We start from the raw sequence: 72,089 nt of genomic DNA on the forward strand, positions 1-72,089 counted from the left end.
TTTTGGAAGTCTCTTGTCTAACATATGCTTCGCATCCCTAAACTTTCATATAAGGTAAAGATGGAGGCCTTCCATACCACATCTCATAAGGTGGTTTCTCTACCTTCTTAGTTGGTGCCATATTCAAGATACGGCTTGTGGTGAGTAAAGCATAATTCCAAAATGATAAAGGAAGGGTACTTCGACTCATCATGGATCGAACCATATCAAGTAAGGTATGATTTCTCCTCTTATAAACACCATTAAGTTGTGGTGTTCTAGGTGGAGTGAGTTGTGAGATAATCCCACGACTCCTTAGATGGTCTTGGAACTCTTGGCTCAAGTACTCGCCTCCTCTATCCAAACAAAGGATTGTGATTGTTTTGTCGAGTTGATTTTCAACTTCACTTTGAAACAATTTAAACTTTTCAAATGCTTCATATTTATGTTTAATAAAATACACATAACCAAAAAGACTAAAGTCATCAGTGAAGGTGATATACTATCTCTCACCATATCTTGACATTGTTTTGAAAGGTCCACATACATCGGTGTGTATGATGCCTAGTAAAACACTTGCCCTTTTACTTGTTCAAAAGAAAGGGGATTTTTTCATCTTGCCACATAAACACGATTCACATATGTCAAATGAATCAACGTCATTTCCCCCAAAAGTCCATTCTTTTGGAGTTGAGATATGCGCTTCTTGTTTATATAACCAAGGCGAAAATGCTATAGCTATTGATGAGATATAATCTCTAAATCGTTTAGATCTTTCACAGGTAAATCAATGAAGAACAAACAACTAAATCAAACAAGACATTGAACACAAGATAGAATCAATATAATGCTTATGATTCAAACGTAGTCACACCTCAGCAGAGCTCGATTAAGAACTTCCACTGTAGAGGCGAGCTAGGGTTTACAATACTTTGATAAGAATAATAAAAGCGTTAATGACTAAGGATGCATGCATGCACCTTAAATACTAAAACCCTAGAATAAAATAATACACGGTTGGACAGGCCCAAACCGGTTACAAAATAGGGCTAACGAGTAACGAGCCCAAGACGCAATACTCAGATCCCTACAATCTCCCCCTTTGCGTCAATTGGGGCGAGACCTTCACTTCGGTTGATTGACAGCAGCTCGCTTCACCACCTTGAATAAGCATGGAATCACAACAAGAAGAACATGGCAAAAGTGGATATACCATCTTATCATATCTGTGAAGTACTTCTTATCGCTTTCACTATTCTGCTTGCATCTGTGAATAATTCCCAGAACATACTCTAAGCACAAAGTAGTAAAGAGATGTTTCTCAGTTAAAGCGAACAAGCATTTCTTACCAACCTGCTTGGTGAACATCATAGAGTTTAACACCGGATCAATCTTTCCTATTTTCATCTTGTTGACATCACTTGCAGAACCAACAGGCAAAATGGTGGGCTTCGTTCTGAGAACCAAAGCGATCTCTTGATCCGTCTTAGCTACCTCCAGAATGTAGCAGACTAACAATCTTTTCATATGATCAATTATTGGCTTATATTCAACTGGGTTGGAGAGAAGAATGTTGTGTAGAACAATCCAATCATGAGGATTGATATTAGGTAGATCAGCAAGGGAGAAGGTATGCTCAGACATGGCGAACCTCTGGTAACCTTGAATTTGACGTTGATGTATTTCCCTACTGCATGAGGCTTAAGGACCTGAATTGTGATAATTTTCTGAGCGCTCCAAGTAAGATATTGAGGTTGAGCGAACTCCAAATAGTAGTCAATGAGCTCACGATCAACCTTCAGGTCTGGATGTGGTACTTCTACAATTGGAAGGAAGCAGTGAAAAACAAATGCCTTCCGGGTGATAGGCATATCAAACTAAGACTTCTTTGTGTTTTCACAATCCAAAGACACTACTAGCTCAAGCCAATGAGTGCTAGGAGATTCGATGGCTTCTTTGATCGGCTTCTCCAGAGTCTAGAAGGGGAAAATGGTTTTCTTGCTTTATAGGAGATCATGAGCCTCCTTTAATCTTCTTTCTTTCTCTTCATCTTCCTTTACAATCTTGGCGTTGAGATCGATTTCCCTTTCCGTTGCCTTTCGCTTCAGGGCTTTAGCGATTGTCTCCTCTTCCTCATCACTGTCATCCACAGTACCCTGGCCTTTAGCCTTAAAGCCCGAACCCGAAGCATGCTCAAGCTTCTGTTGTTCTGGCTGGGAAGTGGGAGGAGGTTGAGACTTAGGAGGAGGTTGAGAAGAAGATGCTAGTCCTTCTCCCCCTTGTTTCGGAGGTACCATAGTCTCTAAAATACTTTCAATGCGACTCAACATCCCAAGGGCAGGACGGAATTTGTCAGCAAGATGGCGTCTAACCGAGATGGTCAGGATAGGGTCATGAGCCTCCAGAACGTTTGATAAAATGGCATGTACATCTGAGACGCACCTTTTGACGATAACCCTTTCAGAGCGAAGTTGTTTGACCTTCACCTGAGAAAGTTGGAGATTTTTGGTCTTCAGCGGAGTAGTATTGAGAGCAAACTCATCCATAAGTGAGTTCTCCATGGCTAGATTAGCTTGAAGCTTAGTGAAACGTTCATTGAGAGAGGACAAAAGGGAAGCATTATCCTTTTGAATATCCTGGCAAAGAGTGGAAAAGTTTTGCTTCTCAGCAGCAAAGGCTTCTTCGAGTTTGGTAATTGAGCTGGTCACTTTAGAAGCATTCAACTTAGTTGCTCCCTGTAAGGACTCAAGAAAAATATTAGCGTCTTGGATTAGTTTATCGACTTTTTCGGTCGCATCTGTAAAGACTTTGGTTGAAGCGGTATTAGTTGTTGTGGCGTTAGAAATGGAAGCCTCATGAACCTTGAAAAAGGAGTCAAGCATGGTCTTAATAGCAGCTTCAGAATAGGGATGGTGAGAGGAGGATGAGGCCATGAGAGTGTTAAGTTTGGCATTCAACTACTTGATGTGCTTTTTGGTAACAGGAGCATCATCATCTTCATCACTCTGAACTCAGTAGGGGATGTAGTAGAAATAATCAAATTCCATGTCTTCACCACCAAGCACAGTATTGGTTTCGGTGGAAGGTGTGGGAGATAGTGGTTTGGTTGTTTTAGGGACTGAAAACCGAACCCCCGTATTAGGTACGTTAGTTTGAACTCCAGTGGTGGTTGTTGTTGTGGCTTCAGAAAAGAGAGGAGTAGGAATGGGAATGGTAGAGGTGGGTTATAATGTGATAACTAGGAAGGTTGTTGGTAAGGAAATAGGAATGGAAGCAGATGGAGAAGAAGGTACTCGGAATCGAACGGGTACCTCGGGTGTAGGTGACCTAGGTGGAGTATCACCACGAACCGAAACCTCCTCATTAGAGCTTTTGCTCTCAGATGCGGTAGGAGTAGGTTGTTTATTGCCTGCAGGAAGATACTCAGAGTCTGAATCACTGGAAGATTGAAGGATAAGCCTCCGGGCTGGCTTTTTGGTTTTCTTCTGCTTAGGCTGGGAAGGAGCCGCCTTGTCAAACTTTCACTTCCATGGAGATTTCCCCTTAGCTGCTTTGATAGCCCTTACTTCCTTTTGTTTTTCTTGTTTCTTTCCCCTCTTTTATGGATTGTCTGCTTCCTCTATGGAGCAAATCATAGTGGGTGTGAGTTCCCTTGGACCCGAAGAAGGAAGCTTCTTGTACTCTTGAATGACCGAACTGACCTCAGGCACACAAGCATACATGGATGCCGGAATTGATCCAACAAATGAAAATTTTGACGGATCAGTGACAATAATCTTCATTGTATGGAATGTGGCGACGGAGGAGAGAAGCGAGTCCGCCATGATTGGGACATAAAAACGATCCATCGCCCACTTCGTGACAATTGACCAGAACCTCCACACGAGACGTCAGAATGGAGAGAAGAGGAGGTTAAGCTCTGAACAATTTGTTGCCATAGGATCGAACCATAATCAAGATGTACCCCATTGTACAACCCATAAAGGATAGTCATGAATGATTTACTCACCCCGTTTGATCCAGCACTACGCTCTGAGAGACCTTTGAATAAGAGAGTGAAGAGGCCGTTCCATTGTGGGGGAAGGCAAAATTTCTTGAACTTCGTCACTATGGTTAGGGTTTCAGTGTACCCCATGTTGTAGAACATTAAGAATAGTTGACGGGTAGTGATGGAATCAGGATTTACCATGGTGGGTTCATGAGCAAGACATAGCAGTGTGCATAAACGATTTTTAGAAATCGAGGTCTTCTCGTTGTGAATGTCGAAGTGGATTCTCTCTGTAACTTTGTCATAATGGTCAGTGGAATAGATATGAGAGAGGTAGGACATGGGAACTACAGCCACCTTTGTAAGAGTGTCGACAAGCGGAGAGTGTTTTAGGCATTCCACAACCTGCATCATGTATGGTTCATAGGTGAACAGTGTAAGGTCGATCAAGAGGTTTTGTTGAGGCTTGATGGTCAAAAGAGTGGAGTGAATAGAGGTATCTTGAACAGAAGAGGATTCCACCATGGATGAAGCTTGAGAAGAAGATGATGAATAGTGAGAGAAATTGTCGTTTGCTTTTAGAAGATTTGAGAGCGGTAAAAGAGTAAAGTTGATTGGGAGAAATCCTTTTATACGTTAGAGTAGGAGAGAGAAAAATCCGCCTAAAATCTTGTCTTTTGTGAAATTCTGATGCAATGGGGATTAGACAGCTGGCAACCCCGATGATGACGCAAGAGAGAGAAAACTTTTCACTTTTACGTGCCTTTCCATATAAATCACCTTTTTTCACATCGACGAAACTTTTGGATAACTGCTGACATGCTTTATCTGAAACGTCAACAACATAAATAACATGAACTTTTGTCTACCTGATTATTTCGTTTGAGAACTACCATAACACCTTTAGAGCCCAAGCTATACGAAAAATAGCTTATACAAAATAGAACCAGATTTTTGGAAAATCAAAGATTTTAGTGCAAAGAGTGTGAATCATAAAGAAATAGATCAAACTTTGTGGGATATTCTGATGTCGATTAAGACATAAAACAGTGGATCCCGGGCACGAATCTTTTCCTTTCAAGTCAAGAGAGACTTCAAAGTGTCTGTGAGGTTTCCCGTTAAAATACGATCAAGTGCCTTTTAAGAAGTAATGAAAGGCATCTTTTATAGATAAGGCTTGTAAGGGTGGCTTTCGCTTCAATTCAAGTTTCGGTTCTTGATATAAGACCGAAAGAGAATGAAGTACTTGTGAGACCAATGTGGCCTATTGAACAAGTAGGTTTAACATGTATTTAGTGACTTGTCGATATTAAGAAATCCCAAAAGAAAATAAAAGTGGATCCTTGGGGAAGAAAAGTCTTGGTGATAGATATTTTCAAAAGAATCTCTCAAAATAACAAGAGATTTCATGGAAACACCACATAAAGTGGTTTTGTTAATTCATTGGTGAAAGCTAGAAAATAGTGATTGTTCACCGTCAATTCATTATAGGTATTGAATTTTGGGTTTCACTTAGTACGTAGTTACACAAGACTAAGATCATAAACACAGATCTTTGATAACCATAAACCTCAGTAGCAATTGCTAAGAGTCTCAAGGGTTACATGAATGATATGAAGTGAGATGGAGAAAAATAATGTAGGTGGTTAAGGAACCGAATCTACCTCTACTATAAAAGAAGGACCAAGCAGAAAACTCTAAGCTCAATATGAGAAGAGTAAGGTTGCTCATGATTAGAGTGAATTTAATAGCCTAACTGGGAAAACTTGATCTGTATATATCACATCATTAAGGCTTCACTCAAAATATTTTAGAGGCTTCGGTCAACATACAACAACATGCATCTAGGGACAGTTAACTAATCCATAGAAAAGAATTTATACCTGCTTCAGCTTCATCATCGAGAGTAACTTTTATACATAGAGAAACATGAGAAAAGTGAAATAAAACGAAAAATATTTTTGTATTTTGTGAAAAATTTTGAAAGAAAAAGAAATAAAAACACAAAGAAAATTATTTTTGGATTTTATGAAAATAAAAAAATATGAAAAGAAAAACATAAACACGAGTATGTAAAAGAGCTTACTAAAAGAATACAACCAAAATTCCTTTGAGAAAAATAAAGCGAACCGAGTTCAGTAGGACCGAACCCGAAATAGACCGGGCGTTCGGTTCATTTCGGTTCCCAAGTGAACCGAACCCGAAATAGACTGAGTCTTCGCTCTATTTTGCTTCCAACCTTTAATGAAGCGAAGGCGATTTTGGTACTGATTCATCTTCCATCATTCCTAGGCCTTGTAGGATCTTATTAAAACTCTCTTTAGGTAAGGCCTTAGTGAAGATGTCTGCTAATTGATCAGTGGTTCTGACGAAATGAATTTCTACGTTACCATCTTCCACATGATCTTTGATGAAGTGATACCGCAGTGCTACGTGCTTTGTCTTCGAGTGTTGCACAGGGTTGTGACAAATCCTAATTGCACTTTCTGAGTCGCTATATAGTGGGATTTTCTTCATGTTCAGCCCAAATTCTCTAAGGTGACTTTTTATCCAAACGACCTGAGATGTGCATGATGCTAGGGCTATGTATTCAGCTTCGGCTGTGGAGAGAGAAATACAGGTTTGTTTCTTTGATTTCCAGCTTACTAATTTGCCATCAAGAAATTGGCATCCTCGAATAGTGCTTTTACGAGCCAATCCACAACCACCTAGGTCAGCATCTGAGAATGCTTGGACGAAAAATCCTAAGTTAGCTGGATACCATAGACTGGGAGAGGAAGTTCACTTCAGATAGCGAAAGATGTTCTTCACTGCCAGCATGTGAGGTTCACGTGGGTTAGCTTGGAATTGAGCACAATAGCAGACTAAGAACATAATGTCCGGCCTGCTGGCTATAAGATACATCAGTGACCCAATCATCTAGCGATAAAGCGTCATGTCAGCAACCGGTTTTTCCAATGATGGTGTCAGCTAGGTGCCAAACACCATAGGAACCTTCACCTTTAAGTCGCCCAACATCCCAAACATGGAAAGTAATGACTTTGTGTACGCCTCCTGATTGATAAAAATGTCTTTGGGTCCCTGTCTAATATTCAAGCCAAGGAAAAAGTTAATCGGATCCATTGAGATCATCTCAAATTTAGTTTCCATCAACTTCCTGAATTTAGCTGTTAGGCTGGGATTCGTGGAGCCGAAGATGATGTTATCAACATAAATTTGGATTATCTTAAGCTGGTTACCTTCTTTCTTACGAAAGAAGCTTGGGTCAACCGAACCTTGTTTAAATTTGGACATTTTTAAGAATCGAGTAAGAGTTTCATACCATGATGTGTGAGCCTGCTTTAGGCCGTATACTACTTTGTCTAGAATGTAGCAGTGATTTGGATACTTCTTGTTCACGAAGCCTGGCGGTTGCTCTACATACACCGTTTCTTCAAGTTCTCCATTGAGAAAGGCATACTTCACGTCCATTTGGTAGACTTCAAAATTCTTGTGGGCAACATAAGCAAGAAAGATTCGAACTGATTCTAATCTTGCAACTAGAGCGAAGGTCTCTTCATAATATATGCCTTCTTCTTGACAGTATCATTTCACAACCAACCGAGCCTTGTTGTGAATCAATTTTCATACCTTGTCCATCTTATTCCTGAAAACCCACTTTAGTCTAACAACCGAAGCATCCTTTGGAGTTGGAATTAATCGCCATACTTTGTTTCTTTCAAACTCGTTCAGCTCATCTTGCATGGCTTGAACCCAATCGGAATGATCAAGAGCTGTATTCACTATATTCAGTTCAACTTTGGAGACAAATGAGTTGAACATGCAAACTTCTACTTTAGAGAATAATGCAGCTTGTTTCGCTTTCAGCTATGATCGAGTTAATTCCTTTTCAGAAGATTCTCCAATTATTTGACTTTGAGGATGATCTTTGGTCCATTTGATGAGAGGAGGGTAATTGGGATCACAAGAGGGATCCAGTTCTGCATTTATTTCTTCTTCAAGTTTAGATAGCGTATCATCATCATTAGCGTTTGTATTCTCCCCCTCGAATGATGATATAAGTTCAATTTCTAGATCAGAACATTCCCCTTCGTTTGGACTTTCGATTGAACTTGATGATGGTGATGATGGATTCTCCCCTGGAATGAAGAATCATGATTATTTGAAGGCGACGAACCCTCCCCCTGTATATAAGGATGATCACTGGAAGGTTCGCTTGAGTCTAGCTTTTCAACAACTTTTGGTTGTTCATCTGCAATCTTCTTTGCAGCGTCGTCAATAATTTGCTTCATATTTTCGACTTGGTTATCTTTATCTTTGGATTCAGAATCAATAGCCTTCTCTGGTTCATCGAATAGTAGCATGTATTGCTCGAAAATATTTAAAATCAGCACTGTTACTTGACCGGACTTTGGAAAGATTTCTTTTATAACATATTTTTTTGCCTTCAACTTCTTGACATAGTTGTCGTCGAAAGTGACATAGTATGTTTCTTCAATCCTCTTTGAACGTTTATTCAGAACTATATACGTCTTTGAGTTCAGGGAGTAGCCCAAAATGATCCATTTATCAGCCTTAGCATCAAACTTGTTTTGGTTCTCCTTTGAGTTGAAAATGAAGCAACTTGAACCGAACACGTGAAAGAACTTCACATTTGGCTTTCGGTTGTTCAAGATCTCATAAGGAGTGATTGAGAAGCGCTTGTTCAGATACGATCTATTCTGCGTGTAGCAAGCAGAAACAATACCATCAGCCCAGAAATATAAAGGCAAGGAAGCGAAGTTCAGCATAGTTTGAGCTGCTTCGCACAGAGAACGATTTCACCTTTCGACGATTCCATTCTGTTATGGAGTATATGGAGTAGAAAAATTGTGAGTTGTTCCCTTCTCTGCTAAAGTCTTCAAAATGCTTGTTCTTGAATTCCAAGCCATTGTCGCTTCTCACGTTACGAACCACTTTTCGTAGTTAAACCTCTACTATAAAGAGTTTGAGCTTTAGAGTGGCCTCAGATTTGTGCTTCAAGAAAAATACCCATGTGAAGCGAGAGAAATCGTCTACTATAACAAGTATATACTTGTTTGCACCAATACTTTTGATTGAGGAAGGCCCACAAAGATCGATGTGTAGCAGCTCCAGTGGTTCTATCACCTTTGTGTTGATTATAGAGGGATGACTTTGTCTACTTTGCTTTCCCATTTCACAAGCTACACATAGATGTTCTTTGTCAAATTTGAGAACTGGAAGACCTCGAACGTGATCTCCAAGTACCAGCTTGATGATATCTTTGAAATTGAGATGAGAAAGCCTTCGATGCCATAACCAGCTTTTGTCTGAGTGTGCCTTCGTTAGCAGGCAAACAGCTGATTTCCCTCGAATTGGATTGAGATTTAGAGGGTACATTTATCCCTTTCGCTTTGACTTTAGCAGAATATTATTTGACTTCTTTTCGACAATTTATAAGCCTTCGTCATCAAAGGAGACCTTCACACATAGGATTGTTTGTATATAACCCATCATTGGACTCATTTAATGTAGACGTAGGATTCATGGTTTTGACGTCCGCATGCTTTTGGTTCTCTTTCGGGCGTCTTTCCTCTTCTGGAAAGATCTTTCCTTTCTCTTTTGAATCTTTAGATGAATGAAAATGAGAATGAGAAGAAAGAGATTTAGAAGCAAGGTTAGACAGTTGATTATTGCTCTTCCTTGGATGAGAATGAAAACTGTCTTCCCTTCGGTTCTTTCTGACAAGTGGATTTGGGAGCGAACCTATTCTTTTGGTTGCTTACATGTCGAGGACCGAGACCTTCCTTTCGGTTGCCTACATGTTGAGGACTGAAACCTTCCTTTCGGTTGTTATTTCCATAGGGACTGAAATTACCCTTTCGGTTGTTGAGACTTTGTGAACCAAACCTTTGCCCTTGGTTGTTTTCATGGTAGTAGTCAAGATCCTTGTTTTGGTTGTTCTTGCCACGTAAGGGAGACTGCTTTCGTGAAATGGGATTGGCTCTTGGTTCTCCTTGTGACTTATTTGTCTTTTCATACCTAACATAATGAGGATTCTGGGATCGCCAAATTTTTTTTCTTTCTGTGAGATTTTTCTTGTATCTCAGGTTACGTTGGTGCTTTCGTTCTGCCACTTGTTTTGGATTTTTGTGAATATTGGCCTTTTTCTTTGGTACTTGAGCATGACTTACGCTCTTTAATGAACATGTCTCACTAAATGCCATCACTGGTTCGCCTGAAGATGTTTTGGTACCACTTGTACTTGGCACATCATATCGTGTAGGTTCATTAAGTGGTTCTGCCGCATACCTACTCTTCACTCTCCATGATGTTTTCTGAGATAGACCTTCTGTTTCATCGGCGTTATCTGTCGGTGCTGACCAGAAAAACTCATCACACCCATTAGCATTATCTTCTTCTACCAATGATGTTAGTTCATCTGTCTGTTGTGGTGTGACTCCCTGAACTGTGTAAACTTGATTTGGAGTGGTTTGAACCTTTTGATACGCAATAAATTTTTCTTTAAGGACTTTAGTCTTGTCTATTGATGAGCGAGCGAACTCAACAGAATTTTCAGAAATGAGATTTTTATTTGTTTCGGGTTCTCTCTTAACAAATTCAGAACAATCCACCTCATCCTCTATAGAGATTTCACTCATGTCATCATCCTCATTAAGTTCAGATGCATTTTCAACATCAATTTTATTTTCTGAACTTAATTTGGCATTCAACGAGTCAAATTTTTGTACAGTTTCGGTTCTCAGTTTTAGTTTGTCGTTTTCATCCAATAGATTTTTGAGCATGTCCTTATGGTCTTTTAACTTTATGTAGGACTCTATTTTGTCAAGACCAATTTTGTAGGCAGGAGATATTTCAACAAAAGATACAACATTTTCACAGTTGTAAGCTTCGGCATCAACTTCATCCTCCTTTAACTCAAGGAAAAATCATGCGATGTATCTTCTTTCTTATTTCACAATCAAGATGTAACTGAGTGATATTAAAATATAATCTTTTAGCAATCAAACAAAAAACGTGTTGTTGTTTTAAAAGCTTAAGATTGTCTCGTTGCAAATAGATAGATTCATCGCTAGACCTAATTAATTCCTTCTCCTTCTACTCAATCCAGATTCTCCTCTCCTCACTCTTCAACGATACCCTGCTAATTTGATCAGTCAGGTTAGAGTTTGTGACACGAGTTTGGGTAAGACTGCTACTTAAACTAGAAAATTTAGATTTTAATCCATTTAGTTCCTTTTCATAGTTAGTAATAGGTATTTTCAGAGAAATAAGAATATTTTGTACCTTCTTAATAAACTCATCACATTCGTTGATCTGTGCACTAACAGGTTTCGCAGCGAAACATCTGTCCTCTTGCTCCTTCTCGTCATCCAGTCCACCATCTGTTGTGTATCCTCACATCTGTGACACACCGTCCGTCACCATCAGACTTCTTCCCTCAACCTTTTCTTCTTTCACCAGCAGAGCCTTGCCATGAGTGGGCTTTCTAACTTCTTTATCCTCTGAATCTGTGGACCACATGTGACCCCACCAAATTCATCGTTATCACCTGTACCCTGCACAATCAAAGCATTCATGTTATTGTTGTTAGTTGCTGATTTCTTTTTCTTGATCTCCTCCAGTCGTCTCAGGAGGTTCGCTTCCTCATCATCTTCATAAACTCTTTCCGACTTTTTCTTCAGCATGCAGTCTTTGGCAAAGTGATTCTTTCCTCAACAATAATGGCAATCAAAACCTGAGTCACCACCAATCTTTGTTTCCTTCTTAGATTCTTCTGTATTTGAACCCATCTTCGGTTCCTCTTTCACCTTTTCGGAACTATAACTTCCCTGCCAGTTTCGGTTCTTGTTGGCGGGGAAATTCCTTTTGATAAACTTTCTCAGATTAGAAACCATCAAGGCATACTCTTCACCAGTTAGATCATAGTCAGCAAGATCTAATTCTTCTTCTTCTTGAACAACACTTTTTTTTTCCTTTGGAAATAAGAGCTAACGAACCCAAGCTGGAAACCACATTCGTTTCCTTTGACACCGCACTTTCATGCGACTTCAGAATTCCCACCAGCTTCTCCACAAAATAGGATTTGAATTGTTCGTGTGCCTTCACTGTAGACACAACTTCCATCCATTCGGGTCTAAGACCATTCATGAAGGTAACCTTCTGTTTAATAACCTTCCTTTCGATCCCATGCTTTATCATCTTATTGAGAAGACGATTAAATCGATCAAAAGTCTGAATAAGTTTCTCTTCAGGCTTCTGTTTGAAGTCACCAAATTCAGAAAGTAATAGAGTTTGAATCAAATGCTCCAGATCTTCATCAGTATAATATAATTCCTTTAGCCTATCCCATATATCCTTCGCTGTAGCACATGAACTCACCAATCGAAATGTGTCCGATTGTAAAGAAAACGTAATCATTCTTAAAGCTTTAATGTTGCACTGAAACTTCTCTTTTTCGTCTTGAGGAATGTCTTTCACGTCATTCATGAGCTGATTGTACTCCTTTTGAGTTTTGAAAATTTTTGAAGTGCTTGAGTGAGCAAACGGACCAACTGTGATTGCTTCCTAAATCATATACCCATTATCTTCTAAACCAATCACATAATCTTCGAAGTGATGCATCCAGACTTCATAATCCTAGGTATATAGGATTGGAATCCTTGTTGTAGATCCAATACTATTAGAGATATTTATCGGATTAGACTGTGAATCATCCATAGCCATTGTGATGATGTTTTATTAATAACATGTTTAAGATTAGACTTGCAATTTATCTGTAGGGCAAGATCAACAACTAATGAGATACGCCAATGAGGAATGACGGCTCATTTAATATCAATCAATACGGAAAACCCTAATAGCTTCTTCAATGGAAGAGATGTGTATTAATTACACAGCCTCCTACTCTGATACCAATTGATGAGATATAATCTCTAGATTGTTTAGATCTTTCACAGGTAAATCAATGAAGAACAAAAAACTAAATCAAACAAGACAATGAACATAAGATAGAATCAATATAATTCTTATGATTCAAACGTAGTCACGCCTCAGCAGAGCTCGATTAAGAACTTCCACTGTAGAGGCAAGCTAAGGTTTACAATACTTTGATAGGAATAATAAAAGCGTTAATGACTAAGGATGCATGCATGCACCTTAAATACTAAAACCCTAGAATAAATTAATACACAGTTGGACAGGCCCAAACCGGTTACAAAACAGCGCTAACAAGTAACGAGCTCAAGACGCAACACTCAGATCCCGACAGATATGTTTGGTTCAAATCTAGTTTGGGCTTTCTGGTGTTAACATGATAAAGGGACTTATTGTTTGAGGTGTTATCTAGGTTTAATTCATAAATTCCATTTATTGGTCTAGCCTCAAAATAGAAGATTCCTTTCAAGAAGGAGTGAATGTTATCATCAACAAATTTGAAATCATAACCAGATTTTCTCAAACTTGAAACTAAAATGATATTTCTATTAATAGAAGTGATTAAACGCGCATTGTCTAATGTCAAGTACAGACAAGATGGTAAAAATAAATCAAAATGTCCTAAAGCTTAGACTACAACATGTGCTCCATTGCCGACATGTAATACCATCTCATCTGCTTTCAGTTCCTTACTCTTTCGGACCGCTGCAACGAATTACAAATATGAGTTCCACAAGCAGTATCTAATACCCAAGTGTTAGATGAAAAAGTAAATAATCCCATTTCAATCATGTAAATGGATATACCTGAAGGGCCTTCCCCGACCTTTTTGTTTTTCAACTGTCCAAGGTACTTAGGACAATTCCTTTTACAAATATAAGTTCCACAACCAGTATCTAACACCCAAGTGTTAGATGAAAAAGTAAATAATGCCATTTCAATCATGAAAATGGATATACCTGAAGGGCCTTCCCCGACCTTTTTGTTTTTCAACAATGCAAGGTACTTAGGACAATTCCTTTTCCAATGCCTGACATCTCCACACTCAAAGCATGTGTCATCTTTGGCAACCTTTTCCTTCTTCTTGGGGGGGGGGGGTGGGTCTTGAGGAGCTTTCTTCCCTTTTCCCTTGCCAGCTTGTGGGTTTCCCTTGAAGTTCTTACCTTTATTCTTCTTGACTTTTCCTTCCCTAATCATGAGCACTTGGGTAGTTTTACTTGGGATATTCATCTCTACAGTTTTTAGCATCCCGTGCAACTCAGAGATAGATTTCTCCCACCCATTTATGTTATAACTCATGATGAAAGCATTGTAAGACTTTGGCAAACAGTTCAGAATGATATCTGTAGCCAAGTCTTGTGGTTATGAAGAGCCCAATCTTGCCAATTGATCCATGTAGCTTTTCAACTTGAGAACATGTTTGCTCACATTCACATTCTCCTCTATTTTCATGGCACGAAGTGCTCTCACAAATTCAAACCTTTCGGTTCTAGCTTGTTTTCCAAACATCTCCTTGAGATGTTTAATCATGTCAAAGGCAGTGTAGTGTTCCAGATCCCACTTAAGATCGAGAACCATAGAGGCAAGCATGAGACATGAAACATCAAGTGAATCATCTATATGCTTTAGCCATGCATCATGTGCAACCTTTGGGAGAGCAGCTGGTTCATCAGAGGTTTCGTTTTCAAGGACATAGTCTTTTTTTCTTGTTTCAAAATAATTCTTAAATTTTTGTGGCAGTCCAAAAAGTTGGAGTGGTTGAGCTTATCTTTCTCAAGAATTAACTAAATGTTCATTGGGTGATGAGTTACAGTAACTGGTGGAGCCATCTACAAAAATTTAACAAAGTTTTCATTTAGTATTCAATTTTTTAAATAACAATACCCCTTTTGTTTCCTAAAACATTATTTATTTAAAGTCTAGGATCTAAGTTACAAATAAAATAAAAGGTTAGGTATCCTTTATCCAATTTACCCAATTTTAACAAGGTAAATAACTTGTATTAGTTACTCCATTTGTATATCATATATTTCTGAGACCCTTAACAATCCATTTGTTTATTTGACATGTTTGGCCTCATCTATGCCTTGGAATACTCTTGCTTATGTGACCTTTATTACAAGAGATTTCCAATCAAGTCATCCAATTAGAGAAACTTGTACAATTAGTCGATAACTTGGTTATAGAAATCGCAAAAATACTTTGCCCATCTAAAGATAATACTAATGGTTAGGTATCCTTTATCCCACTAACATTATACAAGTAATGTGCAAATGTTTCTAAAATTGGATGGCATAGACATGCATTTTGAAAAAAGGGATTTGTATGTTTTATTATTCTATTTAAAACATGTGATATAATGTCAATTGCATGCATCCAATATGTCATGTTATCAATTTTTCTAAAAAAATCACTTTTAAGGTTCTTATAAAAAAACCTAGTTTTATATTTCGGCTTGGTTCAATTTTAAAATTAATAACTAGTTTTAAGTTTGTGTTTGATCCATGTAGAACCTTTTAAATATTGTTTAATAAAACTTAATTTCATTAAATAATACTTTGGAGCTTGAATAAGTTATAAAAACATGATTTTTACACCAATAATTCAATATTTCAAAAGTTGTCGTAATTAATAATTTTATTGCTAGAATATGTTATATCTTATGTCCATATTTTACCTTCTGAAATCCATACTCCATATGATGTTTATTTTTGTTAAAAATAGTTTGAGTTTGTGAAAAACTAAGTTATCAACCACACAAAATATTTACTTGAAAAATAACAACACAGGCATGCATTTGGCATAAACAAGCCTTAAACTATATAAAACTATTGTGAGCCAACACAAAAGTGGTAAGTACTTCCTAAGGGACAAAGGGGTCAAATATTACAACTTTTTCTTCTACTGATCTTCAAGCTCCCACTTGCATTGACAACCAACTTTGTTGCAATTATATAAAAACTTTATAAAAGTTATGAACTTTTTTAAAATCTTTATAAAAACTGGGGCTCTCTATGGTTCTTCAAGAAATGGCCTCCATCTTCAACCAAATCACATAAAAATAACAAGAATAAAAACTAGCTACTTTTATTACATACTTTATGAATAAAAGAATATTACAAACCATTTTCAACCAAATCACACAAACAACAACACAAATGGTCCAAGGCTTGTTTATGTACTCTTAAACACATATAAACATAAAACAACCTTTGTTTTTCTAAGACAACTTTAAGTGACAAAAATGCATATAAGTTTTGTCACATAAAATAACAATTATAAAGTTGTCAAAGAAATATGTATGAACTTGTTTTTATACAAAAACAAGTTATCCATATTCTCCAAAAACTAAGATATCCATAAATCAAAAATCTAACCAAACTTGCAAGGTGGCTCTGATACCAATTGTTGGGTTTTATCTAAAACTTAGTTTCAAAAACTACAAATAATGGCAAACGGAAGACTTGAGTTTTATAAAATAAAATGAAAATATCACCCACCAAGGATCATCTTGCAAGTATATAAGAAAGATTTAAGACACCACCATAGAAGGAAGAAGTGGTAACAACCCTTGAAGCACTTTGAGTCCTCTAGGGGAGGCTTGGAAGTTGATGGAGTGAGGACGAACCCTGGAGACACCAACAATATCCCAACTTGATTAGAATGCTAGTTCTTATGTTAACTCTTAAGCTTGGAACAAAATACCCAAGTATATATTCCAAGAGAGAAAAAAAAAGTAACAATTCCTTCAAGAACTCAAAGGTAAAGAAGAGATGGAGAAAGGATGAAGAAGCTCACGAATTTTTGGGCAAAAATGCAAGCCAAAAGGTGTGTATAATACAAGTGCAAGCTTCAACCTTTTATAGCCATAAAGCATGGTCTTTAACCATGAGGTATTTACAATTTTAAGACTACCATGACCCTAAGTCATCAATCAAGTTTCTTAGGGTGGTTACTTTTGCATTAATCAAATACAAAAGCCATGCTCTCAAAAGAAGACAAATAGTTTAAATTTTATAAACCCAGAGTTTATAAAATATAAACTTTGTCTTTAGGTAAAAGACAAAAGACTCAACTAGTCCAAAATGTTGTACATGACTTATTAATTCATACATTATGAAGTAATGTGTTACTTGTATTGTAAAATAATTATTTCCTTAAAATAAATATTTTCCCAATTTATTATAAGGGTTTATGAATATTTATTAAAATCAAGAGTAAATTACTGAAATCGTCCCTGTGGTTCGGTCAAAATTGTACGCTTGGTCCCTAACTTTTTTTTTCTGCACTTTGATCGTCCCTGTGGTTTGATTTTGTTGCGTTTTTCGTCCCTATAGTTTGGTAAAAATTGCATGTTTGGTCCCTAACTTTATGTATGTAAGGGACGAAAAATGCAACACAATCAAACCACAAGGACGAAAAACGCAACAAAATCAAACAACAGGGACGATCCGAGTGCAAAAAAAAGTTAGGGACCAAACGTGCAATTTTTACCAAACTACAGGGACGATTTCAGTAATTTACTCAATGCTTTATGACTATTCTCATTTTCCGTTTGTTGCATGTGACTTCTGAGATGACCCCACCCACCTACATTCCATTTACTTTTGTCGCATCTGTTTTAATTCCCTGACCCAACCAGTTCAATTTTGAATCCAATGTGAATCCATTTTGGATCCATTAGATCCAAGTTCGGACCCTTCCAACCCAATCTATGTCCAAACATTTTTCTAAGGTGAATCCATACTCCATCCGGATCTATCTGAAAAGTTTAGTATGCTTAAGAGTCATATTAAAATGATATTGCTAAATAACATATGATCATCAGGGTCACACTAACAACACCTTGATACAATTGATTATTTATAAGAAATTGATTTTAGAGTAAATTACTAAAATTGTCCCTTTAGTTTAATCAAAATTGCATGTTTGGTCCGTTTTTTTTTGCACTCGGATCGTCCTTGTGGTTTGATTTTGTTGCGTTTTTCGTCCCTGTGGTTTGATTTTGTTGCATTTTTCGTCCCTTACATACATAAAGTTAGTGACCAAACATGCAATTTTTACCAAACCATAGGGACGAAAAACGCAACAAAATCAAACCACAGGGACGATCCAAGTGCAAAAAAAAAGTTAGGGACCAAGCGTGCAATTTTAACTAAACCATAGGGACGATTTCAGTTATTTACTCTAAATCATTAAATGAGTGGACAAGAGCTAAAACATGTGGCATATGGTTTAATCATGTAGGTGGTCAGAACATTGGAGTGGGTATAAGTCAACAGATGGAACATGTGTCTCTCAAATGAAATAACCAACAATAAACTTGAAGGTTGTACTTCAAATGCATGTGAGACTCGGCTGATGTGTCGCAAGGTGAATGGAGCTTCAAAGACACTCGCTGCACAAGGAGGTGGTACTCCCTGGTTGCACTGTTGTCTCCAAAAGCAATAAGTAATTAGTGTTTGATAGAATTTTTTTTGTTTGACTATTGATTATTCCCATGTTGCTCTATACATAAATCAAAAAGATTTGAATGAGGATGTTGTCTGGTCCATAATATACACCTGACATATCTCCAGTTTATTCCCTCGGAAGAAAAATACATGTAACTCAAGTTTATACCATAGCACAAATCACTTGTAATCTTGGAATTTTATACCCAAACACACCAATAATTAATTTCATCTTGGAAAATGTCACATCCCGAAAACCAAAGGCGGAAACGTTCCCGGGGTTGACTCCACGTTGAGTATCAAATCCAATGCACATAGTAAAGCAGTAATCACAAAACATTACATTACATAATATTGTTTACATCTGATTAAAGGTAAAGTTGTACATGTATTATACATATGTAATATAGACAAAAGTAAAGACGAGTCTTCGGGACACTCCGTCTTCTCCAAAAGGTTGCGGTGTACCTGTCTAACGTTGACCTGAGAATACAAGCAGTTTGAAAATCAGCATAAAGCTGGTGAGTTCATAAGCAGTTTAGTTTTGAAAAGACGAGTTCCTTTACGTTTTGAGAAAAGTTGTTGATGAAGAAAATCCCATATTTTCTTATTCAAAAATAGTTTAGTTATCCTTTGTTACAAATTCGAAAATGGTTAGTGATGACATTCCAGGAAAATCCCATATTTTCCTTATAGTTATAGTTATTCGTTTGTTTCTTTACTCGATTATGTGCTATTGTGTTACCCAGGAAAATCCCATATTTTCCTATATGTTGAGTTGTCTATTTGTATCCAGGTTCGTTACTGATTTTGATGCTATCCCAGGAAAATCCCATATTTTCCTATGTGTGGTGTTTTGTTCTTAAGTCTGATTTCGAAATACCAGTAATTACTATGTCAATAGTATTAATTATGTATTCTACTTCCTTAGTTATTCTACGATCGGATGACTATAGTCTACTAACTTAGTTGAAATTTCGAAGCTCTGTCGACATTTTGAGGCGGATATATTCGAAACTCAGTAGAGGTCCAGAGGAGTATTTTCGTAATAAATTCGAAACTCTGGTGACACTCAAGGAGTACATTAACTGTATATTCGAAGTCTTAGTGTCAACCAAAGGCGTTATTTCGTATTCGCCGTCGTATTCGTATTCGTAGACGTATTCGTATTCGTAGACGTATTCGTATTCGTAGACGTATTCGTATTCATAGACATATTCGTATTCGTAGACATATTCGTTCTAAATTACATTCGTATTCGTATTAGTACTCGTATTCGTACTCCTATTAGTATTCAAATTCGTTATTCGTATTCGTATTAGTATTCGAATTCGTTATTCGTATTCGTATTCGTACCTAGTTATATCCGTATTCGCATTCGTTCTATCCTATTAGTTATATTTTTTATTATTAGTATGATTTCTTTTACAAAAGATAATGTAGATCAAAACACTTTTCGAAAGAAATCTACGATTAACCTGGAATTCGAAACATCAGCTATCATAATCTTTGGAAATCATGACATTTAGAAACTAAAATCATTAAATTGTAAATCAGTTTAAGTACAAGAAACACTTGTACTTTTGCTTGTATTCCCCCCCTGAAAACAGTTAAAAACAGTGAAAAAGGGTAGGGGTATGAACTCACCGGACGAGATATGAGACGGTTTGGATGCTAAGAGTTGATCCGGAACTTGTAAACACCCGAGGTTCCTAATTATGATGTAAAGATACACATTTGTATCTAATTAGGACTTAGATTGATTGTTGGATAGGGACAATTGCTTCAAGTCGCGAAAACAATTCGATACAAGTGTTTGGAGGGACCCGGGTGGCATTTAAGGACGGGAATTGAAGTGAGGGACTTGGGACTTGAGTTTACTCCCCATGAATAAACTTATACAAGAGTTTTTGGTCCAAAACACCCATTCCCCATGAGTTTACGGCCGTAAACTCATGGCAGGGTGGTTTATGGTGCAAATTTGGGTCATAAATGGATATGGACACTTAGAAATGCTTGGATTAATTTTTCTTAAGGCTTTGATTGAATTAAAAACATCATTTACAATACATAAGGGAGTTTACGGCCTAGGCATGGGGTCTTTGGCCGTAAACTCTCAATTCTCCAAGATTTAGTGTTTTTAAGGTGTTAAAATCAATCACATGTGATTCTAAAAATTCCCACAAGCCTAGAAATGAGTTTGTATGGGACATTTGAGGGTTTTATGGAGTTTACGGCCCATGAGACCCCTCTCATGGCCGTAAACTCTTCTATAAGGTGCTACAAGGTGTTTCAAGGTCTAAAACTTGCATAGAAGGGCTTCTAAAATTCATCTAAAGGCTTTAGGGGTGTTTAGTTAGCATTCTAACACCATAAATTATGGAGTTTACGGCCCAAGAACAAGCCTTGGCCGTAAACTCTTAGAAATCCCACAAATGATGTGTTTAAGGCCCTTAAACTATTTTTGGTTGGTCCTATGATTTATTCCAAGGCTTTTGGTGGTGTTGGATGGCTTTCTAACACCTTAGAATTGGATTTATGCCAAGTTTTGAGGAGTTTACGGCCCAAGCACATGCCTTGGCCATAAACTCACCTAAATCCCCCAAAAATCATGTTTCAAGTGTCCAAATGCTAAAACCAAGGTCCTATAATTCATATCTAAGCCATAGAAGTGATTTGGAAGGGTTTAAGGGCATGAAAAACCCTATTTACATGAGTTTACGGCCCAAGCTTATGCCTTGGCCATAAACTCATTCAAATGGCTCAAAATCAAAGTTTTAAATGTTCTAAGTCCATATCTTGAAGTCCCTTTGCCATATCTAAAGTCCAAATGAGTTTAGGAAGGAGTTTAAGGGCTAAAAACCCTTCAAAGTGGTGTTTACGGCCTAGGCAGCCTCCTGGGCCGTAAACTCACATATGATGTCCTATTTCATGATTAAATGTCAAATTTGGAGGCCAAATATGCTATAGATTAAGGCTAGGAAGGTACCTTAAGGATTTGAGGCCTTAAAATTGAGTTTTGGACCCTTAATCTTTGGATTTAGGAGAGAGGTTAGAGAGAGAGTAGAGAAAGAAGGAAAAAGCTTCAAATGAGAGGTTAAACATGTTTATATAGTTCCTAAAACTTGTACACGGTGGAATTCTACCCGATACCGGCCTTAAACGATGCTTTAGGTCGCACCCGATTGAGTTTCCGTCACCCGGCGGGGACGTTTCTAAAACTCATGTAACAATGTTTTTGGGCTGATTTCTTGAGTTCCTAAATGGATGGGACACTCATTGAGTTAAAATAAACATATAAATTTTACTAACTAAACCCAAAAATGATATTGGGACATTTCGATTTCTGACGAGTTATACGGGTAGAATGGGTTTTTGGCGATGAACAACTTCGGGTTGTTACATTATCCCCCCGTTAGAGGGAATTTCGTCCCGAAATTCAAAGAATAAGATACAGATCATGGATTGGAATGAGACACGAATAGATTTGTTGCTTTGGATCTTCACTTTCCCAAGTGGAATTTGGTCTCTACTGGGCGTTCTAACGAATTCTCATTAGTAGGACGTGTCTTTGTTTCACACATTGACTCTCACAATCTACGATAGCAATCTGTTTTCTCATGGAGGTTTCAACCCTGGACGACTTCGGTTTCCTCAAGGAATCACTAAGGTTTCGTTGGGCAGACGCTTCTAAGGATTTGAGACGTGGTGATCTAGATAGATGTTATCAAGTTCTAAGGGTATCCGAAATCTAAGGGTTATAGAACCGATTTCTACAAAGATCTCGGAGGGTCAGATGTGAGACTAAACTAGACGTTCGAAAGAAACTCCCGGGAATCCTACGGGATAGACATTGAGAGGAAAGAACTGTTACTTCCCGTTTCTCAATAATCACAGAAACGAGGGATGCGTGGTAATTCACATTAGGAAAAACTTTTGAGTTCTAAGACATAGAATGATATGAAAGTTTGATGCCGAAGATCACGAGAACAGGGCCGAGGAAAGATCTAGACGAGCGACCCTTTTGAAATCAAGGATAACAACATGAATGAAACTCGGTCATATCATGTTACACATAGCATCAAAGTATTTTCATGGAGAGTTTCCCCTTTTTAAATTGAATGGAACAGAATAGTCCTCCGGACTGAGGATTCAATCTATAGGTACGAAGTTAGTGTTCTCTATCTCACTAGTTAGTCGTCTAGACAGTGCACATTTCGATTACATGCGAAGGATTTAGTCTAGATAGATATTTGAATGAACGATTAGCAAATTTTTACCACATTAGAATCAAGAAGGATTGCGGGCACAAGATTTATCAAAGAGAAGTATACCTGTAGCAACGGTGGGATCGGCGGCTGTTCTTTCTTGTCCCATGGTTAGGACTCTCCCGGTGTTGCCAGATGTTACTGTCTTCGGACAATTTCGCTTATAGTGTCCGACCTCTCCACAACTATAGCAGGTTTGACCGATACCTGCTCCGGAAGCCTGACTAGTTGACGGGGTTGGGGTTTTGCAGGTTCGTGCGAGGTGACCTTCCTGGCCACAGCTTCTACAAAACTTTGCACGACAAGGGCCAGGGATGCGATGGTGGTAACTACAATGGTTGCACCCATGGGAGGATACCAGCATATCCGGTGACAGGTGCTTGAGACGTGGAATTGACAACAGAAACAACAGCAGGGATAGTGGCAGCGTGGACTGCCACTATTTGCTGTTTCTTTGAGAGTTCTGGGGAAGATTGACTCTTCTTCTTCTTCCAAAACATTCTTTTCTCACCACTCTTTTCTGTGGGCTCGGGGGTGGTGTCTGCTTCTTCCTGCACATCACTGTGATCGATCAAAGTTTGAGCCAGACACTTTGCACTGTCGTATGTATCTGGCTTTGCTACTATAACGTTCCCCTTTGTTGGTTGGGTTAATCCCCAGATGAATCTTTCTATCTTTTTGCTTTCCGGGGTAACCATTCCCGGACAAAGGAGTGCCAGGTCATCAAACCTTGAAGTGTAAGAGGCGATATCGGAACCTTTCATCTTCAGGTTCCATAGCTCGTTTTCCAGCTTCTGGATTTCACCTCGAGGGCAGTACTCCGCACGTAGGAGTTCCTTCATTACTTCCCATCCCATAGCATTAGCTACCGATAAGGTCAAGGATTTGACTCGGCCGTTCCACCAAGTCAAAGCTTTATCGAGGAGAGTGCAGGCAGCAAACTTGACTCTATCAGACTCCGAACAGCCACATATCTCAAAGATTGATTCGATTCTCTCGAACCATCGGGTTAAGGCAATGACACCTCCTGTGCCATCGAAGAATGTCGGTTTTGCGTTCATGAAGTCTTTATAGGAACCCCCTTTTTGGTGTCCCTGGCTATCATCTGGGTTTTGGGTTTCACCTCCCGAACTCCTAGAGTTCAGTTGAGGTAAGAGAGCTGATATAGTAGCGGAAATGGTTGCCTGAAGTGTTTCCAAATCGATTTGAATAGGACGTGGTGGCGGAGGAGGATTGTTGTTGTTCATTGAGTTGGGTCTCTTTCTTGGAGGCATCTTGATCTAAAAAGATCAGGAAAGAGAGGACCATAAGTCCTCTGAATTGAATCGAGAGATATGAGATAGGAGATATCTCATCAGGGCAAATATAACATCATACAAAGCGATAAAGCAGAAAGGAGTTATCAAGATAGAACATTTTATCGCTAGAGGAATAATCAAGGAATAACGCGTATACGAGGATTTCTGCAAAGGATCGACTCGAGAAATACTCCCATAGTATTTCATGGTTCGCTGCAGCGATGATTTGTTGTTTGGAATATTGGGTAAGTTTTAGGTATGCCGCATGCCACAGTCACTCCCAAGCACATGTTGGTCGTGTCTCGAATGAATATAGTTGGCCAGGCTATATTGACCCTAGACATGACTACATAACTGCCCAGGTTTAACCGCAATGTACAACACCCATTTACTTATGTTTTGTTCTACTTATAGTTACGGATTTCGACGGCTCGGCATACTTAAATACTTTTGAAAATACTTATATATTGTAGGATACTTTTAGTTCAGAGCACTTAGGACCTTTAATATTTATAGTCTTATACCATGTAAGCTTTGGTATACCAGTTCACTATAAACAAGGGCTCTGATACCAATCTGTCACACCCCGAAAACCAAAGGCGGAAACGTTCCCGGGGTTGACTCCACGTTGAGTATCAAATCCAATGCACATAGTAAAGCAGTAATCACAAAACATTACATTACATAATATTGTTTACATCTGATTGAAGGTAAAGTTGTACATGTATTATACATATGTAATATAGACAAAAGTAAAGACGAGTCTTCGGGACGCTCCATCTTCTCCAAAAGGTTGCGGTGTACCTGTCTAACGTTGACCTGAGAATACAAGCAGTTTGAAAATCAGCATAAAGCTGGTGAGTTCATAAGCAATTTAGTTTTGAAAAGACGAGTTCCTTTACGTTTCGAGAAAAGTTGTTGATGAAGAAAATCCCATATTTTCTTATTCAAAAACAGTTTAGTTATCCTTTGTTACAACTTCGAAAATGGTTAGTTATGACATTCCAGGAAAATCCCACATTTTCCTTATAGTTATAGTTATTCATTTGTTTCTTTACTCGATTATGTGCTGTTGTGTTACCCAGGAAAATCCCATATTTTCCTATATGTTGAGTTGTCTATTTGTATCCAGGTTCGTTACTGATTTTGATGCTATCCCAGGAAAATCCCATATTTTCCTATGTGTGGTGTTTTGTTCTTAAGTCTGATTTCGAAATACCAGTAATTACTATGTCAATAGTATTAATTATGTATTCTACTTCCTTAGTTATTCTACGATCGGATGACTATAGTCTACTAACTTAGTTGAAATTTCGAAGCTCTGTCGACATTTTGAGGCGGATATATTCGAAACTCAGTAGAGGTCCAGAGGAGTATTTTCGTAATAAATTCGAAACTCTGGTGACACTCAAGGAGTACATTAACTGTATATTCGAAGTCTTAGTGTCAACCAAAGGCGTTATTTCGTATTCGCCGTCGTATTCGTATTCGTAGACGTATTCGTATTCGTAGACGTATTCGTATTCGTAGACGTATTCGTATTCATAGACATATTCGTATTCGTAGACATATTCGTTCTAAATTACATTCGTATTCGTATTAGTACTCGTATTCGTACTCCTATTAGTATTCAAATTCGTTATTCGTATTCGTATTAGTATTCGAATTCGTTATTCGTATTCGTATTCGTACCTAGTTATATCCGTATTCGCATTCGTTCTGTCCTATTAGTTATATTTGTTATTATTAGTATGATTTCTTTTACAAAAGATAATGTAGATCAAAACACTTTTCGAAAGAAATCTACGATTAACCTGGAATTCGAAACATCAGTTATCATAATCTTTGGAAATCATGACATTTAGAAACTAAAATCATTAAATTGTAAATCAGTTTTAGTACAAGAAACACTTGTACTTTTGCTTGTATTCCCCCCCTGAAAACAGTTAAAAAACAGTGAAAAAGGGTAGGGGTATGAACTCACCGGACGAGATATGAGACGGTTTGGATGCTAAGAGTTGATCCGGAACTTGTAAACACACGATGTTCCTAATTATGATGTAAAGATACACATTTGTATCTAATTAGGACTTAGATTGATTGTTGGATAGGGACAATTGCTTCAAGTCGCGAAAACAATTCGATACAAGTGTTTGGAGGGACCCGGGTGGCATTTAAGGACGGGAATTGAAGTGAGGGACTTGGGACTTGAGTTTACTCCCCATGAATAAACTTATACAAGAGTTTTTGGTCCAAAACACCCATTCCCCATGAGTTTACGGCCGTAAACTCATGGTAGGGTGGTTTATGGTGCAAATTTGGGTCATAAATGGATATGGACACTTAGAAATGCTTGGATTAATTTTTCTTAAGGCTTGGATTGAATTAAAAACATCATTTACAATACATAAGGGAGTTTACGGCCTAGGCATGGGGTCTTTGGCCGTAAACTCTCAATTCTCCAAGATTTAGTGTTTTTAAGGTGTTAAAATCAATCACATGTGATTCTAAAAATTCCCACAAGCCCAGAAATGAGTTTGTATGGGACATTTGAGGGTTTTATGGAGTTTACGGCCCATGAGACCCCTCTCATGGCCGTAAAATCTTCTATAAGGTGCTACAAGGTGTTTCAAGGTCTAAAACTTGCATAGAAGGGCTTCTAAAATTCATCTAAAGGCTTTAGGGGTGTTTAGTTAGCATTCTAACACCATAAATTATGGAGTTTACGGCCCAAGAAAAAGCCTTGGCCATAAACTCTTAGAAATCCCACAAATGATGTGTTTAAGGCCCTTAAACTATTTTTGGTTGGTCCTATGATTTATTCCAAGGCTTTTGGTGGTGTTGGATGGCTTTCTAACACCTTAGAATTGGATTTATGCCAAGTTTTGAGGAGTTTACGGCCCAAGCACATGCCTTGGCCGTAAACTCACCTAAATCCCCCAAAAATCATGTTTCAAGTGTCCAAATGCTAAAACCAAGGTCCTATAATTCATATCTAAGCCATAGAAGTGATTTGGAAGGGTTTAAGGGCATGAATGTCGCACCCCCAAACCTGAACGGCGGAAACGTTCGGGGGCAGATGACTTCATGTAGTAACGTAACAAATGAATACATAGTAAAGAAAGCAATACAACCATCATATATATAATTGAAAGTTTACATTTGTCAAAAGTTACATGTTCAAAACCAATTACAATATGATGTCAAAATACGAGATTAAACTGGCGCCGCAGCATCCCTTCATCAAAAGCAAAATGAATACCTGAAATTTACTGATTCCCTGGGACATACAAGTAAATTTTGAAAGAGTAGATCAGCATATAAGCTGGTGAGTTTCATAAGTATTTAAATGACAATGTTTGAATGAAATGAAATGTTTTGTCTTTGTTTGTTTGTGTTTAGAAAATCCTATATTTTCTACTAGTATAATAGTAGCCTTCACTCAAGACCAATGTTTGTTTCTAAAATGTATGTAGGTGTAAAATAACCAATGAGTTTGAAAACCTTGTAAATCAATGCATTTTTAATACCCCTTGTGAGTTTTATAACCATACTATTGACTCGGAATGCCTATACACAACGTTCTTCAGGCGTTGGAATGTTATGACGTTTGTCACCCCAAATGGTGGACTGCAGCTAACAGTCAGGGCGCGGGTTGTCAAGCCCGTATAGATCTATATACAAACACCACGCTCCCCCTCCAAGGGATTCTGGTATATAATACAGGACTTGAAATGTGTACTCGAACGTACATGAAGTTAGTGTCTCACAAAACCGTGGTATAAAAACAGATCTACTTGTTAAAATGTTACGTTTGTTCTTGTATACGAAAGTAAACTTCTTGAAATTCATGTTTCTAGTACATAAGGGTTAGAAATTTGTTCGTAAAACTATACCTATTATAGTTTTCTAAAAGTGTGTCTTGTTTGTTTAGAAATACCCAGAAAAGAAATCACTTGTTTATGAAAGCATAGATTTTTGGTGTAGAGTCTAAGATAGACAAGAATAATCTAAGAAAAGTTTAGTTTATACATGCATTACAACAATGTATATTTCAAAAGATAGAATGCTATTTTAACATATTTTATATATATGAAAGTTCCTTATAAAGTTTGTAAATCGCATGTGATTTGGATATATAAAAGCATATAAAAGAGTTTCTTTATGTAACACACGATAATACTCGTGTGTTTTACTTGTAATCCCCCCCTTGAAAGCATATAAAAGAATTTAAAGAATATTTAAAAGGTAGATTAAGGGGTATGAACTCACTTGAAAGTTTGAAGATAGCGAGATGGAAAACCGGGCAGAGTTTCGTCTCGGGAAACGGATTTTCCTCGGGATTCTCGGAAATATCGGGAGCAAAATCGACCCTCGGGACTTGAGCAAAAAGACCAGAGCTTCGGGTTTGAACGGGCACGGAAAACGAGGCAAGGTTGTGAGAGAGAGGAGAGAAATGAGCCCTTTTCTCGGAAGCCCTCCCATCCTATTTATAGGAAGGCTAGACTGCCTCGGTACGTGGGGCGTACGCTCGTACGCAGCGCATACGCGTACGTCATGCATGACCGAAGCCTCGACTGCCTCGGCTTCGGATGGGACGGGTTGCTGGGTACGCGGGTCGGATGGGATGGGTTGCTGGGGAGACGGGTCGGATGGGACGGCGGGTCGGACGGGACAACGGGTCGGACGGGTCGGATACTTCGGACGGGTCGGACGGGTCGGATAGGGCGACATGGACGATCAGAGGCCAAGTCTCTCGGGTACGCAGGGCGTACAGGGGTACGCAGCGCGTACCCGGATGAGGACGCTGACTCCTCTTCGGATAAGGTCTGAATTTTGAATTAAATAAAGACAAAACTTCAAAAATGGTCCCTGTGGTTTTCGAAAATATCAAGTTTAGTCCCTAAGTTCAAAAAACCTCACAAATGGTCCCTGTGGTTTCAAAACTTTTAACAAATGGTCCTTTTGGCTAACACCGTTAACATTTAACCGTTAAGTGAAGGGCATTTCAGTCATTTTACCACCACAGGGACCATTTATGAAGTTTGCCTTAATTTTTTTTTTTAAAAAAGAAAAAAAATTATTTAATATCAAAGGGCCCGACCCCCCCTCTCTCTCTCTCTCTATCTCTCTCTCTCTCTCTCTCTCTCTCTCTCTCTCGTAAACATTGCATCTACAGCTTCAGTTTCAACTTCACACACATCCAAATTCACCACCAATGATCCTCTTCTAGCTCGTAGCCAATCTCCCACTTCACTAGTCACATTCTTGCACTTCTTTACCTTGATCTTCACCAAATTAGGACAACCCCAAGCAAAAGCTTCAATTCCTTCATCTGATACTGGACACCCTTTTATACAGAGCTTCTTCAAAGCAACACATTTTGATGCTATGCTTGAAATTTCCCCATCAGTTATTGTTTCGCTTCCACATAGAGCTAATCTTTCTAGTTTTTGATAGTTTGTAGTGATTGCTTCTAGGCTTGCTGAGTTAGGGTTGACCCCAATTAGATCAAGTTCTTGAAGGTTTACACTGTGTTTAGCAATCGCTGTCAAACCCTCGTTTCCTATCCTGTTTGTTCTCCATCCATCGATGTGAAGCTTTCTTAAGTAGTTACAGTGCTCAGCAATGGCGACAACCCCAGTATTTATGCATTCTGGTGTCTTGACGATGTGTAGAATTTCCAATTTGGAGCAATTAGAGAGGGATGAAAGCCCAACATCGGTTACCTGTAGTCTCTCCAGATGAATTTCAACCAAACAACTATCTGCAGTCGCTATCGTCTCCAATAACCTATCCCAATCGCCTAAGCATCGGAGCAATTTCAACGTCTTCAGTTTTTTTGCACCGCTAATTAAAGGTCCGAAGAAATGGCCGTTGTATAGCTCCTTAAGACATATACTTTTGAGCGAGGAAGCCGCCGCCCCTGGCCCAATCGGCTCCGCTGCTCCTCCGTCGTTGATGCCTCTTAATCGTTTAACAGACAACTCCTCGAGATAAGAACAGCTATCGAGGAGGGCGTTTATGCCTTTAGCACCGAACATTCAAGATCCACAAGAGAATTTCTTCAAACCCTTGCAGTTTTTCGCTAAGCCGGCCATACCTACATCAGTTGCAGGTGAAGAATGGGAAGAAGATGATAGGGTAGGTGGGTTTTTTGATCTTACGAAAGAGAGAGAGAGAGAGAGAGAGAGAGAGAGAGAGAGAGAGAGAGAGAGAGAGTGAGAGAGAGGGGTGGGGCCCTTTAATATTAAATAATTTTTTTTCTTTTTTTTAAAAAAAAATTAAGGCAAACTTCATAAATGGTCCCCGTGGTGGTAAAATTACTGAAATGCCCTTCACTTAACGGTTAAATGTTAACGGTGTTAGCCAAAAGGACCATTTGTTAAAAGTTTTGAAACCACAGGGACCATCTGTGAGGTTTTTTGAACTTAGGGACTAAAATTGATATTTTCAAAAACCACAGGGACCATTTTTGAAGTTTTGTCTTAAATAAATATATAATTTATTTACTAAACTTCAAAAATTCATATCTTCTTCATACGAACTCCGTTTTCGATGGTCTTTATATCCACGCGTAGGTGAGACTACGCTCTACAACTTTCGTTTAGACTCCGTCGGCAAATTCCGAAATTATTTTTTTATTATTTATATTAAACTCATCGTGTTTAAGGAATTTCTTTGAAAATTCATAACTTCTTTATCTGATGTCGGTTTTTGCCAGACTTTTTACTGCTGGAATACCATTGTCGAGACCTTCGATTCTCGTTTAGGTCATTCCGGCCAAAAGTCGCTCGATCTCCGATTCGAGTTTTTAGCTGTCTGTTGCTAAGCCGAACTTGGAGAAATCATAACTTCGCTATATGAAGTCGGATTTGGGCGTTCTTTTCACGTACGATCATGGTTCAAAGACATTTAAACATAGAAGGAAATTAAATAGAACTATTTGTACATTTTATTATGAAAGTAAATTTTATTACTCAAAAGTGGTTACAATACTTGACCCTTTTTGGTCATTACAAAGAGTTGAAATATCTGGTTGTCACATCATCCCCCCGTTAGAGAGAATTTCGTCCCGAAATTTAAAGTAGTAAAGATACTAGTGAACATGAAAGAGATGGGGCTACTTTTGTTTCATCTGATCTTCGCGTTCCCATGTGAATTCTGGTCCCCGCTTGGCATTCCAGCGAACCTTCACGATGGGGATGCGACTTTGTTTTGTTTGCTTGACCTCTCGGTCCATGATTTCTACTGGTTCTTCCACAAAGTCGAGGCTCTCGTTGATCTCGATCTCGTCGAGTGGAATAACAAGAGTCTCGTCGGACAGACACATTTTCAAGTTTGAGACGTGGAAGGTTGGATGGATGTTACTAAGTTCGCGCGGTAGGTTAAGCTTGTAAGCCACAGGGCCGATTCTGGCAAGGATCTCGAAAGGCCCTATGTATCTTGGATTTAGTTTTCCACGCTTTCCAAATCGTATTAAACCCTTCCACGGTGAGACCTTTAATAAGACGTGGTCTCCTACCTGGAATTCCAAAGGTTTCCTCCTTTGGTCAGCGTAGCTTTTCTGTCGGTCTCTCGAGGCTTTCAATCGTTCACGAATCTGAACGATCTTCTCTGTCGTTTCTCGTATGATTTCCGGACCGGTGAGAGTGCTTTCAGGAACTCTTCCTCTAGCTAAATGGGTATCACCAACTTCAGTCCAGCACAGAGGGGATCTGCACTTTCGACCATAGAGGGCTTCAAACGGAGCAGCCTTTATGCTTGTATGATAACTATTGTTGTATGAAAATTCGAAAAGGGGTAAATGAATATCCCATGCCTTTCCAAAGTCAATCACACAGGCTCTCAGCATATCTTCTAAAGTTTGTATTGTTCTCTCACTTTGTCCGTCTGTTTGTGGGTGGTAGGCCGTACTCATGTCTAGCCTAGTTCCCAGGGAACTTTGTAGTGACTGCCAGAATCTTGAAGTGAATCTACTATCTCGATCGGAGATAATGGATATCGGAACACCATGCAGTCGCACTACTTCCCTTAAGTAAGTTCTTGTAAGCTTCTCCATTTTGTCAGTTTCCTTGATGGGTAGGAAATGCGCGGATTTGGTCAATCTGTCGACAATGACCCATATGGTATCGAGTCCACTTGTCGTCTTGGGTAACTTGGTTATGAAGTCCATAGTAATCCGCTCCCATTTCCATTCTGGTATCTCTGGTTGTTGTAGTAATCCTGACGGTTTCTGATACTCGACCTTAACCTTAGCGCAAGTAAGACATTTACTCACGAAGGTAGCAATTTCTGCTTTCATGTTAGGCCACCAGTACAGCTTTTTAAGATCCAGATACATTTTATCTGAACCCGGGTGAACGGAATATCTTGAGTTGTGAGCCTCGGTCATGACTACGTTTCTAAAACCACCATGTTTCGGGGTCCATATTCGGTCCATGAGATAGTAGGCTCCGCCACCCTTGACTTCTAGATTCTTCTCCATTCCTCGCAGGGATTCACCTGCCACGTTTTCAGGTTGCAAAGCTTCCATTTGTGCCTCCTTAATTTGTGTGGATAAGTGGGAATGGATAGTCATGGTCAGAGATTTGACCCTCCGACCAGTGTATTCCTTTCGACTGAGGGCGTCAGCTACTACGTTGGCCTTGCCAGGATGATAACGAATTTCGCATTCGTAGTCATTCAGTAACTCAACCCATCGTCGTTGTCGCATGTTGAGTTCCTTTTGATCAAAAATGTGTTGAAGGCTCTTGTGATCGGTGAAAATAGTACTCTTTGTTCCGTATAAGTAGTGCCTCCAGATCTTCAGAGCAAATACCACTGCTCCTAACTCGAGATCGTTTGTCGTGTAGTTCACTTCGTGTGTCTTAAGCTGTCGGGAGGCATAAGCGATAACCTTCCCTCTCTGCATAAGAACACAACCAAGTCCTTGATTTGACGCATCGCAATACACTACGAAGTCTTCTATCCCTTCGGGGAGGGATAGTATCGGTGCGGTGCACAAGGCCTGCTTTAGTGTCTGGAATGCCTTCTCTTGTTTCGCTTCCCAGTCAAAGGCCACACCTTTCTGGGTTAATGTAGTAAGAGGTTTCGCAATGCTCGAAAAGTTATTTATGAATCTGCGATAGTAGCCAGCTAGACCTAGAAATTGACGAATTTATGTAGGTGTCTTTGGTGCCGACCAGTTCTCAATAGCCTTAATTTTGCAGGGGTCCACGTGTATACCTTTCTCGCTAACAACATGGCCTAAAAATTCGACTCTTCGAATCCAAAATTCGCATTTAGAGAACTTCGCATAGAGTTTCTCCGTTCGCAGTGTTTCTAGGACCTTTCGTAGGTGCTGACTATGCTCCTCCTCACTTCGAGAGTAGATAAGTATATCATCGATAAAGACGATGACGAACTGATCCAAGTAAGGGCGGCATACCCTATTCATTAGGTCCATAAATACTGCTGGTGCATTGGTTAATCCGAACGGCATCACTACAAATTCGTAGTGTCCATAACGAGTTCGGGAAGTTGTCTTTGGAATGTCCCCCTCTAGAACTCGTAGTTGGTGATATCCGGATCGTAGGTCTATCTTTGAGAAGTAGTTCGCTCCTTGAAGTTGATCGAATAGGTCGTCAATACGGGGGAGAGGATAGCGGTTCTTGACAGTAAGTTTGTTCAGCTCTCTGTAGTCGATGCACATACGGAACGATCCGTCTTTCTTCTTTACAAACAAGACCGGTGCTCCCCAAGGTGAGAAACTTGGTCTTATGAATCCTTTTTGAAGGAGTTCATTAAGTTGACTGGAAAGTTCCTGCATCTCTGCTGGTGCGAGACGGTAAGGCGACTTCGCTACTGGGGTAGCTCCTGGAACTAAGTCGATTCTGAACTCGACTTGGCGTTGCAGTGGTAATCCTGGTAGTTCTTCTGGAAAGATATCGGGATAGTCGCGTACTACCGAGATGCTCTTGATGTCCTTCAGTTCTTGACTTGTATCAACGATGTGCGCTAGGAATGCTTGACAATCCTTCCGCAAGCACTTTCGAGCTTGGATGCACGAAATGATGCGAAGGTTTGTACTATATTTGTCACCGTAAATAACTAAGGTTTCGTTGTTAGGGAGATTAAGACGAACTGCTTTCTCAAAGCACATGATGTCGGCGTGAAGAAGACTCAACCAATCCATGCCGACTATGACATCGAAACTTTTAATTTGGACCGGCATGAGATTGATTGGGAAAGAATGGCCGTTTAAAGTTAACGTACAGCCCATGTATATGCAATTTGTGTTTTCGGTTTTTCCATTGGCCATCTCTACAGTGAATGATTTTTCTAAATCGTTAGGTTTAGGTTTAAGTAAATGAATAAAGTTTTGACTCACGGAGCTTCTCTCCGCTCCACTATCGAATAATATGCATGTGTATGAATTATCGAGAAGGAACGTACCAGCAACTATAGTTGGGTCAGCTACAGCTTCGTCGTGGCCTATTGCCAAAACTCGTCCCACACCTCCGGTGCCTGCTACCTTAGGACAGTTCCTCTTGTAGTGGCCCACCTTGCCACAACCGTAGCAAGTCTGCCCTACACCCGCACCGGGAACTTGAGTGATCGGCTTTGCAGGGTCCTTGCAGAAATGGGTTGTGTGTCCTTTCCTGTTGCAGTTGGTGCACTGCATCTCTCGACAAGGTCCATGGTGGTGGAAATTGCATTTGGTGCACTTTGGGAGGTTACCTATATAAGGCTTTGTTGGGTAGGTATTTGTAGGGGCTGTAGTAGGTACAGTGGCAGCATTCACTGAAACCAGTTGTTTCTTTGCGGATTCTTGGGAAGACCCACCCTTCCCTCTATTCCACACTCTCTTTCTGCCATTGTTGTTGTTGTTCTTGTCGTTTCCTTTCTGTGGTGCTGGTGCAGAAGTGGTTGAGTTCTGATGACCTCCGTAGTCAATCAGGGATTGTGCCAGTTCCTTAGCACTTTCAAAGGTGTCAGGTTTAGAAGCTAACACGCTTGATCGCATTTGGGGCGTCAGTCCCCAGATGTACCTTTCTATTTTCTTGCTCTCGGGAGCAATCATATCTGGGCAAAGGATTGTCAGTTCGCAGAATCTGTTGGTATAAGTAGCGATGTCAGTATCAACCATTCCGAGAGTCCATAGCTCGTGTTCAAGCTTTTGAATCTCTCCCCGTGGGCAGTATTCTCTCATCATCATGGCTTTCAGGCTCTCCCAGCTTATGGAGTTTGCCACGATCAGGGTAAGTACTTTAACGTGGCCATTCCACCAAGTTAAAGCTTTATCAAGAAGGGTGAAAGTTGCAAATTTGACTTTGCTGTGCTCGAGACAGGAGCAGATTTCAAAGACTGCCTCCGTCCTTTCAATCCACTGCCTCAGGGCCATTACACCACCGGTTCCATAAAACATCCGAGGCTTGGCATTTGTGAAGTCCTTATAGGTGCATTCTCGAGGTGGTCCATGACTCTCGCCATGGTTGGAAAGGCGTGTGCCAGATCCCGAGCCATTAGTACTTGAGTTATTGATCTGTGACATGGCAGCTGCCACCGCTGCGGTGACTGCTGCTTGAAACATAACAGCATCAAATTGAGGTGGAGGAGGTGGTGGTACAGGTGCTTCCTCACCGTTGTTTCGCCTTGGATTCCTACACGGAGGCATCCTTCAACTATAGGTTGAAAAGAAATGTATGTGTCTCATGAACTAAATCGCTATAGTTCAACAACAGATGATAGTATGAGTCTTAAAATAGAAAAATGAAAGTTATTTGTAAGACTGAAGGTATGAAACAAGTATTTGGCTTCCCAAAGACCATTCAAGGTTTGAACAAAATACTCAACATAGTAGTAATAGTGCCACTTATATTAATATAAAAGTTGTTACAACGATCATGAAAATTTGACCCCTATAAGGGTCTCCGATTACAATGTTCGAGAAATTTAAAGACTTTTAGCCGAGGTCCTAAGCTATAACAAAATTTGAGTCCTTGACAAGCACTACTTGCGTCGAAGGTTGCGCTTGGAGCTTGACTCCGCATCTGATTGCTTTGACTCCATTAGACGCCTATCAAAAGCGGCTTGTTGTTCCCTCAGTTCAGCGAGGGCTGCAATCACTTGCGCTTGAAATGCTTCGGTTTGGAGTTGAGCATTGTCTTGTATCTTGTCCAGCCTACGGATGTCAGAAGTGTGAACCTGCACTTCCACGTTGACATCCCGGAGTCGACTAGCTTGAACTCCAGACTGATAGGACTGATTGGCTAACTTACCCACCATTACCGGGAGTGCTCGATCAGCTGAACCGCCGCCGCAGACATCATAGAAGTCCCGGCACATGCCGTAGGGAGGGCGTAGGTTTTTCTGTTGGCTCCAATGGTGGAGGTGACTTCCCCAGACGGGAGTCGGTCCTTGAAAGTTCCTTACGAAGACGGGAGGTTGAATGGGTGGTGGATCGATAACTTCTGGCTCTGAGTCGGTACCGGAGTCATCACCCACTTCTATGGGTTCCTCGTCCTCTTCGGGATCATCTTCGATCCATCCTCCGTTGCCTTGGTTGGGAAAGTAGGGGTCGCCAGGGTGGTGAAATCCAACCATTTGACTGTACGAGAATTAGGGTTATAAGAATGGAATAAAGTTGAAACATGCAAAACATGTAAGTTAAACTAGTTTAGATCGCAAATACTCCTATAGTATTTTAATTCTTGTGTTTGATTCTTTGTAATGGTTTGGTAAGGTTTGACTTGTTGCTTACTACGATCATTCCTCGATATACGTTGGTCCAATCTTGGGCAAATATAGTTGATCACGCTATATTTGTCCAAAATCTGATTACATATATCGAGTCTCAATCGTAGTGTCAACTTGTCTACATACTTGTATAGTTGTATAACATGAAAATAATTTGTGGTATGCATGTAATTGTACTTAAATGAACTATCGATTTAAGTTGAACGCAAAGCTGCTTAAGCGTAAAAAGAAAATTTGTTTTGTCAGAGAGTATTAGTCCCTTAAGCATTTATAGTTTGTATATCTTATGTGGTTCGATATACTTAGTTCACTATAAACATTGCTCTGATACCAATCTGTCGCACACCCAAACATGAACGGCGGAAACGTTCGGGGGCGGATGACTTCATGTGGTAACGTAACAAATGAATACATAGTAAAGAAAGCAATACAACCATCATATATATAATTGAAAGTTTACATTTGTCAAAAGTTACATGTTCAAAACCAATTACAATATGATGTCAAAATACGAGATTAAACCGGCGCCGCAGCATCCCTTCATCAAAAGCAAAATGAATACCTGAAATTTACTGATTCCCTGGGACATACAAGTAAATTTTGAAAGAGTAGATCAGCATATAAGCTGGTGAGTTTCATAAGTATTTAAATGACAATGTTTGAATGAAATGAAATGTTTTGTCTTTGTTTGTTTGTGTTTAGAAAATCCTATATTTTCTACTAGTATAATAGTAGCCTTCACTCAAGACCAATGTTTGTTTCTAAAATGTATGTAGGTGTAAAATAACCAATGAGTTTGAAAACCTTGTAAATCAATGCATTTTTAATACCCCTTGTGAGTTTTATAACCATACTATTGACTCGGAATGCCTATACACAACGTTCTTCAGGCGTTGGAATGTTATGACGTTTGTCACCCCAAACGGTGGACTACAGCTAACAGTCAGGGCGCGGGTTGTCAAGCCCGTATAGATGTATATACAAACACCACGCTCCCCCTCCAAGGGATTCTGGTATATAATACAGGACTTGAAATGTGTACTCGAACGTACATGAAGTTAGTGTCTCACAAAACCGTGGTATAAAAACAGATCTACTTGTTAAAATGTTACGTTTGTTCTTGTATACGAAAGTAAACTTCTTGAAATTCATGTTTCTAGTACATAAGGGTTAGAAATTTGTTCGTAAAACTATACCTATTATAGTTTTCTAAAAGTGTGTCTTGTTTGTTTAGAAATACCCAGAAAAGAAATCACTTGTTTATGAAAGCATAGATTTTTGGTGTAGAGTCTAAGATAGACAAGAATAATCTAAGAAAAGTTTAGTTTATACATGCATTACAACAATGTATATTTCAAAAGATAGAATGCTATTTTAACATATTTTATATATATGAAAGTTCCTTATAAAGTTTGTAAATCGCATGTGATTTGGATATATAAAAGCATATAAAAGAGTTTCTTTATGTAACACACGATAATACTCGTGTGTTTTACTTGTAATCCCCCCTTGAAATCATATAAAAGAATTTAAAGAATATTTAAAAGGTAGATTAAGGGGTATGAACTCACTTGAAAGTTTGAAGATAGCGAGATGGAAAACCGGGCAGAGTTTCGTCTCGGGAAACAGATTTTCCTTGGGATTCTCGGAAATCTCGGGAGCAAAATCGACCCTCGGGACTTGAGCAAAAAGACCAGAGCTTCGGGTTTGAACGGGCACGGAAAACGAGGCAAGGTTGTGAGAGAGAGGAGAGAAATGAGCCCTTTTCTCGGAAGCCCTCGCATCCTATTTATAGGAAGGCTGGACTGCCTCGGTACGCGGGGCGTATGCTCGTACGCAGCGCGTACGCGTACGTCATGCATGACCGAAGCCTCGACTGCCTCGGCTTCGGATGGGACGGGTTGCTGGGTACGCGGGTCGGATGGGACGGGTTGCTGGGGAGACGGGTCGGATGGGACGGCGGGTCGGACGGGTCGGATACTTCGGACGGGTCGGATAGGGCGACGTGGACGATCAGAGGCCAAGTCTCTCGGGTACGCAGGGCGTACAGGGGTACGCAGCGCGTACCCGGATGAGGACGCTGACTCCTCTTCGGATAAGGTCCGAATTTTGAATTAAATAAATATATAATTTACTTAATAAACTTCAAAAATTCATATCTTCTTCATACGAACTCCGTTTTCGATGGTCTTTATATCCACGCGTAGGTGAGACTACGCTCTACAACTTTCGTTTAGACTCCGTCGGCAAATTCCGAAATTATTTTTTTATTATTTATATTAAACTCATCGTGTTTAAGGAATTTCTTTGAAAATTCATAACTTCTTTATCTGATGTCGGTTTTTGCCAGACTTTTTACCGCTGGAATACCATTGTCGAGACCTTCAATTCTCGTTTAGGTCATTCCGGCCAAAAGTCGCTCGATCTCCGATTCGAGTTTTTAGCTGTCTGTTGCTAAGCCGAACTTGGAGAAATCATAACTTCGCTATATGAAGTCGGATTTGGGCGTTCTTTTCACGTACGATCATGGTTCAAAGACATTTAAACATAGAAGGAAATTAAATAGAACTATTTGTACATTTTATTATGAAAGTAAATTTTATTACTCAAAAGTGGTTACAATACTTGACCCTTTTTGGTCATTACAAAGAGTTGAAATATCGGGTTGTCACAATGAAAAACCCCATTTACATGAGTTTACGGCCCAAGCTTATGCCTTGGCTGTAAACTCCTTCAAATGGCTCAAAATCAAAGTTTTAAATGTTCTAAGTCCATATCTTGAAGTCCCTTAGCCATATCTAAAGTCCAAATGAGTTTAGGAAGGAGTTTAAGGGCTAAAAACCCTTCAAAATGGTGTTTACGGCCTAGGCAGCCTCCTGGGCCGTAAACTCACATATGATGTCCTATTTCATGATTAAATGTCAAATTTGGAGGCCAAATATGCTATAGATTAAGGCTAGGAAGGTACCTTAAGGATTTGAGGCCTTAAAATTGAGTTTTGGACCCTTAATCTTTGGATTTAGGAGAGAGGTTAGAGAGAGAGTAGAGAGAGAAGGAAAAAGCTTCAAATGAGAGGTTAAACATGTTTATATAGTTCCTAAAACTTGGACACGGTGGAATTCTACCCGATACCGGCCTTAAACGATGCTTTAGGTCGCACCCGATTGAGTTTCCGTCACCCGGCGGGGACGTTTCTAAAACTCATGTAACAATGTTTTTGGGCTGATTTCTTGAGTTCCTAAATGGATGGGACACTCATTGAGTTAAAATAAACATATAAATTTTACTAACTAAACCCAAAAACGATATTGGGACATTTCGATTTCTGACGAGTTATACGGGTAGAATGGGTTTTCGGCGATAAACAACTTCGGGTTGTTACAGAAAATCATCTTCATAACTTAATTTCATCTTGGAAATACATGCATCTAAGCATTGTATTATAGCTTAAACAACTTGTATATTCTGAAATAAATAACCCAAAACTTCTAAAAATCATATAGTTCGAACTCGTAACCATCTGTTCAATATTTTTACCCTATAATCATATTTGTGTCTTATTTTAAACAACTTTTTGCATGAGGTAACAAGATCAGACATCACATTTTTCACAAAAACTTCATCTTCTTCAGCATAGAATAAATTTCTTCATAAAATCATATTTAACAGCAACAAAATACAGTAGCTACAAAATATTCATTTTTCTAGAAACATCACCAACAAAACAACAAATAACTCAGAAGATTTTTTAGTTGCGAAGGCTGAGAAATGCTTCATAAGTGACACAAATCTTCAAGATAATAAACCAATTAGGATCTTTCCCTTGAACTAATCATGAGATCTTCAAGCTCTCGCTCTGATACCACTTGTAGGTACCCATTTTTGACGATTGGTACAAAATAATAATATCAAGAAGATAATCATGTATGAACCTGATTAATATAATATGTGAACAAACTATAATGGATAGATAGAGAGATACAAAATATTACATGAGCAACACTCATAGATGTGGAGAATCTCTATCCTAACTCTCTTTCATCTCTATCTCTACATAGTGCACTCTTTTTCAAACAAATGACCCTCATATCCAATATTATATACCAGTGGAGGGAATATGCTTTCCATAGAAGGGGATATTCTTACCTAATAAGCCCTCATCATTGCAGAGAATTTTCATGCTCCAACAATTACTTTCCTTATTTCAAGTCTTCAAATTTTGACAACTATCAATGAAATATTTATGCATAATTGGTATGTATAAAAAACAATGTATCTTATACCTCTTAAAGTTACATATACGACTAATATGTTTTATAAAATATATGATGGGTTTTATACAAAAAATCCTCTGTGCGCATGCAACCCTAATTGGATCTATGTTTTCACTATTATACATACAACTTGATGAACACCAAAAGAAACCTAGCATGCATCTACTATTTTCGAAAATCATATATTAAAATAGAACATATACCTTTGTTGTTATATAGCAATAACAACTAGTTCCTTGAATTTCCTTAGCTCTTGAGATCAAGTACCACAAGTGTAGTACCTCTAATGGCTCACAAACACACTTGAGTGAGATGAAGAATATGAGAGAGAGAAGGGAGGGTACCAAGCTCCAAAAATCAACTCTACTAGGGTTTCTCCAAGGGGTGCCCAATTTTAGTGCCTTAGGGTGCTATTTATACTTGAAGCCAACTAGGGTTTCATGTGGAAACCCTAATCCCTTAGCTTAGGACCTAAGCAAGTCCATGGACTCCTTATCCCTTAGCCTTGGACTAAAACTCCTAGAGCCTTCTAGGATTTTCGGCCCTTACCTAATAAGGTGATCCATTGGTCCAAGTCTCAACTATCGAATAATTACAAAACAGCCCTTGCACTTTTAATAAGTTCCTTTAATCCCAAAATTATTTCCTAATTAATTTCTGATTAAATACTAATTAATAATATGATTCCAAATTAATATATTATTCATATAATATATTAACAAATCATATTTATACCCTAAATTATTATTCTTAAGAATAAATCGGCCTCTCTCCTCAACAGTCATTCTGTCTAGTCACCAGTGTGAAGGTAACCCAAAAGGACCATGCTACAACCGTGTCAAGTACATACCAAATGTTATTATGGACTTAGACATTAATCCAACAATGTCTCACTTGGATAAGTCTAATAACTATAGATGCAAGTACGACTTCAAAATCTGATTAATCGTAGCTCTTAAAATCTGTTGTCGAACTCTGACTTGTCCTTCAGATAAGGGATCGTATACTCCTCCGTTCTCAAGATATAGTGCAGACAATTACATGGAACATAGTCATACTTATTGTCCAGCAGTTTGTTTCTTGATCTCTAATTTTTCTGACATAGAACTTAATTGAGCACATCAACTTAGTCCTGACCAGGCCCGACACATAAGTCAGACCAAATCATTGAGGGGCCAAGATATCGCATTTACCCTCTTAGGATAAAAGGAATAGATAAACTTCGAATTATATGCATTTACTATTCACTCATGAAATCATACACAACAATGTATTTTATAACATCAAGTTACTAATGCGTTTACACATTATCAATGCACAACCAACTTGCAAACAATAAACCATATATCTAGGTTTAAAGACTATATGATATTATCGTCTCACAATCACTCACGATTAATTCCATGATGTCGGGTCAAAAATATTGTTTATACTTTACTTTTTAGGCAACTATATTTTTTCAGTCTAGGACCATAAATAGCTTGGTGTTTACGGCTGTATGGGTGTTCACGACCGTGAAACTGTTTACGACTGTGAACGTGAAACTTGAAAGTCCAGTCAAGGCCTTATTTTTTCAGTCTAGGACCGTAAATAGCTTGGTGTTTTAACTATTATTTTTTGGCTTTTGACCTTAAAATTTTGACTTGGACTTTCAAGTTTGACCTTTGACTTTAAACTTTTACTTTTTCGTTTAACCTTCAAATTTTTACTTTTAGCTTTTCAGCTTGACTTTTATGTTTGACTTCTTAAGTTTGACTTTTAAGTTTGAATTTTTAATTTTGACTTTTAAGTTTGACTTTTGACTTTTTAGTCAAAGGGCATTTTTAGTAAACAATGAGTTCCTCAAACATCCTGGTCAATGAAGTTTCATGCTCTCAATCTTGTGAAACTACTATTAAATTTCTACGAGATCAAATCGATTTAATAAAAGGAGAAAATGAGGACCTTAAATATGAAGGTGTACTCTAAGGAAAGGTCAAAAACCCTTAAAAGAACAACTAGAGGCCAAAATCGAGGACTTTAGAACACTTCCAGATGAATATAACAATAAATGTGAAAACTATGATTATGTTAAGGGACAGCTTGCCAGTCTTACTGCCGAACTTGATGCATTGAAAGCTAAATATAAAGATGCATATTTTACCTTTAAGAAATTTGATGTATCAAGTGAGATAGTTGCGTCCATGATTGAAAAAGCAATTAAAATTCAAAGATAATCAATCTAAGGGTCTAGGTTATTATAGTGTTCCATCTCCCTTAAATGACAAGTATAACCCACCCCTTGGCGAAACCCCTGTTCCAGCTTCAGTTAATACTGAACAATCTGGTCCAACTGAGAATATTAAGGTGAATGTTTTTGATGCTTCTACTTCTTGTGCAGGTAAAGTAGTGAAAGATGAGAACAAGGAGAACACTATTGAACAAACAAATGACTCCTTGAACTCTGAATCTGTTGCTTCTAATCAACCTTTTGTTGATAAATACAGGTCACCAATTAAAGCTAAATAGAGTGCATGTTGCAAGTGTGCTTGTGGGAACAATCAGAGACAAGGAAAGGGCACGCCACTAGGGACAAGAAGAAACAATTCCTACATGAAGAAAAAGATATGTTTTCATTGTGGAGCACCTGGACACATTGCTAGAAATTGTCCTAATCGTGCATACATTCTTACTACGCACAAGGGTGGCAAAACGCACCAAAAGGGAGATACTTCAAAAGAAACCCTTCGAGTTCACATTCAAACAATGGTGACTGAAATGCACAGAAGGCCAAGAATCAAAATCCCAAAGTCAAGAAGGGAATGCCAGCCAAGAAGTCCAATCCAAGAGATGCTCAAGTGAAACCAAAATCAGTTAGATCAAAGTCATCTCAAAGATCGACTTCAAGTTCAAAAGCAAGTACCGAGGCACCCATCTGCTCGAATAAGAAATGGATTACACCCAACTACAGATAGGTACCAAAGGTTCAATCTCCCAAATATTCTAATGATTCTAACATTTCTTCATCTTCTATTTATGATAAGAAGGATATGTCATGGGAGAGAGTACCTTGCATTGATGACAAAGGTCAACCCAGTTTCAAGAAGGACTGGGTTCCAAAGACCAACTAGTCCCGCACTCTGTGTTGGAGCAGCTATGGAGGAATATCATCAGACTTCAGTTTGTTGATATTGGTTGTTCCAAGCACATGATAGGGGACATCTCTCAACTATACAACACTCAGAACTTCAAGTGAGAGTATGTCTCCTTTGTGGGAAAAGAAGAAAAGGAGAGGATCACAAATGGGGTTTGTGCTTAATGATTTGAAGAAATTTTCGATCTGTTCCGAGATTGAAACACAACTAAGGCTGAATTTGTTGATACTCGTGTCTTCAATTGCTGACTTTCGGTTTGAATTCCCTTAATGCTCTTGAGTTTTTCTTAAAATGATTCGTTTCAAAGAATGCATATGTTGTACACCTAGGTGAGCAGACAATTATTAGAATGTAAGTCAGATTTAGAATGCATATATTGTACACCCAGGTCGGATTTTCCAATCACGCAGAGGGATAAACATATGACTAACTGGATAGAGGCATTGAGAAATAGAATGATGCATATTCTGTGTTCCAGGTCGGATAAGGACTTATCACGCAAAGGAGACAACATATGAGTAACAAACAGAAAAAATTTGCATAGACAAGAAGATGCATAGAGCTAGAGTTGCATATGTTGCAGTCCAGGTAGGATCTTCCAATCACGGAGAGGAGGCAACATATGACTAATAGAAAGAAAGCATGAAAATAACCTTCTACAAACCTACTTTATCGGAATTCCCCAATCGCCCTATCAGTACCGGAATTAAAGACATGCATCCATAAATCGAGGAAAAGTTACACCATAGTTCTAGATATAAATTACTTAAGTGTAGTCGGAAGATTCCCATATATATATATATCTCACCGCTCAATGTACCCGAGCGTCGTATTGTCAGACAAAACAGGACTATCTAAGTCATATTTGTCAAGTCCTTTCATAGTCCAACTATACATAGTCTGGTCCATTTAAATTTTTCGTTCCAACCTGCACATCAAACACAGAGCCTAGACAGTTTAGTGTTGGTACCTTACACAAACCAAAATTGTCTGGTATCACTCGGTTAATATAACTTTCCTACAAATCACCTGCAAACAAATTCCAATTAAAACATATTTTTGGATTTTTTTGATTTTTTAATTTTTGTTTTGTTTTTGTTTATTTCTCCTCCTAAATTTGTGCATGGAGAGAATGAAAAGGAAATGCGCAAATTTAAACTACCTAAAAACAAAAATCAGTCTTCAAAACGAATCATTTTAAGAAAACCAACCAGCACATCAACTGAAGGATAAACATTAATTGAAGATTCATCAGGATTCATTCTAATCATTCTAATCATATAAGCATTGAAGATTCATAAAGATTCGTCTTATTCTTCTTCTCTTTCTTCTCTATTTGATCTTGCATCATCCAATTGATTAGGATTCCGCACCATCAATTGGATTTGATTGATACGTCAAGTAAATTTGGTACTTACACATGAAGTGATTCAAGTGAGCGTGGGTTTATTCCAATACTCAAATCTTATTTCATAAGTACTCATGATGGTTGCAGCAGAATTTTGCTATATCTAATACACTTTAGACAATCTACAAGCTAATGCATGACAATCTTCTTTCATACCTACTTCCAAAGTATGAGCGACTGTGGACTGTTTCGAATAATCTTATTATTCAGGAAGTCAAAACATGCAAAGTGAAACAATAGGTAAATAATTAACACAAGACAGTAACTTTACTTATAAATAATACTCCTTTATTTAATCATCAAATTTTAACTACAATTTATCTATTACACATTTCGAAACTATCTTATCTAAACTAATAATGTCCTTCATCCCAATGCTCTTAGTGTGCTGCAAGTGTTTAACCTTACTCAATCCCTTTGTAAGGGGGTCTGTTGGGTTATCCTCTGACGATAACCTCTTCACTACGAAGAGTCCCTCTTATACCCGATTTCTAATGAAGTGATATTTCCTGTCGATATTCCTGGATCTGCCATGATCCCTCGGTTCCTTGGTTAAGGCAACCGCACCTTCATTATCACAAAATATTTCCATAGGCTCCTTTATGGCTGGTATAAATCCAAGGTCACTGATGAAGTTCTTCAGCCATATTGCCTCCTTCGACGCTTTGCTCGTTGCTATGTACTCTGATACACACGTTGAATCAGCTATGGTTTTCTACTTGGAAATTTTCAAAGTCACTACTCCACCATTCAGGGTAAAGACCCAGCCTGAATGAGATCGATAATTATCTCGGTCTGTCTGAAAGCTGGCATCACTATACATTCATACCCTTAAGTCATCACTCCCACCGAGGATAAGAAACCATTCCTTGGTCCTCCGAAGGTACTTAAGAATATTCTTGATTGTGTTCAAATGTGCTCTACTGTCACACCCCAAAACTGGAGCTGTGGAAACGTTCGGGGGTGGAGGACGTCGTGTTTAGTATCACAAGACATGCATCATCGTAATCAAAGTAATGAACAATAATTTCATTTGAAAGAAAGTGTTTACAAAGTACGTGGTCACATAACATATACTACAAAGTAAATAACAAAACAAGACTTGAAGCTATACGGCTCCATCTTCTGAATCCCAATGCGTGTACCTGTCTACTGGTGTCCTGAGAATACAAGTTATTTTGAAAGCGTAGATCAGCATTTAAGCTGGTAAGTTCATAAGATTTTAGTGATGTAAGTAAGTTGTAGAAAGTTGGAGTAAGTTCTGTTTAGAAAAGTTTGTCTGTTCCTCCAGAAAATCCTATATTTCCTGCTTTGATGAAAGATAAGTAAAACAAACAATTGGTTGTGTGTATCTGCCCTAAGCCCATAACCAAATAAGGAACATGAAATGACGCGGAAGGCAAACATCCCATTGGTTGTTAGATCCTTGTTGTATATAACCATGGTGTATTTACTCGGTACTCATGGAGTTAACTGTAATAGTTCCTATAATTTGATGTAAACATTCTTTAAGAAAACCCTTATTTCTTTTAGTAAAAATGGTAACCACAGTGGTTCCTTCTATAATCACTTAGTTTATACTAACAATATATAATCTAATACCGAATAGATAGTTAATTGTGTGAATCTGCCCTAAGCCCACAACAAAACAAGCAACAGGAAAAGAGGCGGAAAGCACACATCAAACTACTTATCGAGTATTAATTATATATAACCCTGATATATAAACTAAGGTATTATAGAGTTAACCACCTAAGGTCCTTTAAGTTTATACAGGTTTAATAAAATAGATTAAACCCTTTACTGGTAAGTTTCTAGTTTTGAATACCAAATGTTCTATTTGAAAAGTGTGTTTTGTACTAGAAAACGGTGTATTGAATTTGTATACTATGACCTGGCTCATACCTAGTACCCCTTATGATTACTTGGTGTATACGGAATATACATGTAGCTAAGATCGGATAGATAGTAGGTTGGGTGAATCTGCTCTAAGCCCACAACCAAACAAGGAACAGAAAATGAAGCGGAAAGCACACATCCTACTACCTGTCGGATCCGATTAATATATATGCCTGATGTATACACTAAGGAATCATAAAGATAGCATTATAGTCCCCCTTTCTACTGAATGTACTAGATTTGACTATTATGTTTGTCGTTTGTAAAATGTATGTTTTCCCTAGTTTATAACTATCTTGACTCAAAAATAGTTTGTCTTAACTTTCAAGTGGAACTGTCACAATAATGACAGTAATGGGAAAATATAAGTACACAGTTGTCTTTCGAATTGTCATCCTGACGTACTGATTAAATTAAAACATGTTTGTTTTATTTAGGTCAATATGTGAATGCTAATACCCATACTATACGCTCTCCCTGTCAAGAGATTCTGGGGACCATACGAGTTAGTGATTTATTGGTATAATTAGATCATGTAGTGTTCTCATGATATAGCATCTTAGTATGTTCGTTCTGTTATAATATCTTAGTATGTTCGTTCTGTTATCATGTATAGTGTCTAGTATGGCTCTCTAATGTATTGTATCTACCTCCATGTTTCTCCTTATAGTATGCTCTAGTATCTAGTATGAACTAAACCTCTAAACTATACCCCTTATAGTTTACTAGTTTTTTACTTAAACTGATATTGAAAAGACTCATTTTACTACTAAGTTATGCTTGTAGTTTAAAAACGGAGTTTTGTTAAACTATAAAGTAACATAACTTTAAAAGTGTTTTTAAAATGTTTTGATCATTTAATAAAGACATAGGAAATCTTTTGAAAGATGTTTATAACAAACATTTACACAATTATCATTGTGTTCAACTTGTATCCCCCCCCAAAAAAAAAGCATTTAAAATAGTTAAAAGATTCATTATAGGGGTATGAACTCACCTTATGTGGGTGATTCAAATGGATATGCGCGTAAGGATGAGAAGTTCCACAAATGAAGTCCCGAGATACAAAGGAGTACTAAATCACATATATGGCATGTATTGGCATCAATATAGTGTTTATAAGCAACTATATGAAAGGAAACACCCCTAGGGACTAGGAAACACTTGGACCAAGTGTTAGAATCACATGTGATTCATCTAAGGGATGTTTAACGCCACCATTAGGTGTTTACGAACATGGGTTTATGGCCATGGTGTAAACTCATGATAAAATGTGCATAAGAGGGTGTTTGAATGCTAGGGAAACTTGAGGGACCATTGCTCTACATAAGGATGAGAAAAACCAACTTAATGGAAGGTGTTGAGGTATTTACGGCCACACCTTAAAGTGTATGGCCGTAAACTCTCCAAATGGTCTCATTTTGGGTCATAAAGGCAAGGAGTTTCAATGGTTCAAGTGTTCCAAGGGTTAGCAAGGGTCTATAAGTCTTTAAGGCTCATGTTAAGACCAAAACATGGGTTTACGCCCAAGGGATAAACTCCTGGCCATAAACTCTCTTTGATGTTGAGTTTGGTGATATTTCAAGGCTATGATCTAGTGATTAACATGCCTAAATAGATGAAATATGGAGTACTCACTCTTTTGAGGGACTTTGAGGAGTTTTCGGCCACCAAGAACAAGTGTGTGTTCTTGGTGAAAGATGAAGATCTAGCCAAAAGATGTTTTCGTGGATGGAATCAAAGGGTGATTCATGAATAAGAAGGGCAACAACAACTAGATAGAAGAATCACTTACGTTTTTTAATATATATAAGATGAAAGGCTTGATGATACTTGAGAGAGAATGGAGTTTTCTTGAGTTGAAAGTGTGAATAATGAAACAAAAGTGAAGGAAGTGGGTCTTAATGGAGGAGTTTACGGCCCACCTTGAGTTTACGGCCGTAAACTCATGTGTTGTGGCCGTGAACATCGTTTTGGTGGTGTAAAGTCTTGAATGTTGCACAGTGTCTCTAGCAGGTACATTCTAACACTCGTTCCTTAAGTGTACTAGGCTTAAAACCTAATAGAATGACCCTTGACAAGGCCAAAAAGCAATAAATTTTTGGGTTGTCACATCTACCAGGGTTCCCTTGATATCTTATAACCATGCTCAAAGCGAAGGCCACATCAGGGCGAGTAGAAGTCACATTATACATTATCGAGCCAACTACGGAAGTATAAGTTACTCAGCTCAGCTATTCTATCTCGGCTTCGGTACTCGTACTTTGAATCTTACTCAATTTGGTATTGCTTTGGATTGGTAACTCCCCTTTCTTGGAATTCTCCATACTAAAACGTTTTAGTACCTTTTCCAAGTAAGTAATCTGACTAATTCCTCTTAGTCTCTTACTCCTGTTTCTCATTATCCTCATCCCAAGAATGTAAGCAGCTTCTTCGAGGTCCTTCATAGCGAAACACTTCCCAAGCCAGGACTTAACTTCCGGCACAGTTGGGATGTCGTTTCCTATGAGCAGTATGTCATCGACATACAAAACGAGGAGGGTAACTATACTCCTACTGGCTTTGACATATACACATGACTCATCCTCGCTTCGTAGGAAGCCAAAACATTTGACTTTCTCATAGAAACAAAGATTCCAGCTGCGAGATGCTTGTTTCAATCCATAAATGGATTTCTCAAGATTGCACACTCTATTAGAGTGTTTTGCATCGACAAAACCCTTTGGCTGACTCATGTAAACATCCCCAGCCAACTTCCCATTAAGGAAAGCGATTTTGACGTCCATCTGCCATTTTTCATAATCATTAAACGCAACTATGGCTAGCATAACCCTTATAGACTTTATCTTCGCAACTGGTGAGAACGTCTCATCATAGTCAACTCCGGGAGTTTCAGTAAAGCCCTTCACAACCAATCATGCCTTATAAGTGTTCACTTTCCCATCCATGTCGGTCTTCTTCTTGATGATCCACTTACACCCGACCGTCTTACGACCCGACACTTTGTCAACCAAGTTCCAAACTTGGATGTCATACATGTCCATAACCGCTTTCCACTTCGCAAACTCCGGGCCTACCATGGCTTCCTTATAGTTGTTAGGTTCATCCAAATTTACTAGTGTATTATCACTAATAAACGTATCACCTTTGGTAGTAATATGAAAACCATAAAACTCCGAGAGAACACTAACTCTACTGGAACGTCTAAGTGGTAGGGACTCATCAACCGATTCAACAGGAGTTTCCTCCTTGAGTTGAGCGCCAGTGTTAGAGGTTCCTTCGTCGTTTAACTGTTGAAGGTCTTCAAGATCATTTGGCCTCCCACTGTCCTCTTGGCTTATGAGTTCTCACTCTCAAAAAACTCCTCTCCTCATAACAAAGACAACATTGTCACTCAGTCTATAAAAGAGATAGCCAAAGGACTTTTGTGGATAGCCGATGAAAATACACCGCTTACTATGAGGTTCGAGCTTGTCGTGAGTCGCTCGTCTTACAAAAGCCTCGCAACCCCAAACCTTTATATGTGCCAACGAGGGAGCTTTCCCTGTCCACATCTCGTGAGGTGTTTTGGCAACCTTCTTTGTAGGGTCTAAGTTAAGGATATGGGCGGCAGTCTCTAAGGCATACCCCCAGAATGAGATAGGTAATGAAGCCTGACTCATCATAGAACGAACTATGTCTAACAAGGTTCGATTACGCCTCTCAGCCACACCGTTCAACTGCGCCGTCCTAGGCGGCGTTAATTGCGAAACAATTATGCATTCCTTGAGGTAGTCGTGGAATTCAAGACTAAGGTAGTCTCCACCTCGATCGGATCGAAGCATCTTTATTTTCCTGCCCAAATGAATCTCCATTTCTTCCTTAAACTCTTTGAACTTTTCAAAGGTTTCTGACTTGTGCTTGATTAAGTAGATATACCCATAACTGCTATAATCATCAGTGAAAGTCACATAGAAGCGGCTTGCATACCTTGTGGTGGATCTAAAGGGCCCACACACATCAGTGTGTATGAGATCCAATAGACCTTCACCCCTTTCATAAGTACTAGTGAAGGGTGACTTTGTCATCTTTCCAAGTAAACAAGATTCGCTCACGTCATCATCCTTAAGGTCGAATGACTCCAACACTCCGTCCTTTTGGAGTTGAACTATGCGTTTCTTGTTGATATATCCAAGACGACAATTGATGCAGCGCAAAAAAACAACACAAATATAACCAAGAATGAACCTGTTGATTCTAAAAGAATAGCCAGGACAATCTCTTCAAAACCACGTTGATTCTACGAATACCGTGGGATTGGCTTCAAAATCTGGGTTAACACACAAAATTTGGGAGAAAATCGAAAGTTCATAAAATTGATGATTGACCATCCAAATTACATCAAAAACAGTTAAATAAGAAGCAGAAATTAAAATGAAACCCTAAAAGTCCATGGGCCAAATACAAACCCAAAAACAAAACCCAAAAAATAAGGAAAAATAACAAAAACTGCTCATAACTCCTTTTAGAAAGCGATTTATGGACTAAAAAATGGGTAAGTCCCCTTCGGGAACTTATCTAGACGTGCTCCTTGCTCCAAGCTTCGATTTGACTGGTCGTAGGCCCAAAACGGAGATTCGTAGCCAAAGTTATGGCTATTTTCGTGAAGCCCCTTTAGTCACACGATCGTGGGCCTCTAGGAACGCAAGGGCCCGATCCTCCACACTAGGGCCCGCATCAACAATTCCACAAGCATGATTTTTCCAAACTATTGGAAGAGTCGATATGCTACACATCATTTCCTAAGTTTTCTACAACCATCATAGTTTCATATATTCCATTACAAGGCAATGCTTTAAAATAGAAAACACCATTAAAGAAAGCATTAATAGAACCCTTTTCATTATCAAACGAAAATCTAAAACCTTGGTTATATAAACCATGAAAACAAATGATGTTTCTTACAACTTCTGGAGAATAGCAACAATTATTCAAATGTAGTCCTAACCCGCTACTAAGCACTAAAGAGTAAACTCCAATCTTGGTGACAGACGATGCTCTTCTGTTCCCCATGATCAAGTTTATCTTCCCATGCTCCACATCCCAATTTCTTTTTAGGCCCAGAAAATCAGAACAAATGTGAAAACCACATCTTGTGTCAAGAACCCAAGAAATAGCATGTGATCAGTTATTAGATTGAATAATATTATACATGTGAAGGATGGCTTGTTCTTCTTATCCTTGATATCTTGCAGATATTTTGAGCAGCTTCTTTTCAAATGCCCCTTCTCGTGGCAGTGGTAGCACTCTACATCCTTAGGGTTGGAGGAGGGTGCAGCGGGACCAGCCTTGGTTCCACTAGAAGAGGTGCCATCATGGGACTTTCCCTTATGGTGTCTCTTTGAAGGATCCTTCTTCTTCTTGCCCTTCCCTTGCCCAATAGCCAAGACGAGGGCAGTAACAGTAGGAGTTGATGCAATAGATTTATCCTTGAGGTTGCTCTCAATAGTCCTCAGCAGGCCTTGAAGCTTTCTCAAGGTGAACTCCTCCTTGTTCATGTGGTAGGTCATGCGGATCTGGTTGTTAAAAGGAGGCAAGGAGTGAAGAATGATATCAATTGCCAGCTCCTCATCGAAGTTAACATTTAACTTTAGCAGTCGGTCGACATATATCTGCATTTTCTACGGGTGAGCCGTAAAGGACTCTCCGCCCCTCATCTTGGTAGTGATCATCGAAGTGATGATCTTGTACCTCCCCTTCCTAGGACTTTGGTGCTACCTGTCCAGTAAATCCTGATGCATCTCATAGGGGGTAGATGTCTTCGTAGGACTTTTGGAGTTCGGCAGTCATGGTCGCGAGCATGATACAATGGACTTTCGTAGCATCGCGCTCATGAGCCTCAAAGGCAACGATCTCCTTGGGAGTAGAAGTATTGACATTCACTTTTTTTAGCTCCTTGTCGGGGAGATACTCCTTGTCCTCGAAGTGGGTAACCATTCGAATGTTGCGGATCCAATAATTAAAATTGGTTCCATCAAAATTCACCCTCCCACACAAAATTATGAGTGAGAATTAGCCGGAAGAGTTTGAGCCAGAAGCTTTGTTGTTGTTTGTGTTAGACATCTAAAAAAGAAAAGAGAAAAAAGCTTGATTAGATAAGAATTCCCAATTAAACACCCAAATGATAAATTAGGGCTAGGATCTAACAACAATATTTGCAATTTAGAAGCGAGATGTCGTAATCTAAACAACAAATAATTTGAAGGTAAGTGAATGACAATTCACTAATTTCCACCATTTAACTTTTCAATGGCATGTTTAAATCTCGATATGCCCTTCAAGTTTGTGACTGGGATATCGAGGATCACAAATAATGTGTGAATAACCATGAAAATGTACTTGGTGCCCTGAATGTTAAAGTCGCCTAATCAATCTGCCGATTTGCCACACAAGCTTCATTGATCTATGACAAACATCGAGTCACCCTTTGCCACCTTTGCTAGACCCAAATTAGTGTATCGGTTAACCACAAAAGCTCAACTAACATCTTGGCAAGGGTACAAAGTGTAATTTCATGGAATAACATGATTTTCACATTTTTCCTAAAGTAACTAAGATTTGGGAATTTTATTAAAGCATTTAGTTACTTTATTAATCATCATACTTTTAATGTGAAATGAGTTGCCCTATCCTACTCCTTCGTCTAACGACCCTCCACCAATCAAGGAAGCAGTGGGTGAGAGTGGACACCCATTAAACTGCCATTTTATAGGCAACAACCTTATACCCCCCTTATAGATCGACTTCGTGAATGAGGCCTACTAATGCTAAGACTAGCTTATTCTTATACATACAAATAATTATTAATCTTATAATATTATAATAGTATAAGAGTGTATTTAAACATTTCAAAACACTAGGGTTATAAACAAATTTAAAATTTTCGAAAATTAAAACCTTTTAATTTTAAAATCTTAAAATATTAAAACACTGATTTAATAATTATCCAAAACTAAACAATTAATTTAAATTGTTAAATCTTGGAGGATTATACATTAAATTAAACAATTAATTTAACGTAATCCATTTATCCCCTAAAATTCAAAACTTCAGGATGAGATAATTCAAAGATCTTTAATTATCTATTTAAACAATTAAAGGGATAATTATAAAATATGACAATATCCTAATCCTTAAAATTTGGGAATCTTATCTTGGGGATAAGGCATTTTCGAAACCCTAGGGTTAGACAACCCTAATTTCAAAATCTTGATGCCTGAGGAAAGGGTTTAAGAAACCCTAATAAAATTTCGAAAACTAGGGTTTTGGAACCCTAATTTTGAAAATCCACGCGTTAGAGTTTATTAGCCATAAACCCTAATTTGTCATGTACATACTTGTGTATCAAATCTAATTGAAAAAAAAACAAATGCTCTGATACCACTGACGGGTTTTATACAAACAATCCTATGTGTGCATGCAACCCTAATTGGATCTATGTTTTCACTATTAGACATACAACTTTATGAACACAAAAAGAAATTTAACATGCATCTATTATTTTCGAAAATCATATATTAGAATAGAACACATAGTGTAGTACCTCTAATGGCAATTATAACTAGTTCCTTGAATTTCCTTAGCTCTTGAGATGAAGTACCATAAGTGTAGTACCTCTAATGACTTACAAACACACTTGAGTGAGAGGACGAATATGAGAGAGAGGAGGGAGGGTAACAAGCTCCAAAACTCAACTCTACTAGGGTTTCTCCAATGGGTGCCGAATTTTAGTGCCTTAGGGTGCTATTTATACTTAAAGCCAACTAAGGTTTCAGGGTGGAAATCTTAATCCCTTAGCTTAGGGCTTAAGGAAGTCCATGGACACCTTATTTTTTTTAGCCTTGGAGGAAAACTCCTAGAGACTTCTAGGATTTTCGGACCTTTCCTAATAAGGTGATCATTGGCCCAAGTTTCAACTATTAAATAATTACAAAATAACACTTGCACTTTTAATCAGTTTCTTTAATACCAAAATTAATTCCTAATTAATTTCTTATTAAATACTAAGTAATAATATAATTCCAAATTAATACATTATTCATATAATATATTAACAAATCATATTTATACCCCAATTTATTATTATTAACAATAAATCAGCCTCTATCCTCAAAACTCATCCTGTCTAGTCACCAGTGTGCAGGCAACCCAAAAGAACCATGCTACAACCGGGTCAAGTACATACCAAATATAGTTATGAACTTACACATTAATCCAACAATATATATATATATATATATATATATATATATATATATATATATATATACATATATATATGTATATATATATATATATATATATATATATATATATATATATATATATATTTGTAACGCCCAAAACTTTCAAATAATTTTTCACAATTTAAAAAGACACTTTCATTCATAATATTATAAAAATGTCATTGTATCACAACTCAATTCATAGAAACACAACCCAAGATCCTAATGTGTAAAAAAACTCCTCATGTGTGTACTGATCATGCCGACGCCTTCCCGCGATCCTCACTGGTACCTGAAACACATAACACAACAGTGTAAGCATAAATGCTTAGTGAGTACCCCAAAATACTACTTACAACACACATTAGCCACTCGAGGCTATAAATCTGGTTGACCCACAGGTTAGTGTGTCTCAATGGGACCCTCCAGTCCCATATCTCTGTGGACCCTCCTGTCCTAACTTTGTGGACCTTTCGGTCCTAACTCTGTAAACTCTGAATCATACATAACACAAATCACATAGATATCACTCCATGCAAAACATACAATATACCCTGTCATATAACTCTAATTACTACTCTGTAAGTATAGTGAGAAGACTCACCTCGGGTAACTCTATAATCTCGAACTCGGTAAAAATCTGGTCTAGCCTCGCCTAATCACATGGAATAAAAAATCTTAATCAATACAACTCTCGAGGCTACACTACTCCCTCTCTTAGCACTCTCAGAAGGGTAAAAAACCATTTTACCCCTCTCATGGTTCAAGGACCCTAAAGGTGACCAAACCCTAAAAGTCAACAACAGTCAACCCTCCGGGTTATGCTGCGCGTACCAAACCTGTACGCTGGGCGTACCCGGCGATCTCAAAGAAACGGGGCACGTGACCCCTTACGTCGCGCGTACTGGGATTACGCCCAACGTAACTCCCAGTTTCAGACTCCTAGCTCTTGCGGTCTTAATCAGTTAAGAAAAACTTCCAACTTCTAGATCTGTCCATCCCTAAACCTCTTAATCCATAAAGTTGGTGACTTTAAGCCTTTGCATGGCTGAAATAGTCACCAACACCCATAACATTCCACTTTCAACCCTAGAAAGGCTCATAACCCAATCATGACCCCATAACAACGACCAAGTTGGGATTTTTATGGATCTATAACACAAATATCATTGAAATGGGACAGATCTAGGTCCATGGAGTCCCTTACACTCATAAAGTCTCCACCTTTGGGACTTTTAACCCTAGAAATGGTCCATGCAACACTAAACCAAAATAAAGAGGAAAGTTTTGAACTTTATACCTCTAGAAGAAGCTCCTTCCTCTGCAGATCTCAGATCCAAACTTGCACTTCAAGCCCTAGCTTCCACAAGCTCCTTTCCTTCTTCTTCTCTAACACACCAAGGCACTTTTAGCTCCAAACACTCACACACAAGCTTCAGGACGAAGGAAGGTTGTCTTAGGGTTTCACTCTCTGATATGGAGGCTGGGGAATGAGCCTTAGCATCCCTTATATAGTGCACAAGCAAAATATTAGGGTTTGCATCTAGGCCCGTTACGCCCAACGTACCTAGGTGAGTCCGCGTCCAAATTAAGCGCATGAGTACGCGCAAAGTAGTCTCTAGTACGCCTAACTTACTCATTTGCTACAAATTCCACTCAAGGACTAATCTTCACAACTAGACATAAGAGAAGGGTTAAATAGCTTTACCTGAATTTCGGGATGCTACAATTCTCCCCCACTAGAATCAGACTTTGCCCTCAAAGTCTCATGCCGGAAACAATTCCGGATGATGCTCCCGTATCTCTGACTCTGGCTCCCAAGTCAGCTTGGACCCTCTCCGATGTTACCACTGGACCTGAACCAGGAGCACCTCCTTGTTCCTCAGTACCTTGATTTTCCGGCCCAAGATCGCGATCGTCCTCTTGACATAATTCAGAATTGAGTCCACCTGGATATCCTCCAATGGAACCACTGTCGACTCGTCGGCTATACACTTCCTCAGCTGAGACACGTGGAAGGTGTCATGGATCTGGCTCAACTCTGTAGGTAGCTCCAAACGATATGCTACCCTGCCCACCCTCGCGACCACTCTAAACGGCCCAATATACCGGGGCCCCAGCTTGCCCCTCTTCTTGAATCGAATCACTCTTTTCCAAGGAGACACTTTTAGGAGTACGAGGTATCCCACTTGGAACTCAAGCTCGGATCACCGCCTATCCGCATTACTCTTCTGGAGACTCTAGGCCGACAACAACCTCTACCTAACCTGTTGTATCTACTCTGTTGTCTGAAGTACTATCTCAGTGCTTCCCATCACTCCATGCCCTACCTCTACCCAACAGATGGGAGTCCGACACCTCCTCCCATATAACAACTCGAAGGGTGGCATACTAATGCTCGAATGGTGGCTGATGATATAGGAAAACTCAGCCAATAGCAGATACGTGTCCCAACTCCCTCTGAAGTCCAACACACATGCCCGAAGCATATCCTCGAGCGTCTGAATCGTCCGCTCACTCTGCCCGTCCGTCTGTGGGTGGTAAGCGGTACTGAAATGCAGTCTTGTACCTAACTCGTCAAGGAACTTCTTCCAGAACTTGGAAGTGAAACACACATCTCGATCTAACACAATCGAGATCGGTACACCATGCCGCGATACCACCTCCCTCATATACACCTCTGCCAGCCACTCTACGGAAGAGCTCTCGCTGATAGCAAGAAAATGTGCGCTCTTCGCCAGCCGGTCAACGATCACGCAAATTGCAACAACACCTCTTGCATTCCTCGACAACTTGCTGATAAAATCCATGGAAATCTATTCCCACTTCCACTGTGGAACCTCAAGTCGCTGCAACTTTCCATGTGGACACTGGTACTCGGCCTTAACCCTGCGACAGGTCAAGCACCTCTCTACAAACCATGCCACAGCCCTCTTCATACACAACCACCAATAGTCTCTTTTCAGTTCCAAATACATCTTAGTGGCCCTGGGATGGATCGAAAACCTCGGCCTGTGCGCCTCCTCCATCAAAATGGTGTGTGCCCTGCCCTCAAATGGCACCCAAGCCCGACCCTGGAAGGTCATAAGCCCTCGGCTATCAGCAATGAACTCAGATACTTTCCCGATCACCCGTTCCCTCTTGGGGTTCTCTAGTCTCATGGCCTCTACCTAGGCCTCCCGAATGGTGTCCAACACCGGAGTGATCTCTGTCAACCTCATACAAACATCCCGTAACAGGGCACTCTCCGCTCTACGACTCAGGGCATCAGCTACCACATTAGCCTTTCCCGGGTGGTATGGGATCTCTCACTCATAATCCTTTACGACATACAACCATCTTTTCTGGCGCATATTCAGGTTGGGCTGATCCATCAGATACTTCAAGCTCTTATGATCCGTGCAAATGGTACACCAGACCCCATACAAATAGTGACGCCAGATCTTGAGGGCGAACACCATGCCCCCAACTCCATATCGTGAGTAGGGTACCTCGTCTCATGAGGCTTCAGCAGCCTCGATGCGTATGCTATCACATGCCCCCCCTGCATCAGCACCTCACCCAATCCCGATATCGACGCGTCACAATATACCACAAAGTCCTCCATCCCCTTCGGAAGGGCTAACACTGGGGCTTCACATAATCTCTGGTGAAGTGTCTCAAATGAGGCCTGCTGCTCCAAGCCCCAACTGAAAGCCATGCCCTTTCGGGTCAGCCCGGTGAGAGGAACATCGATCCTGGAGAAATCCTTGATAAATCTCCGATAATAACCGGACAATCCCAGAAAAAACCTGATCTCTGAAGGGGATCTTGGCACCTCCCAACTCATCACCGCCTCAATCTTGGCCGGATCGGCCAAAATCCCATTCTGGTTGACGAGGTGTCCTAGGAACTGGACCTCTCGTAACCAGAAATCGCACTTGTAGAATTTGGCGTACAACCTCTCCGATCTCAGAACTCCGAGGATCTCCCTCAAGTGCTCCTTATGCTGCTCTCTGGATCTCGAATACACCAATATGTCATCAATGAACACGATCACCGAACGATCCAACATCGGCCTGCACACCCTGTTCATGAGATCATTGATTGCTACCGGTGCATTGGTGAGCCCAAAAGGCATCACCACGAACTCGTAATGCCCATAACGAGTTTTGAACGCTGTCTTCTGAATATCCTCATCATGCACCTTCATCTGATGATATCCATACCTCAAATCAATCTTGGAGAACCAAGATGCTCCTTGTAACTGATCGAACAAATCGTCGATCCTCGGTAAGGGGAAATGGTTCTTGACCGTCAGCTTGTTCAACTCCCGGTAATCAATGCACATTCGGTGTGAACCATCCTTCTTCATGACAAAAAGGATCGGTGCTCCCCACAGCGACCTACTCGACCATATAAACCCCTTCCCCAGCAGCTCCTGAAGCTGCGAGGATAACTCCTGCATCTCTGGGGACGCCTTGGCGATAGGCGCTGCCCCCGGGACCAAATAGATACGGAACTCTACCTGCCTCTCTGGAGGCACTCCCGGCAACTCGTCGGGAAAAACGTCTGAGAACTCACGCACTATCGGGACCTCATCGACTGACCTCGGTCTCTCTACACCTACTCTTGTATCCACCACATAAGCCACAAACCCGCTACAGCCTTGCTGTAGGCTCTGCCTCGCTCTGGCAGCCGAAAAAAATGCTGACCCAGAACGGGTACCCTTGCCATAAACCGTAAGAACTCCCCCACTAGGGTCTCGTATGGTCACCAACTATCACTTGTAGTCGATAACCGCTCCAAATCTGCTCAACCAGTCCATGCGCATGATGACACAGACATCTCCCATATCAATTGTGACCAAATCAATTGGAAACTCCACGCCGAAGATCTCAAGCACGCATCCTCGAATCACCTCAGTAGCATACACCGCTCTCGCGTACGCTATGGAAACTCGCAAAGGCCGACTCAACGCCTCACGACAGATACTGATGTGCTGACAAAAGGCTAACGACACAAAAGACCGACTCGCACCCGTGTCAAATAACACCAAAGCAGGTACAGAACTCACAAGAAATGTACCTATGCATATCATAATATAAGCATAACATCACAACTCAAAATAAATAGATGAAATGATACATACCAGCCACAACATCGGGTGCTGCGCGGACCTCCTCCGTTGCCAACTGGAAGGCTCTCCCGTGAGCCTTTGGCACCTCGGCCTTCACTGGCCGACTCTCCGTAGCTCAAACGGCAACAGGGGCAGATCCATGTGATTCTCCTTACGCTGACCCCCGCAACTGTGGACACTAGGCCTTCCGGTGTCCGATCTGGTTGCAGTGAAAACAGACTGCAAACCCCTTGGGGAAACCCTTGGTCATGTGCCCCACCTTGCCACACTTGTAGCAAGACCCTACCCTACACGCCCCCTCATGACTCTTGCCGCACTTGCCACAAGTGCGGCCCTTCTTGTTCCCTGATCTCGAATCGGCAGGCTTGGCCCGCTTGGCAGCCGTCTGGGACTGTGCCGGTCGCTGATCCCTCCCCTGAGATTCCGCCTCCTTCCTAGCCTGAGTCTAGCTCAATCTCCCTCTTCCGGGTATTTTCCTGAAGCTCGAAAAATGTCCGGTACGTCGAGTTCGACACGAACTCGCGGATGTCTCTCCTCTAAATGCTCAGATATCTACTCATGCGTGCCTGCTCGGAAGACACATGCTCAGGGCAGAACATCACCCTCTCATGGAACATCCTGGTGATCACTGTAACAGACTCGGTACCCTGCTTGAGGGTTAAGAACTCCAGGGCCAGACGTTCCCTTTACACCGAGGGAACGTACTCATCATGAAGCATAGCGGTGAACCTCTCCCAGGTCAACGCATCAAGCTCTATAGAAGAATAGTGTGTTGTCACAAACTTCCACTAGTCCTTCGCTCCCAAGCGAAGTTGGTTCAGCGTAAACCGAACTCTCAGATGCTTCGGACAAGAACACGTGTAGAAGCACCCCTTAATATTAGAAATCCATATCATCGCAGCGATTAGATCCTGTGTCCCATTAAACTCTGGTGGCTTCGTGTTGCTGAACTCTCGGTACAACAACGAGTCACCCCCTGTGGCCTCGCAGCAGCGACGACTATGGTGGCCGCAGCAACATCAACATCAGTAAGAGCAGCATAACTCTCATCAAAAGTATCGATCAGGGTGGTCTTGATAGACCCAAATATCTCTGGTATCTCAGCTCGGATGGAAGCAACCACCTCCTCATGAATCAATTGGCGGATCTCCTCATCGCTACCACCACTGCTCTCAGGTGTGTGGCTTGTCCGAACCATGATGCCTCTCTGAAATACAACACAAAAATACCAGAGACTCGCTCGAGTGTACACACACTCGGTATCCCATTCCTACTTGCTCCCTGGTACCCAAAGGATTCTTACTTGGGCTGCGCATTGATCTGGTGTCTTCGGTATTACGGTCCCAATACTACCGTCCCCACCGCATCAGTATTCAGACCAAATCCTCCTCCTAGGATCCCAAGTCCCAAGTACTCTACCCTCTCTATGCATAGTCTACTCTCTAGCAGATCTCTTACATACTCGTTACTGCTATCTATTCACTCTCAAGCGTCTCCAAGCAGCAAAACCCCTAGACTAAGGCATCACAAATTAGGCCACTCTAGTCCTAATAAGAATACCTAGCCTACTCTAGCATACATATCATAACATATTTCATAACTCATAATGTAAAGGTATTTTGCGAAATCACCGTTCGGGCGTTGGTTGATCGTACACACTGCTCTGCTCTGCTCTTTCAAAAAAAATTTCTCTTGAGAAAATTTTTTTGATTTTATTTTGAAAATCTCTCAAATCCTCAGTTTGAGTTCAGATACGCCTGAAGGTGCACCCGAATCCCTCAAACCAAGGCTCTGATACCAACTTGTAACGCCCAAAATTTTCAAATAAATTTTCACAATTTAAAAACACACTTTCATTCATAATATTATAAAAATTTCATTGTATCACAACTCAATTCATATAAACACAACCCAAGATCACAATGTCTAAAAAAACTCCTCATGCGTGTACTGATCATGCCGGCGCATTCCTGCGATCCTCACTGGTACCTGAAACACATAACACAACACCGTAAGCATAAATGCTTAGTTTGTTCCCCAAAATACTACTTACAACACACATTAGCCACTCGAGGCTATAACTCTGGTTGACCCTCAGGTCAGTGTGTCTCAGTGGGACCCTCCAGTCCCATATCTCTGTGGACCCTCTGGTCTTAACTCTGTGGACCTTTCGGTCCTAACTCTATAAACTCTGAATCATACATAACGCAAATCACATAGATATCACACCATGAAATACATACAATATACTCTTTCACATAACTCTAATTACTACTCTGTAAGTATAGTGAGAAGACTTACCTCGGGTAACTCGATAATCTCGAACTCGGTAAAAATCTGGTCTAGCCTCCGCCTAATCACATGGAATAAACACTCTTAATCAATACAACTCTCGTGGCTAGACTACTCCCTCTCTTAGCGCTCTCAGAAGGGTAAAAGACCATTTTACCCCTCTCATGGGTCAAGGACCCTAAAGTTGACCAAACCCTAAAAGTCAACAAAAGTCAACCCTCCGGTTTACGTTGCGCATACCAAACCCGTACCCTGGGCGTACCCGGCGATCTCACATAAACGGGGAAGGCGACCCCTTACGCCGCGCGTATTGGGATTACGCCCAACGTAACTCCCAGTTTCACACTCCTAGCTCTTGGGGTCTTAATCAGTTAAGACAAACGTTCAACTTCTAGATCTGGCCATCCCTAAACGTCTTAATCCATAAAATTGGTGACTTTATGCCTTTGCATGGATGAAATAGTCACCAACACCCATAACATTCCACTTTCAACCCTAGAAAGGCTCATAACTCAAGAATGACCCCATAACAACGACCAAGTTGGGATTTTTATGGATCTATAACACAAATATCACTGAAATGGGACAGATCTAGGTCCATGGAGTCCCTTACATTCATAAAGTTTCCACCTTTGGGACTTTTAACCCTAGAAATAGTCCATGCAACACCAAACCAAAATAAAGTGGAAAGTTTTGAACTTTATACCTCTAGAAGAAGCTCTTTCCTCTGCAGATCTCAGATCCAAACTTGCACTTCAAGCCCTAGCTTCCACAAGCTCATTTCCTTCTTCTTCACTAACACACCAAGGCACTTTTAGCTCCAAACACTCACACACAAGCTTAAGGACGAAGGAAGGCTCTCTTAGGTTTTCACTCTCTGATATGGAGGCTGAGGAATGAGCCTTAGCATCCCTTATATAGTGCACAAGCCAAATATTAGGGTTTGCATCTGGGCTCGCTACGCTCAGCGTAACCCTAGGTACGCCCAACGTAACTAGGCGAGTCCGCGTCCAAATTAAGTGCATGAGTATGCACAGCATACTCTCTAGTATGCCCAGCATACTCATTTGCTACAAATTCCACTCAAGGACTAATCTTCACAACTAGACATAAGAGAATGGTTAAATAGCTTTACCTGAATTTCGGGATGTTATATATATATATATATATATATATATATATATATATATATATATATATATATATATATATATATATATATATATATATATATATAGTTAGGTTTATTTGAGACCATGCTAATTTTGAGAGATACGAAGATGGGACCCCAACCATGCATCTTGGATATTAGAATGTATACAAAAAAATATATTTCTAAAACGCGAAATAAATAAAGATTTTCCAAGTTTTTTAAATATTATTTTTTCATTTATTTTTTCCAAAAAAATAAAAAATTAGCATTTGTTGTAAATAGTCGCTAAATATTATAACAAAATGTTACACTATAAAAGTTAAAACAAAATTGTTCGAATATTCAAATATTCTACATGAATACCAGACTATAAATATTCAAACAATTTCCAATAGAATATTTGAATATCCTAACAATTAAAACAATTCTAGTAAAATATTAGAATATTTTGGCATATCTAACAATTATAAAAGACTATTAGGATATTCTAACATTCTAAAAATCCTTTTTGAATATTTACAGTGTAATATTCGATTAGAATATATCACGTATAATTTAAAAAATTGTAATTCTTGTTGTTTTTTTTACTTAGATACACATAATCATATGTGATTAAATACATGAGAACGGTTCTTGAATCAAGAACAAAAAACAAATCTTCTCCATAAAAATCATATGTTATTAAATGCATATAATCACATATGATTAAATTCACGAGACCAATTATTGTATTAATTACGCAGAAATAAATATTGTTCTCATAAATCATATCTGCTTAAATAAATATAATCACATGTGATTATATGTATGTAATTATATGTGATTTATGTTGATCAAACTCATTTTTGTGTTCCCTATTCAATAGTTTTTCTAATGTCTTTAATAAGAAGTGATTATGTGTATCATATTGTTATATATGGACATGATTCATTTTTGCTTCTCAATTCAATATTTGTTATCGCTTATTTAATTACATATGATTTGTGTGCATAATATTCATTTTTGTGTGGTCGATTCAATACTTTTTCTTTATCCATATTAATCGTATGTGATTAAATACATATAATCATATATATTTAATCACATATGATTAATATGATGGTAAGCAACAACATGTGATTATATTTTTCAAATCACATATGATTTATATTAACAAAATTGGTTTTTGTGTTCTAGTTTCAATTGTTGTTTTTTGTCCAAATGAATCATACATAACTCAATACATATAATCACATGTGATTATATATATATATATATATATATATATATATATATATATATATATATATATGTGTGTGTGTGTGTGTGTGTGTGTGTGTGTGTGTGTTTAGGTTCTATGGAGAACAAAAACCGTAAAAATCATAATAACACAAAAAACAAACAAACAAACAAACTTTTACTTTACATATACAAAAATTGCAGTTTTTTTATAATAAATTCGTTGAAATGTTTTTTGAAAAAAAAAAACAAAAAAGAATCGATTTTTTTTAGCGAATTATTTAAGAAACCTGCGATTTTTTTATATATAAAGTAAAAAAAATGTGATCTTTATGATTTTTTAGGGTTTTTTTAAATATTACTTATACTACTTTTTTATCGTATTTTAGTGTAAATTGGCGTGGCATTTGTAGATGGTCTAACAAAGTCTTGAGAATATTTGTTAGTAAGGTCGGACGGAGTGGAGTCATCCTGATGTGGATTCAAGGAGTACCGTTGCCAACCCCTTAACTCTGCACGCCGAGCTTAGAAAGGAAACTAAACAGTGGCATGTCGAGTCTCTTTCTGTCACACCCCGAAAACCAAAGGCGGAAACGTTTCCGGGGTTGACTCCATGTTGTGTATCAAATCCAATGTACATAGTAATCACAGTAAACAACCATTACATTACATATATTTGAAAGTTTACATTTGTTTCAAAATCAAATTGTACAAGACTTATACATATATTATATGAACAAAAAGAGACGAGTCTTCCACGCACTCCGTCTTCACCAAAAGACATCACTGGGTACCTGTCTAACTTGGACCTGAGAATACAAGCAGTTTGAAAATTAGCATAAAGCTGGTGAGTTCATAAGCGGTTTTGTTTTATGAAAATGTATCGGTTTCCTTTAGTTTTCCGAAAAGGTTTGTTATCCAAGAAAATCCCATATTTTCTTATGTAATGTTAGTTTGGTTATCTTTCGTTACAGTTCAGTTACACGTTATATGTTAACCCCAGGAAAATCCCATATTTTCCTAAATACAAGATTTACTGAATAAAACAGAGTATAGTTTAATACACAAAACTATATTTTTGAAAATCATAGGATTACTATCCCGAATACGATATGAAATACCATAATATACACGAACTGTAGATAGAAAGTAGTTTGAAAACCTTGGGACTAACATCCCGAACTAGTTACAAGATAGTTTGATATACTAGAAAATATAGATTGAAAACCATGGGACTACTATCCCGAATCAGATATGAGATTATTTGATAAAACCATGGGATCACTATCCCGAATTTGATATAAGATAGTTAGATAAAATCATGGGATTGCCATCCCGTACAAGATATAGATTCAAAACCATGGGATTACCATCCCGTACAAGATATAGATTGAAAACCATGGGATTTCCATCCCGAACGAGATATAGATACAAGGCCATGGGATTATCATCCCGAACAAGATATAGATTCTAAACAAAATCCCAGCTGTGAATAAATTTATATTAATACATATTGTGAGTCGGGTAACCATGCTGATACGACAACGAGACCTCCTTGACGTTAGTCAGACGTCGGACGATATATAGAATTTGTCACCCCAGGCGTGCCCGCCTAACTGTAGCTAGCAGTTAAGGTGTGGGATTGTCAGTCCCGAATAGATCTATTCACAAATTCCTTGCTCTCCCTCCAGGAGACTGTGGTTACACTTCCGGGGAGGATTTATTGATCATCCATAAAGGGTAGTGACTACTCACAAGCTAGTACTAAACTATTCACAGGATTCTTATACGATATCAAACATACAAAAATTATGAAACATGATACAGTGAAATTAGATACATACTATGAAATTATCTGGCAATACATTCAAATGATACGGAGATAAACTAAATCAGACATAGTTTATCTAATAACTTTATACATATATCAGTACATGATATAAAGAGAAATATAGAACCCCAAATTATTCCCATAATAATTTGATTAGTTTGATTATTTTCTTAACTAAAATCCATTTAGTTGTAATTGATAAACCATTCCTTATGCTCAGCATAATACATAAGGAGTAAAAGTGTTTATAAGTTTGCCAGATATTATTTGAAACACATCAATGTTATAATTTGAAAACAGTTATAGTTTGCTTGTATTCCCCCCCTGAAAACATTGAAAAACATGGAAAAGGGCGTAGGGGTATGAACTCACCGGACGAGGAATGTGACGATTTGGATGCTAAGAGTTGATCCGGGGCTTGTAAATACACGAGGTTCCTAAGTATAATGTAAAGATACAATTTTGTATCTAATTAGGACTTAGATTGATTATTTGATAGGGACAATTGCTTCTAGTCGCGAAAACACCCCGATACAAGTGTTTGGAGGGACCCGGGTGGCATTTAGTGACACATATAGTTAGGAATTGAATTGGGACTTCAAAGGAACACTCCTTAGGGATTTTACAGCCATAATGACCCTCTCCCCATGAGTTTACGGCTGTAAACTCATGGTGGGGTGAGTTATGGCACAAAATGGATTGAAACACTTAAGGGAATTTTTCTAGGTTTGGTTTTAAGGGCTTGGAATGGATTTTAAAACATCAAAATGAGTAATTTATGGGAGTTTACGGCCTAGCATAGGCTCCTGGCCGTAAACTCCTTAATACTCATGAAAATGGTGTTAAATGATGCTAAAACAAATCACATGTGATTGGTAAAATTGTTCCAAGACCTTACATGCATTTGCTTGAAGTTTTGAAGGGGTTTTTGGATTTTACGGCCTATGAGACCCCCCTCATGGCCGTAAACTCTCTTAGAGAGTATTTCCATGTGTTTTAATGCCAAAAACTTGTTTGTAAGGACTTCTAAAATTCATTCCAAGGCTTTAGGGGTGTTATAGGGGTTAAACAACACTTTAAAATGAATTTTTACCATATTTTAAGGAGTTTACGGCCCAAGCTCATGCCTTGGCCGTAAACTCACAATAACCCCTCAAAATTTATGTTTCAAGTGTCCAAAGGCTAAACCAAATGTTCTAAAGTTCATATCTAAGCCTTATTAGTGATTTGGAAGAGTTTAAGGTCAAGAAAACCCCATAAATATGAGTTTACGGCCCAAGCTTGTGCCTTGGCCATAAACTCCTTCAAATCCATCAAAATCCATGTTTTAAACGTTATAAGTTCAATTCATGAGGCCATTTAGCCATATCTAAAGTCCAAAATTGTCTAGGAAGGGGTTTAAGGGCTCAAAACCCTTCAAACTTAGTGTTTACGGCCTAGGCAGCCTCCTAGGCCGTAAACTCATATATTGTGTCCAATCTCATGATTAAATCTCGAATTTCGAAGCCAAATATGCTATGCAATAAAGTTAGGAAGGTACCTTAGGGATTTGAGGCCTTAAAATTGAGTTTTGGACCCTTAAACTTGGATTTTTAGGAGAGAGGTTAGAGAGAGAGTAGAGAGAGAAGGAAAAAGCTTCAAATGAAAGGTTTAACATGTTTATATAGTTCTCAAAACTTGGACACGGTGGAATTCTACCCGATACCGGCCTTAAACGAGGCTTTAGGTCGCACCCGATTAAGTTTCCGTCACCCGGCGGGGACGTTTCTAAAACTTATGAAAAAAAATTTTTGGGCTAAATTCATGAGTTCCTAAAGGGTTTGGAAACTCATTGGATGATAATAAACATATAACTTTAATTAACTAAACCCGAAAACGATATCGGGACATTTCGATATACGACGAGTTATACGGGTAGAATGGGTTTTCGGCGATGGAAAACTTCGGGTTGTTACACTTTCTTCTTCCCCTTCGTCCCTTTTTTCTTCTCCAAACTCGGCACCCACTCCATCTTCTCATTGTAAAAGTACTCTTGCAATTAGTGGAGCTGATGTGTGACTCGATAAATGTTCCCATACAGTATGTGTCCAAATCGGTTGATAAAAATATCATCAGGAAAACTATCATTAACACATAATTAGGGATGAGCAAAAGGACCGGGGAACCGGACGGAACCGGTTCCGAAACCGGAACTGGCACCCGGTGGAACCGGTCGGGCCGGGACCTATACTACAAATTTGTGATTATTTGGAACCGGGACCCGGAAAGAACCGGCTATTGGAACCGGCCCAAAACCGGGAACCGGCCCGGCTAGAAAACCATGTCACGTAGGGATGCCTTGATGAGCACGAATGCACGATCGAATCCCAGCTCCTGCTTGCGATACACACAAAAAAAAAAAACTTCTTCCTCCCATCTACTCTCAAATCGCAATCGGTCATTCGGTCTCATAACAAAAAAAAACGCAATCGTTCTTGGCTTCTTGTGAGTCACGGCCAGGATCCCACCTTCTGCCGGCTGCCACGATCCCAAGTCCCAACTCCAAGTTCACGATCGAACCCTACTCTCTTCAACAATCGACAATCAGGATCACTTCATCATCATTCAATTGATCAATTCTTCATCTCCAAGTTTCCATCGATTACAAGTTTCCATCTCCAAGATTCAATCGATCTTCAATTCTTTATCATCATTCATTGATTTTCATCTTCAATTGCTTCTGATAAGATTAAAACTAAATCTTGAAGATCGATTAGATCTTAAACAGGTAAATAAAGATTAAACAGCAAGAACACGAAAGCAATAAACAACTCAAGAATGAATCAAACGTGTCGAATGATTATAAAACAACCCTCAGAAGAGCTCGATCAAGAACATCAACTGTAAAGGGTTAGAAGGTTTACAGGAACGATAAAGAAAATCAAAGCTATCGTAATCTTCTCTATTGTATTCTAGATCGTTAACCTAATATGCATGCAAGCATATACTTATATAGTAAACCTAATAGGCTCACGGTTGGACAGGCCCAAACCGGAGTACAAAATAATTGGACTAATAACCGAGCCCAATGACGCAACACTTAAACGAATTTACAACCCAACAATCTCCCCCTTTGCGTCAATTGGAGCGAGATCTTCACTTCTTGCTTGGGCCAGCAGCAGCGGCAGGTACCTTCTTCTTTATAGTCTGAAACAGACGAGAGATAAGAGCAAGTATCGTTTGTCTGAATCTGATGTACCATTGAATCATATCGTTGAAGTATTTGATATCATCCGCTGCATTCTCTTTACACCTACGGATGATCCCTAACACATGCTCAAGACAAGCAGTGGTATAAAGATGTTTATCCGCTAAAGCAAAGAGACATTTCTGTCCTTCTGCTCTAGTGAACATGACCGAATTACGCCTCAGGTCAATCTTTCCCATCTTCATTTGATTGAGATCACTAGCTGAGCCAACAGGAGATATCTTCGGTTTTTTCTTGAAGACTGTGGCTATCTCCTGATCCATCAAGGCGACCTCCATGATGTAACAAACTATCATCCTTTTGAGATGGTCTATAATTGGACCATATTCAGCTTCATTCGTCAAAAGGATGTTATGCAGAACGATCCAATCATGGGGGTTGAGGTTCGGTAGATCTGCTAAGGATATAAGATGTTCGGTTCTTGCAGACCCTCTGATCACCCTGAACCGAACATTGATGAATCTCCCTTCGGTATATAGCTTTAAAACCCGAACGTTAACGATCTTCTAAGCGCTTCATGTTTGGTACTGTGGTTGAGCGGCCTTCAGATAGAATTCGATTAACTCCCTATCAACCTCAGGATTAGGATGAGGGACTTCAAAAATGTTGGAGAAGGCGTGGAAGATAAATGCCTTTCGAGTCAAGGGCATATCGAACTGCGAATCGACATAATTGTAGCAGTCGAAGGAGATCACCGGTTCGAGCCATAGGATGCTTCGAGTATCTATGGCCTCCTTTATCATTCTCTCCCGAGTCCAAGCAGGGAAAAGAGTCTTCCTGCTCTCGAGGAGATCGTGGGCTTCTTTCTTCTTGCGTTTGGCTTCTTCAGCTTCTCGCGCCACACGAATGTTTTCATTTTCAACATTGCGACTATTTTTGCGTTTCAGCAAGTCAGCAATGGTTTCTTTATCATCTTCATCCTCTTCCTCAGCTATTTTCTTCCCTTTATCCTTCACACCCGAACCCGAAGTTTGACCAGTAGGAGGAGGTTCGGTTGTGTGAGCAGCTTTTGAGGAAGGAGGTGGTTTCGATCCGGACTTCACTTCTCCCCCTTGTTTTGGAGTGGACACGAAACTAGGAAGCCCTTCAATTTTGCTGAGAAGGTCCAGGGCAGGAGTAAGTTTTTCAGCAAGGGTTCGCCTCACCGAATGATTGAGAATCGGATCGTGTGCTTCCAGGATGTTGGATAGGGCAGAGTGTACATCCGAAACACATGTTTTGATAACCTCCCGTTCGGATCGAAGAGCTTCAATCTGTTGTTGAGAGTTTGAAAGCTGAGCGCTCTTGACCTTGAGGGCGGTGGTTTTACTAGCAAGAACGTCCATTAACGAGTTTTCGGCAGCGAGATCCTCTTGAAGTTTAGCGAGGCGCTCGTCAATGGAGGCACGAAGGGCCGAGTTGTCGTCGCTGATGGATTGGCGAAGGGTAGCGAACGACTTCAACTCCGTTGAGACGAACGTGGCCAATTGTTGAACGATTGGTTCCAACGTTGTCTTTGTTGCATCTGCGCTCTCCTGTAAGGACTTTAACAGGGAAGAGGCTTTAGAGAATAGTTTATCGACTTT

The 72,089-nt window shown here is 39.3% G+C and overlaps 1 pseudogene; it reads right to left on the minus strand.

The window, feature by feature from the left end:
* Positions 1-22,975: 22,975 nt before the first annotated feature.
* On the minus strand, positions 22,976-30,244 carry LOC111909515 (F-box protein SKIP2-like; annotated as a pseudogene).
* Between the last annotated feature and the right edge of the window lie 41,845 nt (positions 30,245-72,089).

Source organism: Lactuca sativa, chromosome 6, assembly GCF_002870075.4.
Source record: "Lactuca sativa cultivar Salinas chromosome 6, Lsat_Salinas_v11, whole genome shotgun sequence".
Lineage (NCBI taxonomy): Eukaryota > Viridiplantae > Streptophyta > Magnoliopsida > Asterales > Asteraceae > Lactuca > Lactuca sativa.